This window comes from Ipomoea nil, unplaced genomic scaffold (genome assembly GCF_001879475.1).
Source record: "Ipomoea nil cultivar Tokyo-kokei standard unplaced genomic scaffold, Asagao_1.1 scaffold0900, whole genome shotgun sequence".
NCBI classification, from domain to species: Eukaryota; Viridiplantae; Streptophyta; class Magnoliopsida; order Solanales; family Convolvulaceae; genus Ipomoea; species Ipomoea nil.
The window spans coordinates 1,913,930-1,985,637 of record NW_017617328.1 but is presented as its reverse complement, the minus strand read 5'-3'; the positions used below and the strand labels follow the sequence as shown (position 1 = coordinate 1,985,637).

General features: G+C 38.6%; 4 protein-coding genes and 1 long non-coding RNA gene across 10 annotated transcripts; 4 read left to right on the top strand and 1 right to left on the bottom strand.

Annotated features, from left to right (window-relative positions):
* Positions 1-25,754: 25,754 nt before the first annotated feature.
* Positions 25,755-26,462, top strand: LOC109179444. The gene is made up of 2 exons (XR_002053902.1): positions 25,755-25,888; positions 26,010-26,462. It is a non-coding gene; the product is annotated as an uncharacterized LOC109179444 (long non-coding RNA).
* A 443-nt stretch (positions 26,463-26,905) lies between these two features.
* Positions 26,906-31,856, bottom strand: LOC109179443 (mitochondrial import inner membrane translocase subunit TIM44-2-like). Of its 4 annotated transcripts, none has more exons than XM_019328945.1 (15): positions 31,768-31,856; positions 31,437-31,586; positions 31,200-31,318; positions 30,463-30,546; positions 30,256-30,331; positions 29,939-29,983; positions 29,421-29,852; positions 29,245-29,313; positions 28,935-28,999; positions 28,773-28,841; positions 28,614-28,686; positions 28,392-28,496; positions 28,236-28,307; positions 27,964-28,026; positions 26,906-27,319 (listed from the first exon to the last, which is right to left on the bottom strand). In XM_019328945.1, the coding sequence occupies exons 2-15, from the start codon at positions 31,515-31,517 to the stop codon at positions 27,188-27,190; spliced, it is 1,485 nt and encodes a 494-aa protein (XP_019184490.1). In that variant the 5' UTR covers positions 31,518-31,586; positions 31,768-31,856; the 3' UTR covers positions 26,906-27,187. The 4 variants fall into 4 exon arrangements, with proteins under 4 accessions (XP_019184490.1, XP_019184491.1, XP_019184492.1 ...); XM_019328946.1 differs by having other exon boundaries at positions 31,437-31,643; positions 31,768-31,801; XM_019328947.1 differs by lacking the exon at positions 28,773-28,841 and having other exon boundaries at positions 28,614-28,723; positions 28,951-28,999.
* Positions 31,857-41,091: 9,235 nt separating this feature from the next.
* On the top strand, positions 41,092-48,500 carry LOC109179430 (ran-binding protein 10). Its single transcript, XM_019328931.1, has 10 exons — positions 41,092-41,679; positions 42,535-42,681; positions 42,865-42,951; positions 43,551-43,596; positions 44,003-44,079; positions 44,565-44,724; positions 45,368-45,436; positions 46,424-46,483; positions 47,665-47,751; positions 47,856-48,500. The coding sequence occupies exons 1-10, from the start codon at positions 41,258-41,260 to the stop codon at positions 48,129-48,131; spliced, it is 1,431 nt and encodes a 476-aa protein (XP_019184476.1). The 5' UTR covers positions 41,092-41,257; the 3' UTR covers positions 48,132-48,500.
* Positions 48,501-49,738: 1,238 nt separating this feature from the next.
* Positions 49,739-56,043, top strand: LOC109179431 (basic leucine zipper 6-like). Of its 3 annotated transcripts, none has more exons than XM_019328934.1 (6): positions 49,739-49,912; positions 50,955-51,358; positions 51,401-51,426; positions 51,559-51,713; positions 52,343-52,418; positions 52,522-53,092. In XM_019328934.1, the coding sequence occupies exons 2-6, from the start codon at positions 50,968-50,970 to the stop codon at positions 52,861-52,863; spliced, it is 990 nt and encodes a 329-aa protein (XP_019184479.1). In that variant the 5' UTR covers positions 49,739-49,912; positions 50,955-50,967; the 3' UTR covers positions 52,864-53,092. The 3 variants fall into 3 exon arrangements, with proteins under 3 accessions (XP_019184479.1, XP_019184478.1, XP_019184477.1); XM_019328933.1 differs by adding an exon at positions 56,028-56,043 and having other exon boundaries at positions 49,743-49,912; positions 50,955-51,426; positions 52,522-52,911; XM_019328932.1 differs by having other exon boundaries at positions 49,743-49,912; positions 50,955-51,426.
* Positions 56,044-56,071: 28 nt separating this feature from the next.
* Positions 56,072-57,770, top strand: LOC109179429 (transcription repressor MYB6-like). Its single transcript, XM_019328930.1, has 3 exons — positions 56,072-56,378; positions 56,494-56,623; positions 57,008-57,770. Exons 1-3 carry the CDS (start codon positions 56,246-56,248, stop codon positions 57,558-57,560), a joined length of 816 nt encoding a protein of 271 aa, XP_019184475.1. The 5' UTR covers positions 56,072-56,245; the 3' UTR covers positions 57,561-57,770.
* The last annotated feature ends 13,938 nt before the right edge of the window (positions 57,771-71,708 follow it).

The following is a 71,708-nucleotide window of genomic DNA, read 5'->3' as shown; positions in this document are numbered from 1 at the left end:
GAGGGGCCCAGGATGAACCCCACACGCTATCTCACCCCGCTGACACAACCCGTGGGTACTATCTTGGCGCATGCGGAGGACCAGGGAATCGTGGTATTCCCGAAGGAGGAGTGCATGAAGATATCGACGAGGGGGGACCCCAGCAAGTACTGCAGGTTCCACCGGCAGAAAGGACACGATACAGACGAGTGCATCCTCCTAAAAAGACAAATCGAGCAGCTCATCCAAATGGGCTACCTCGGCCAATTCATTAAGAAGCCCGGCCAGGCGCAGGAACAGGCCTAGGGCCAGAAGCAGAGCAATGTATGGCGGAAGGGGGGTGGCCAGGCGCCATCCACCTCGGCTCCTCCCCGCAAGAGGGACCACCACGACCACAGTTCCGAGGAGGAGGAGAAGACGACGGAGGACTCCCAGCCCCCGAAGAAACGGGCCATCTACGTCATCTTCGGGGGGCCCGAGGGAGGGGACTCGCCAGCCGAGCGGAAGAGGTGGGCGAGGAGCTTGTACGTGGGGGAGGTCACACGTACCCCCCACGACACGTTCACCCAGCTGGGACTCTCAAGAGGGCAGCTGGCGCAGGTACGCACCCCCCTGTCCGGGTTCACGGGGGACTCAATTGAGACAGAGGGGTCGATCAGTCTGGAGGTAGAGATAGGCACCCCACCTCACACCAGGAGGTGGGAGGTCGAGTTCGTAGTCGTGAAAATCAGTTGCGCCCACAACATAATACTCGGCCGACCCGCCCTGGAGGACCTCAGGTGCGTAATTTCCATGGAGCACCTGTGTCTCAAGTTCCCGGCACCGACCGGGGTCGGGGTCGCCCGGGGGGACCAAAAGGTAAGCTGCAGCTGCTACTTGAAGGCGTGCGGCCAGATTGGTCAAAAGGACCTCCGGGTACATACCATCGCCGAGAAGGCATTTCAGGAGGAGGTAGGTCGACCTCGGGCCGAGCCCGTGGTCGAGACAGAGGAGGTCATCCTCGACCTCAGCCGACCCGACCGGGTTGTGAAGGTAGGGGTCGGCCTCCCGGCCAAGCTCCGGGCACGGATAATCAACACCATCAGGAGCTACAAGGAGGTCTTTGCATGGGGTCCCGAGGACATGCCGGGCCTCAGCCGAGACGTTATCACACACAAGTTGGCCGTCGACCCCGCGGTCAGGCCAATCCAGCAGCGCAAAAGGTACCTCTCCGCCGAGAGGAGAGAGTTTGTCAAAAAGGAGGTCGACACACTGCTGGAGATTGGTCATGTTAGGGAGGTCACATACCCCACCTGGCTAGCCAACGTAGTCCTCACCCCAAAGCCGCCCACCTGGAGGATGTGCGTGGACTACACCGACCTCAACAAGGTCTGCCCTATGGACCCCTTTCCCCTCCCCAACATCGATCAGCTGGTGGACGAGACTGCAGGGTGTGCCCTTATGAGCTTCCTAGATGCGTTCAGGGGGTACCACCAAATTTTTATGGAGGAGGCTGACGAGGAGAAGACAGCCTTCACCACGCCAGAGGGGGTCTATTGCTACAAGGTTATGGCTTTCGGACTGAAAAATTCAGGTGCCACCTACACCCGAATGGTGGCCAAGGTGTTCAAGCAGGTCCTCGGTCGCAACCTCCAGGCCTACGTCGACGACATGATCGTCAAGAGCACCGACGCCGACCTCCACACAGATGACCTTACCGAGGTATTTTCAATTATGCAACGCTTCAATTTACAGCTGAACCCCAAAAAGTGCACCTTCGGGGTGCACGGGGGGAAATTTTTGGGGTACATAGTCTCAAAGAGGGGCATTGAGCCCAACCCCGACAAGGTCAAGGCCATCCTGGACATGGAACCTCCGAGGTCCCTCCGGGAGGTCCAGCGCCTCAACGGGCGATTGGCAGCCCTGGGCCGTTTCCTTTCGAGGTCGGCCGAGAAGGCCTTACCGTTCTTTGGAGTCCTAAAAAAGACTAAAGGCTTCGAATGGTCCGAGGAGTGCCAGAAGGCGTTCGAAGACCTCAAGACGTACCTGATGTCGCTCCCCCCCCTGGCCAAACCCGTTAAGGGGAGGTCCTGTATCTATACCTGGGCATCTCGCAGGCCGCGGTCAGCTCCGTGCTGGTCCGGGACGACGAGGGGGTCCAGCGGCCCGTATACTACACGAGCCGAGCTCTACGGGGAGCAGAGATCAGGTACACACCCGTGGAAAAGGCCATTTTTGCAGTAGATGCAACGGCAAAGAAGCTGAACCACTACTTCCAGGCCCACCCCGTGCAGGTCCTCACCAACCAGCCGCTAGACGCAGTACTGAGGGCCTCGGGGTCGGCAAGCAGGCTGGTCAGGTGGGCCATGCGGCTGAGCCAGTTCGACATCCAGTTCAAGCCCCGACCCGCCATCAAGGGGCAGGCGCTGGCTGACTTTATAGTCGAGTGCACTGCCCGGGAGGCAACGGAGCGGGTCAGGGACGAAGACGAGGAGTGGTGGACCCTCTCAACGGACGGGTCCTCCAGCACCAAGAGCTGCGGAGGTGGAGTCGTCCTCATAACACCGGAGGGGTTTCGGGCCTACTACGCCCTCCGCTTCGCGTTCAAATTGTCCAACAACGAGGCCGAGTATGAAGCACTCCTGGGAGGGATCCGCCTCGCACTAAATATGAGGGTGGAGAAGCTCAAAATCCGATGTGACTCTAGACTCGTGGTGGGACAGGTCACAGGTGAATTTGAAGCAAGTGATGAAAGAATGAGGAGGTAACGGGACGTGGTGCTCCAGCTACTGGGGCAGCTGATCAATTATGAGGTCCTACAGGTACCCCGGGACCAGAACACAGATGCTGACATGTTATCCAAGCTCGCCCAAGGGGCCCCGGAACATATCTCCAAGATAGCCCGAATTGAAGATCTCAAGAGGTCGGGCCTGGATGCCTACCCGGTCCTACCCGTGCAAATCCGACCTCCCTGCTGGTTGGACCACCTCAAGGAGTATAAGAAGACAGGCACGCTATCTCCCGACGAGGTCGACGCCAAGCTGGTGAAACGACGAGCCCCCACGTACGTGGTCATGGGGGACATACTTTACAAGAGGTCCTATAACGGCGCCTTGCTACGCTGCTTGTATCCAGACGAAGCCAGGTCAGTCATGGAAGAAATCCACGAAGGGACCTGTTCAGCCCACCAGGGGGCCTTCGCCATGTCCCGGAGGGCCATCTTACAGGGGTACTTTTGGCCCAAAATGGCCAAGGAATGCGCCGACTATGCCCGGGGTTGCGAGACCTGCCAACATTTCCAAGTCACCCCCGGCCGGCCAGCCACGAGCTACACCCCCATCAGCTCGGTCATCCCCTTCTCCAGGTGGGGAGTGGACCTAGTGGGAGCTCTGCCCATGGGGTCGGGAAAAAGGAAGTACCTCATAGTAGCAGTGGACTACTTCACCAAGTGGGTAGAGGCGGAACCGCTGGCAACCATAACAAGTGCCCGTTGCAAGCACTTTGTGTACAAAAATATTTTGTGTCGTTTTGGGGTCCCGATGCAACTCATCACCGACAACGGACGCCAATTCGAGGGGCAAGAGTTCGAGGGGTTCTGTGCAGAATGGCACATTACCCACAGCCGGGTAGCAGTAGACTACCCTCAAGCAAATGGCCAGGTGGAAAATGCCAACCGCACCATTGTGGGTGGCCTGAAAAAGAAACTGGAATCCGCGGGGGGAGCGTGGGTGGAGGAGCTCGACGCCATTCTTTGGGCCTACCGCACCACCCCCCGGAGGGCTACTGGGGAGACGCCTTTTTCCTTAGCCTACGGTTTCGAAGCCCGAGCTCCAGCGGAGGTAGTCATACCTTCCCGACGGGAGGAGGACTACGACCCTGACACGAACGAGGAACACCATAGAATTGACCTCCACATGATTGATGACAGGCGCGAAGCAGCCGCGATTCGAGCCGAAAACTACCAGAGGCAGACCAAGGCATATCACGATAAGCGGGTCCGACCCCGCTACTTCCAAGTAGGTGACTATGTGCTCAGGAGAAGGGAGGCGAGCCAGCCCCAAGCCGGAGGAAATTTTGCCCCTAATTGGGAGGGCCCGTACATTATAGCAGCCGTGGTCCGCCCGGGCAGCTACAAGCTCAAAACTCCCAAAGGAAAGATGATAGCCAGGGTCTGGAACTCAGAGCACCTGCTGAAATTTTACCAGTAGACCTACCACGTGAGAGGTGGGTCTTGGCGTTGCTATTCTAGGAGGGAGGTCATTCCCCTCCCCTAATAATGTCTTAGTGAGCGGCAATAGTCGGAATAAAATCGCATATTACAGAACACATTGTGCGCAGGATCCATTTTGTTACAAAGTTGGTTCTCATGCATTTTATCTCCCTTAAAAAAAAAAAAAAAAAAAAAAAAAAAACGTGAAAAAGGAGGGAACGAGTGCTCACTCATGTCTTCCCCCCCCCCCCCCCCCGCGGACCCTAAGGGGCGCGAGGTCCGGCCTCGCGTACTAACCCCGACGGAGGACGCACCCTAAGGGGGCACGAGGGACGACCTCGCGTACCAACCCCGACGGAAGAGCCCGGTGACACAGTCCCGTCGGGCTGTGCCCGAGCAGCTAACGCGCACCCTAAGGGGGCACGAGGTCTAACCTCGCGTACAAACCCCGACGGAGGAGCCCGGTGGTTTGGTCCTGCAGGACTGGGCCCAAGCGGTTTGGCGCACCCTAAGGGGGCACGAGGTCCGTCCTCGCGTACAAACCCCGACGGAAGAGCCCGGTGGCGTAGTCCGGAAGGACTTAGCCTGGGAGGCTAATGTACCCTAAGGGGCACGAGGTCCGACCTCGCGTACCAACCCCGACGGGAGAGCCCGAGGACATAGTCCCGTAGGACTGTGTTGAAGAGGCTAGCACACGGCAAAAAAAAAAAAAAAAAAAAAAAAAAAAAAAAAAAAATGTTTGCCAGGCCGGCCTCGGCAACTTGCCGAGGTCCATCTCGCCAACTCGCCGAGGTCCGCCTCGGCAAGTTGCCGAGGTCCGCCTCGGCAACTGCCGATAGGGGTGACCGCGGTTCCGGTTCCGCAAATGGGGAAACTGGAACCGGAACCTTATATTAAGGTTCCGGTTCCGGTTCACGAACCGGCGGTTCCGGTTAGAACCGCCGGTTCTAACCGGAATTTTGAAAAAAAGAAAAAAACAAAAAAAAACAAAAACAAAACAACTAAAGTTAGGCCATGCTATTGGCCTACTGGCCAATAGCATGGCTATTGGCAGCCAGCAGGCCACTGGCCTACGCCAGTGGCCTGCTGGTTTAGACTTTTGAAAAGCCAAAGCCTTGCGGCTTTGGCTTTTCAAATTTCAATTTAATTTTTTTTTTTTTTTTTTTTTTTACGGTTTGGAACCGGAACCGTCCGGTTCCGAACCGGAACCGGCGGTTCCGGTTCCAATATTATAGGAACCTTAACCGGAACCTTATAGGCTCCGGTTAAGAACCGGAACCGGAACCGTACGGACGGTTCCGGTTCGGTTCCGGTTAACACAGTGACGGTTCCGGTTACGGTTCCGGTTTGAACCGGAACCGTGGTCACCTCTAACTGCCGAGGTCCGCCTCGACAACTGCCGAGGTCCGCCTCGGCAACTGCCGAGGTCCGCCTCGGCAACTGCCGAGGCCCACCTCGGTGATTTGCCGAGGTCCACCTCGGCAAATCACCGAGGTGGCACAAAAAAAAAAAAAAAAAAAAAAAAAAAAAAAAAAATCCCAAGTATTTCAGGGAGAGGCGATAGCAGGTAAAAGGTGGCACCCGTTACTGAAACAAAGGAGCAGCGGCCATAACATCCAAGAATTCTATCCGCGATATAATTCTTGGAGGGGGTCGGCTAAATTTTGGAGCTCGGAATTTTCCACCCAAGGGGCTCGGGTCGGCGTACGGGTACTCTCATTCGTTGACTTCCACTCGCAACGAAGAGAGTGGGGGACTCATGATGGATATATTATACCCACGACCCGACCCGGGGTAGCAACATGGACCCGGAGCACCTTGGTGGAGCCCAAGAGCAGCACGGACTCGGGGGACCACGGAGGTGCCTAAGAGCAACACGGACCCGGGGGACCACGGAGGTGCCCAAGAGCAGCACGGACCCGGGGGACCACGGAGGTGCCTAAGAGCAACACGGACCCGGGGAACCACGGAGGGGCCCAAGAGCAGCACGGACCCGGGGGACCACGGAGGTGCCCAAGAGCAGCACGGACCCGGGGGACCACGGAGGTGCCCAAGAGCAGCGCGGACCCGGGGGACCACGGAGGTGCCCAAGAGCAACGCGAACCCGGAGCACCATGGAGGTGCCCCGACCCGAGCCGACCTACGTGGAGCTCGGGTCGGGGAGCTCGGTCCTACCCGAGCTCGGCACCACCCGGGCTCGGGACCCGGGCCCGGTCAAACTTGAGATCTAACCACCCCCGATTTAAGGGGAGGCGGTTGGGGGGTTTGCTTGTATAAAAACCCCCCTCCATGTCCTAACAAAGGGCAATTCATTCCACATTATACGATTATTACACACTTTTGTCCTACCGAATCTTTGTAATAGCCAAATACTACGGCAGTTAATATAATATACGGTCCACCGCGACCTTTACGACATCGTTTCATATTTCGTTTATTATTCTTATTATATATTCTTATCCGGGTTTATTGATTCGGGTCCACCCCGGGTTAATTAAATCCATCAGATGGCATTGACGCATTGTCTAAACACTTTTTTTTTTTTTTTGAAAACCAAAATCAGAAATTCATTAAAGGCCTTTAATTAATTATCCCTTTTTGAATTGCAGTGTCTGATCAAAGGCAAATTATATCATGCACCACGGTGCATGATCAATCATGCACAGCGCGTCTTTTTTTAAAATGAAAATAAACTGTGTTTGTTTTCCGCCGTTTCGCACCCTTTTGCAAAAAATAACCCTGTTCTTCAGTGTTATTTTGTATACACTGCGGTGTCAGTTCAACACAACTATAGTTTCATTTCGATATAACTATAGTTTCATTCGATATTTATAGATTCAAATATGTGAAAATGTTATTTAATTTTATTTTATATACACTATAGTTTCATTAAAACACAACTACATGATCATTTTGATATAATTACAGCTTCATTGTACAATATACACTCAAATATGTGAAATGTTATTCAGTTTCATTTTATATACACTGCAGTTTCATTTCACTATAACTACAGTATCATTTTGATATAACTGATTAACTGCAGTGTCGGTTTAAATATACTGTAGTGTCAATTGGTGTTTAATACACCAAACAAGCGGACTCTGTTAACTATAACGGCGGACCGTTTCTTTACTTAAAGAAACGGCGCCGTTTTTTACCGCGGTGCACATGCACCGCGGTCTATGATATAACGACTGCTGATCTGACCATGTGTGTATATAATATGAATCAGGATATGTAATTATGGTTATGGAAGGAAACTTTACAACTTCATAACTTTGATCGCCTTAATCACAATGGCTTACGTGTATAATTGTTATACCATAGAGTCATAGACAATGGTCATAATTGTTATACCATAGACAATAGTCCACCTTGTATTGTGATCGAACCTGATTAAAAAATTATGGAAGTGTTTGATAAATAGATTGATGGATATATTACGATCGGAGCAAGACACGGAGTCCCGACCCACGGGGCCTCGGCCTTATGGGCCTCGACCAACGACGCCTCGGCCCACGAGGCCTCGACCCTTGGGACCTCAGTCATCATTCAGCCGACCCAGCCTGGAGAGGTCGGCCGCGAGAGGTCGGCCGCGGAGAGGTCGTCCGTGAAAGGTCGGCCATGAGCGAGGCTGACCTAGAACTGGTCAAGGAGGCGCGGTCAACGCGGATCCAACCACCCCCCGCCTTAGGGGGTAGCGGTTAGGGGTGGGGGTTGTATAAAAACCCCCCACCTTGTCTCATTAAGGGACATTCTACATTTATTACACACTTTGTCCTAAGAAACTACTGTAATAGCCTATTTACGGCATTTAATACGATATACGGTCTCCAACGACCTTTACGACATCATTTCATTCATTTATTTATTATCTATACTGCGTTCTTATCCGGGTTTAATAATTCGGGCCACCCCGGGTTAATTAAATCCATCATTGGTGCTTTTGTTGAGAGCTGCTGTACCAGCTCAAGCGTGTTCTATATCCAGTGGTCTACCGCGACCAGCTACTATGGCAAGATCGAGATCCAACTCACGCCACACCAACGGTTCCCGCGGCACCCAGCTCGTCGCAACAGGGAACGGCCCCAACGGGGTCCCCAGCCTCCAACCGGCCACCTCTGCCAGGTCGGGGGGAGACATGAGGGATCGCCTCACCAACCACAGCAGCAGCGGCGCGCCACCTCCCGCCGCCCCCGTTCCGCCCCTAGCCCTTGTCCGCGATGGGGTGGAGGTCTTCGAGCAGGCCTCCACGGCGCTAGCCCGGGTCGCGCGGGGCCTCCGAGCAAGTGTGCCTGCCGACCCAGGCGTTAAACAAGGGCTGCCGGCACCTCCTCCGCATTCTCCCACCAGGGGGCGCAGCGGTCCAAGCACCCGGCCACCCCAGGCACCCATCACCCAGGTGGAGGTCAATTCGCCCCGCTAGACGGACACACGGGGAGGAGGAGACTCACGGCGTGACCGACGTCATGAGGACGATGGAAGGAGGTTAAACCAAACCAGGCCTGCCATGGAGAGGCTGGGCAGCCGGGTGCCAGCCTGAGAGAGGTTGGGCCCAAGGCATGCCGCCAACGGGCCTCCGCCATTAGAATCATGCTCCCGCAGGCAACCACAACGACAATCGGTTACCGGGAGTTCTCCAAGCCACGGTCCCCGAGCCCGACCACGACAAGAGGCAGGCTCACGAAGGTCACCAGGTCGGGGAACCCAAGCCCTACCACGCCGCGAGCAGGCCTCCCGGGTCGAAGGGTCAGATGAAACGAATGGTAGAGCTCCGAGCTCCCATCGGGAAGAGGTGGAGCAACTGCGGAGGAGGATGGACGAGCTCCCGAGGAAGATCGATGAGAGGGACGGGTCTCCGGAGCCCCAGGATGTGTTGTCCTCCCCATTCGCAAGATGATCGGTCGCACCCTTACCCCGAGATTTTCGCTTTCCCACCATTAAGGCGTACTTGGGGACAACGGACCCTCGGTCGCACCTCACCAGGTACAGGGCCGCCATGATGATCACCGTGGCGACCGACGCCATCCTATGCAGGGGGTTCTTCTCCACCTTGGATGGGCAGACGCATGACTGGTTCGGATCCCTCCCGTAGGGGTCCATCTCCACCTTTGCGGACCTCACCTGGCAATTTTTGTCTCATTTCGCAACCAGCATGCAGCGAAAGAAGCAAATCGCAGACCTGTGCGATCTGAAGCAGGGGAGCTTGGAGTCATTGGCCTGAGTACCTTAGCAAGTGGAAGAAGGAGGCCATGGAGGTCGCCAACTTCGACGAGAAGTCGGCCATGCCGATTTTCCGAAACAACATCAGGTCGGGCGCATTCCACCAGGACCTCATCAGGTACCCCCCCCCCCCAGGACCTATACCGACCTGATGGACAGGGCAGCCAGGTACGCTGACGCCGAGGCCGCCGAGAAGAGGAAGAAGGAGCAGGAAGAAGGGAGAGGTCGAAAAAACAAGGCACCTCAGGAGGAGCGCAAGGCGCCACGGCCACACCGACGTGAGTACGCTGAGGGGCCCAGGCTGAACCCCACACGCTATCTCACCCCGCTGACACAACATGTGGGTACCATCCTGGCGCACGCAGAGGACCAGGGGATCGTGGTATTCCCGAAGGAGGAGTGCATGAAGATATCATCGAGGGGGGACCCCAACAAGTATTGCAGGTTCCACCGGCAGAAGGGATATGATACAGATGAGTGCATCCTCCTAAAGAGACAAATCGAGGAGCTCATCCAAATGGGTTACCTCGGCCAATTCATTAAGAAGCATGGCCAGGCACAAGGCCAGAAGCAAGGCAATGTATGGAGGAAGGGGGTGGCCAGGCGCCATCCACCTCGGCACCTCGTAAGAGGGACCACGACCACAACTCTGAAGAGGAGGAGAAGACGACGGAGGACTCCCAACCCCCGAAGAAGCGGGCCATTTACGTTATCTTTGGGGGACCCGAGGGAGGGGACTCATCGGCCGAACGGAAGAGGTGGGCAAGAAGCTTGTACGTGGAAGAGGTCACACGAGCGCCGCATGAGAAGAAACCAAAGAGGGAGCCCATCACTTTTACCGACGCCGACCTCCCGGTAAAAGTTATACTCAGCCGACCCGCCCTCGAGGACCTCAGGTGCGTAATTTCCATGGAACACATGTGCCTCAAGTTCCCGACACCAATCGGGGTCGGGGTCGCCCGGGGAGACCAAAAGGTGAGCCGCAGCTGCTACCTGAATGCCTGTCGCCAAATTGGCCAGAAGGACCTCCAGGTCCACACCATAGCCGAGAAAGCTCTACAAGAAGAAACAGGTCGACCTCGGGCCGAGCCCGTGGTCGAGACAGAAGAGGTCGTCCTAAACCTCAGCCGACCCGACCGAGTTATGAAGGTGGGGGTCGGCCTCTCGATCGAGCTCCGGGCACGGATAATCAACACCATCAGGAGCTACAAGGACGTCTTTGCATGGGGTCCCAAGGATATGCCGGGTCTTAGCCGAGACGTGATCACGCACAAATTGGCTGTAGACCCCGCGGTCAAGCCAGTCCAGCAGCGCAAGAGGTACCTCTCGGCCGAGATGAGGGAGTTCGTCAAAAAGGAGGTCGACACACTTCTGGAGATCGGTCATGTCAGGGAGGTCCTATACCCGAACTGGCTAGCAAATGTGGTCCTCGCCCCAAAGCCACCCACCTTGAGGATGTGCGTGGACTACACCGACCTCAATAAGGCCTGCCCTATGGACCTCCCCCCCCCCCCCCCAAAATCGAGCAACTGGCGGACGAGACCGCAGGGTGTGCCCTCATGAGCTTCCTAGACGCGTTTAGGGGGTACCACCAGTTCTTCATGGAGGAGGCCGACGAGGAGAAGACAGCCTTCACCATGCCAGAGGGGGTCTATTGTTACAGGGTGATGGCCTTCTGGCTCAAAAATTCAGGTGCTACCTACACCCGGATGGTGGCCATGGTGTTCAAGCAGGTCCTCAGCCGCAACCTGCAGGCCTACATCGACGACATGATTGTTAAGACCACCGATGCCGACCTCCACACGGACGACCTGACTGAAGTATTTTCGATAATGCAGCGTTTCAATTTAAGGTTGAACCCCAAGAAGTGCACTTTCGCGGTGCACGGGGGGAAATTTTTGGGGTACATGGTATCAAAGAAGGGCATTGAGCCCAACCCTGACAAGGTCAAGGCCATCCTGGACATGGAACCTCCAAGGTCCCTCCGGGAGGTCCAGCGCCTCAATGGACAGTTGGCAGCCCTGGTCATTTCCTTTCGAGGTCGGCCGAGAAGTCTCTACCATTTTTTGGAGTCCTGAAGAAGACCAAAGGATTCAAATGGTCCGAAGAGTGCCAAAAGGCGTTCGACGACCTCAAGGCATACCTGATGTCGCTCCTCCTCCCAATGACAAACCCGTTAAGGGGGAGGTCCTATATTTGTACCTAGGCATCTCGCAGGCCGCGGTCAGCTCCGTACTGGTCCGGGACGATGAGGGGGTCCAAAGGCCCGTCTACTATACAAGCCGAGCTCTCCGGGGGGCAGAAATCAGGTACACACCCGTTGAGAGGGCCATTTTTGCAGTAGACGTCACAACCAAGAAGCTCGACCATTACTCCCAGGCCCACCCCGTGCAGGTCCTCACCAATCAGCCGCTGGACGCGGTACTAAGGGCCTCGGGGTCGGCCAGCAAACTGGTCAGGTGGGCCATGCGATTGAGTCAGTTTGACATCCAATTCAAGCCCAGACTCGCTATCAAGGGGCAAGCACTGGCTGACTTTATAGTCGAGTGCACCGCCCGGGAGGCCACGGAGCGGGTCCAGGATGAAGACGAGGAGTGGTGGATCTTGTCAACGGACGGCTCCTCCAATACCAAGGGCTACGGGGGATGGGTCGTCCTCATAACACCTGAAGGGTTCCGAGCCAACTATGCCCTCCGCTTCGCGTTTAAACTGTCCAATAACGAGGTAGAATACGAGGCGTTCCTGGGAGGGCTCCGGCTTGCGTTGAACATGAGGGTCGAAAAACTCAAGGTCCGTTGTGAATCCAGGCTCGTGGTGGGCCAGGTCACCGGCGAGTTCGATGCGAGCGATGACCGGATGAGGAGATACCGGGACGTGGTGCTCCAACTACTGGGGCAGCTGATTAACTATGAAATTATACAGGTGCCCCGGGACCAAAATACCGATGCCGACATGCTGTCCAAGCTCAGCTAGGGGGTCCCGGAGCATATTTCGAAAATAGCCCGGGTGGAAGATTTCAAGAGGTCGAGCTTGGAGGCTTATCCGGTCCTCCCCGTGCAAGCCCGGCCACCCTGTTGGTTGGACCACCTCAAGGAGTACAATAGGACCGGGGCACTACCACCTGATGAGGTCGACGCCAAGAAGGTCAAGCGGCGAGCACCCACCTACCAGCTCCTGGGGGACGTACTCTACAAGAAGTCATATAACGGCACCATGTTGCGCTGCCTCTACCCGGACGAGGCCAGGTCGGTCATGGAGGAGATCCACGAAGGGACCTGCTCCGCCCACCAAGGAGCCTTCGCCATGTCCCGGAGAGCCATCTTGCAGGATTACTTCTAGCCCAAAATGGCCAAGGAGTGCGCTGACTACGCCAAGGGCTGCGAAACATGCCAGCATTTCCAGGTCGGCCCTGGACGACCTGCCACGAGCTACACCCCTATCAGCTCAGTCATGCCCTTCTCTAGGTGGGGGGTGGACATAGTCGGGGCCCAACCTATGGGGTCGGGCAAGAGGAAGTATATCATAGTGGCAATCGACTATTTCACCAAATGGGTAGAGGCGGAACCTCTAGCAAGCATCACAAGCGCCCGTTGCAAACAATTCGTCTACAAAAACATCTTGTGTCGTTTTGGGGTCCCGATGCAACTCATCACCGACAACGGTCACCGGTTCGAGGGGCAGGAATTCAAGGAATTTTGTGCCGAGTGTCGCATTAACCATACCCGGGTGACCGGGTGCTACCCGCAGGCAAATGGCCAGGTGGAAAATGCCAACCGTACCATAGTGAGCGGCCTGAAAAAGAGACTCGAATCGATGGGAGGAGCATGGGTGGAAGAGCTCGATGCCATCTTATGGGCCTACCGCACCACCCCCCGAAGAGCTACGGGAGAGACACCTTTCTCTTTAACATACGGTTTTGAAGCCCGAGCTCTAGCAGAGGCGGTCATACCCTCTCGCCGAGAAGAGGAGTATGATCCTGGCACCAACGAGGAGCACCATAGGGCCGACCTCCACTAAGTGGACGACAGACGCGAGGCAGCTGCGATCCGAGCTGAAAACTACTAGAGGCAAACCAAAGCATACCATGATAGGCGGGTCCGACCCCGCTATTTTCAAGTGGGAGACTATGTGGTCAAGAGGAGAGAGGCGAGCCAGCCCCAAGCCGGAGGAAAGTTTGCCGCCAATTGGGAGGGCCCATACATTGTAACAGCTGTGGTCCGCCCGGGCAGCTACAAGCTCAAGACCCCCAAAGGAAAGATGATAGCTAGGGTCTGGAACTCGGAACATCTGTTGAAATTCTACCAGTACCCCCGCCACGTGGGAGGTGGACCTTGGCATTGCTACTCTAGGAGGAGGACCATTCCCCTCCCCTAATAATGTCTTAGTGGACGACAATAAGCGAAATAAAATTTCATGTTACGAAATTTGTTATGAGGAGGACCCTTGTTACGAAGTTGGTGTTCATTTTTTCTCCATTAAAAAAAAAAAAAAAAAAAAAAAACCAACGTAGAATGAGGGGGAACGAGTGCTCACCCGATTCCCCCCCGCGGACCCTAAGGGGGCACGAGGTCCAAGATCGCGTACCAACCCCGACGGAGGACACACCCTAAGGGGGCACGAGGCCTGACCTCGCGTACCAACCCCGACGGAAGAGCTCAGTGGCTTGGTCTGGCAGGATTTAGCCCAAGCAGCTAACGCGCACCCTAAGGGGGCACGAGGTCCAACCTCGCGTACCAACCCCGACGGAGGAGCCCGGTGGCTGGGTCCGACAGGACTCGACTCGAGTGGCTAGCGCACCCTAAGGGGGCACGAGGTTCGACCTCGAGTACCAACCCCAACGAAGGAGCTCGGTGGCTTGGTCCGACAGGACTTGGCTCAAGCGGCTAGCACACCCTAAGGGGGCACAAGGTCCGACTTCGCGTACCAACCCCAACGGAAGAGCCCGAATGAATAGTCTCATGGGACTTGAATGAGGAGGCTAACACAAGGCAAAAAAAAATAATAAAAAAAAGGCCGAGGTGCATTGTTGTAGCAACTCAGCACGTTGCTGAGGCCCATTGCATTGGCACCTTGGCACACTGACACTGCCGAGGTGCATCGTGGTGGGCACCTCGGCACGTTGCCGCGGCCCATCGCCTTGGCACCTCAGCACACTGCCGAGGTGCATCGTGGTGGGCACCTCGGCACGTTGCCGAGGCCCATCGCCTTTGCACCTCGGCACACTGCCGAGGTGCATCGTGGTGGCACCTCGGCACACTGCCGAGGTGCATCGTGGTGGCACCTCGGCCTGTGCCGAGGTCCCGCACCTCGGCACGAACCGAGGTCTCGTACCTCGGCGTGGACCGAGGCCAAGCACCTCGGCAGTAGCCGAGGGCTCACCAAAAAAAAAAAAAAAAAAAAAAAAAAAGCAAGGAAGGGTGCGAAACACCAAATATTACGAAGCAAAGAGGTAAAGCAAAATACTTCATCAAATGTCAAGATAATTCTTGGTACATGACGTAAAAAAGGAGGACGTCGAACAAGCTACAATCAAGAAGCTACGATCAAGTCCAATCTTTGAGGTAGGGGTCGGCCATGTTGGGGTCGGCACAAAGTGCCTCGGCCCAAGACGCCTCGGCCACGGTGAGCTCTGCTACATTCGCGCATGGAGGTCGGGTCAGGATATCTACTCTCTTTCGTCGTCGACTTCCACTAGCAACAAAGAGAGTGGGGGACTCATGATGGATATATTACGATCGGAGCAAGACCCGGAGCCCCGACCCACGGGGCCTCGGCCTTATGGGCCTCGACCAACGAGGCCTCGGCCCACGAGGCCTCGGCCCTTGGGACCTCGGCCATCATTCAGCCGACCCAGCCTGGAGAGGTCGGCCGCGGAGAGGTCTTCCATGAGAGGTCGGCAATGAGCAAGGCCGATCTAGAACCGGTCAAGGAGGCGCGGTCAACGCGGATCCAACCACCCCCTGCGTTGTCTCATTAAGGGACATTCTACATTTATTACGCACTTTGTCCTCAAAAATTACTGTAATAGCCTATTTACGGCATTTAATACGATATACGGTCTCCAACGACCTTTACGACATCGTTTCATTTATTTATTTATTATCTATACTGCGTTCTTATTCGGGTTTAATAATTCGGGCCACCTCGGGTTAATTAAATCCATCATAGATGTTAGCTGATTAGCCTATTAGTGAGTTTGACTAGTTGATACTTGATAGCATTAAGTGATTGTAGAAAGATATTTGGTAAATTAGTTGTTAGCTGATAACTTATTACATGCAAAATGACTTTCTCAAAAAGCTTATCAATAAAATTGTTTTGAGCAGTTTTTTTGAATTTTAGCACTTTGGAGTAATAAATTGTTAATAAAAAAATTAATTAATCAAATAGTTATATTGATTGTTAACCAAGTCAAATAACTACTAGTGGTCAAATTAGTTAAAACTGACTTACAAGCTAACTATGTTACCAAACAGGGCTATGTGTTTGTAGTTAATATATTTCATTATTTTGTGCCTTCAGTTAATAAATTGTGTCTGTAAATTAATTGAAAACGCATAATATATTAACTACTACATGCACATGTTAACTGCAAACACATAATGGTGAGATCATAGCATTTGATTTCTTAAGATGAAAGGTGTGAATGTGTCCACATCTTTTACAAAGTGATGTGTTCTCAACCCTCCCCTATATAATAGCAACATATAATATAATTACCATTGTAGTAATGTAAAATATTAATAAAATAAAGTTCACAAAAATAACACTGCATTTAATTTAATTAATTTGTTTGTTATAATTTAGTTTGAGACATGTCACATTCACCCCTCTTAATCTCTTATTCTCTAGGCAACAAATTTATCCAATTCTATAAATAGAGGGTCAGCACATAAAATAAGACTATGTATTTAATTATAATGTAGTTTGTTGGGGGGATGGGGAAAGTGATACCCGGCCTGACCGAGTAATGTTAGTTTGTTGGGGGGATGGGGAAAGTGATACCCGGCCTGACCGAGTAATGTTGGCGATTTATATCGTGCACCAGGGCGCGCATTGCATTGTGCGTCCTTATGCAAAACGACATTGTTTCAAATTTTATTTTTTTTATTGAAATTTCACTACCCTGTGCTAACGGTTAATTTTTTTTATAAAAAAATCTCATTTTCAAAAATGTACATAATTTTATACTAGAATACACATAATTGTATACATGAATGTACATAATTGTATAAACAAATACATATAATCACGTCAACTCCCTACATAACTTACCAAAACGATATCATTTTGGGAGGCGCGGGACACATAGTGCTATGTGCGCCGTGATGCAGGGTATAACGATTGAGTAATGTTTCTTTCTAGTAGAACCGCCGCAATGAGCGATCACTTTTTTGTCTCTCTCTCTCAAGGTCCCTTTAAATATCTCCTCGGAGATCTTTGAACTTCATCCAATCATAACGATCTCTAACTACAAATTTGGCCATATGTCCTCAAAAAATGGCGCCGGACGCATAGTGCTATGTGCGCAGTGATGCAGGGTATAATGATTGAGTAATGTTTCTTTCTAGTAGCACCGCCGCAATGAGCGATCACTTTTTGTCTCTCTCTCAAGGTCCCTTTAGATATCTCCTCGGAGATCTTTGAACTCCATCCAATCATAACGATCTCTAACTACAAATTTAGCCATATGTCCTCAAAAAATGGCATGCAGGGTATAACGATTGAGTAATGTTTCTTTCTAGTAGCACCGCCGCAATGAGCGATCACTTTTTTGTCTCTCTCTCAAGGTCCCTTAGATATCTCCTCAGAGATCTTTGAACTCCATCCAATCATAACAATGTTATAATAATATTATTATTATAATTTAATTAAACCAAGTATGTGAGAAATGTGGCAATGCATGCGGATTGAGGATGCAGTACGTGGGTCATGACTTTACAATACATGGAGCATGCATTTCCTAAATTTATGCTTTACTAGTTTTGTATTCACGATAAATAGGCTTGTCATTAATCATTTTAAATCATCAAATGCAATAAACATTAGCTATTCAATTCCTCCCTCTCTCTTCTCAATTATATATATATATATATATATATATATATATATATATATATATATATTATTTAATATATCTTACATTTGGTATCAGGGCCACTCAACCTTTCAATCCCGAGATATTGTTTGTAGTGTAATATGGCTGCAAATTTCAATATTGTATGGTCGAGTCCCAAATTGGACAGGTAACTCGATTACAATTATTGGCAAATTATGATGTCCACACATTTGAAAGCTCAAAATCTTTGGAGCTTTGTTGATCCCGGTCTACCCGAAGGAGCTGATGCAGCCCAAACACGGCGAGATTAGTTGGCTTTGGGTCAGATTCTCCAAGGTGTTCATTATTCCATTTTTGGGCAATTAGCTCGTGCTCAAACAGCAAAGCAAGCTTGGGACATCTTAAAGGTGTCAAACAAAGGAGTCGATCGGGCAGAGAAGTCTAAGTTGCAGTCGTTGAGATGGTTGTACGATAATTGTGAGATGACCTCTACAGAAACAGTAGACGCATATTTCACTCGTCTTATTGATATGGTGAATAAGATGAGGTTATATGGAGATACGATTGAAGATGGTGCAGTGGTTGAAAAAGTTCTTCGAACTTTGCCGATGAAGTATGACCATGTGGTGGCTTCAATAACAGAGTCACACAAAACTGAGCTCTTATCAATTGCAGAGCTGAAAGGTATGGTAGAAAGTCATATTGACAGAATTGCGTCAAAATCGGAACCACTAGCCGAAGAAGCTTTGAAGAGTCACGTCACCCTTAATGTGACTGGCACTAATCAAACAGGTAGAGGATCTGGTAGAGGTCGTGGAAGAGGAAGAGGGGGTTCTAGTGGAAGAGGTCGTGGTAACTTCAACCAAGGAGGAGGACATGGTAACTCCAACCAAGGAAGAGGTGGAGGTAATACCAAACAAGGTAAATTTCCATTTCATTGCTACAATTGTGGCAAGTATGGACACAAGATTGCAGATTGCTGGTATAATGAGGACAATCGTGGAAATCAAGCAAACATTCCTGAAAACACTGCTGAAAAGTCTGGTGAGAATTCTGAAACCTTACTTTTGGCCAGCGATAGTTTTTCTGCAGATAAAAACATATGGTTCTTGGATAGTGGGTGTAGTAACCATATGTGTGGGAAGAAAGAATTGTTTTCTGAACTGGATGAATCAGTCCGGTCTAAAGTGACATTTGGCAATAAGTCAAAGGTGCCAATTTTGGGAAAAGGTAAAATCTCTATTCAGTTGAATGATGGTACTCACAATTTTATATCCGATGTGTTCTATGTTCCTGAACTACACCAAAATTTGTTGAGTATGGGACAATTGTCAGAAAAAGGATATAAGATAAATATTACTCAGGGGTGTTGTACCATTGTAGATGCTAAGGGAGTCTTGATTGCAAAGGTAAATATGTCCCAAAATCGACTATTTCCTTTGAAAATTAAGCATACTCTCCTTGCTTGCTTTAATTCTGAAGTTTGTGATGATAATTGGTTATGGCATATGCGGTTTGGGCATTTTCATTTCTCTGGATTACATTATCTTGCGAGAAAAGAACTTGTTTTTGATTTACCTGTTGTCAATGTCCCTGATCGTATCTGTGAGATTTGTGTGATTGGGAAGAAGCATAGAGATCCCTTTCCCGTGGGCAAGTCTAAGAGAGCCACGAAACAGTTGGAGATTTTTCACTTAGACCTGTGTTCGTTGGAGGTTCCCTCACATGGAGGTTGTAAGTACTTCATTACTTTCATTGATGATTTCAGTAGGAAAACATGGGTTTACTTTCTGAAGCAAAAGTCTGAAGCATGTGATGTTTTCAAACAATTTAAGGCTTTTGTTGAAAAGCAAAGTGGTTATGAGATTAAAATCTTGAGAACTGATAGAGGTACAGAATATATTGCTTGTGATAATTTTCTAAAAGAAAAGGGTATTCAGCACCAAATGACAGCTAGATACACTCCACAACAAAACGGAGTGGCTGAGAGAAAGAATAGGTCTATCATGGATATTGTGAGGTGCATGTTGAAATCTAAGAATCTGCCTAAGTCTTTTTGGGCAAAAGCTGTTGCTTGTGATGTCTATGTGTTGAATAGGTGTCCAACTAAAAGTGTCCGTGTAAGACACCCGAAGAAGCTTGGAGTGGGAACAAACCCTCTATCAGATATCTCAAGGTTTTTGGATGTTTGGCATATGCACATGTGCCAAATCCATTAAGAAAGAAGTTGGATGATAAAGGTGAGAAGTGCATATTCATTGGTTATAGTGACGCTTCAAAGGCTTATAAACTATACAATCCTGAAACTAAAAAGGTTGTTATAAGTCGTGGTGTCACTTTTGATGAATATGGTGCCTAGGATTGGTCAGCTAAAGATGAAAAGTCAGTTGTTATTCCTGCTGTTGAATATATTGTTGAAGAGCAACCGATTCCATATAATGTCCAGTCTCCTTCACAGACAGAGTCGTCAATTCGACGATCTCAGCGCGAGCGCCACTTACCAGCTCGCTTGCAAGATTATGTTTTGGGTCATGATAATGACCTGTTCGATGAAGAGATTGTTCAATTTGCTCTTTTTGCAGATTGTGATCCTTTATCTTTTGAGGAAGCTGCTACAGAAACTCATTGGCTTAAGGCGATAGAAGAGGAGATACGTGCCATTGAAAAGAATGTTACCTGGGAGTTAACAGATTTACCTCCTGGAAAGAAGCCAATTGGAGTAAAGTGGGTTTACAGAACAAAATACAAGTCAAATGAAGAAATTGACCGTTTTAAGGCACGGTTAGTAGCAAAAGGTTACAAGCAGAAACCATGTATTGATTATTTTGAGGTTTTTGCTCCAGTAAGTAGACTTGATACAGTTCGAATGGTTATTTCTCTTGCTGCTCAAAATGATTGGAAATTGCATCAAATGGATGTCAAGTCTACTTTTTTGAATGGTTTTCTTGAAGAAGAAATATATGTTGAGCAACCTGCAGGATTTCTAAAGAAATGGGAGGAAAATAAAGTGTACAGGTTGAGAAAAGCCTTATATGGCTTAAAGCAAGCGCCTAGGGCGTGGTATGGTTGCATTGACTCATATTTTGTTAAAAGTGGTTTTATGAGATGTCCTCATGAGCACACTTTGTATGTCAAATGCACGGATTCTGGTGATATTGTGATAATTTGTCTGTATGTTGATGATCTGGTTTTTACTGGAAAAACAACTTGAAGCTAATCTCAGAATTCAGGGAGGCACTCATTAAGAGGTTTGAAATGACTGATATGGGCCTTATGTCTTACTTTCTTGGCCTTGAGGTTGTTCAGATGGATGGTGGAATCTTTATTTCACAAAAGAAGTATGCTGCTGATATTTTGAAAATGTTCAAAATGGAAAACTCCAAACCAGTTTCAACTCCGTTAGCTGAAAAGTTAAAGGTGTCCAAAGATGAGTGTGGTAAGAATGTGAATGTTACAGCTTATAAAAGCTTAATTGGAAGTTTAAGGTATCTGGTGGCAACAAGGCCGGATATTTCTTTTGGAGTTGGAATACTTAGTAGATTCATGGAAGAACCAAAAGAATCACATTGGGCTGCAGCAAAGCGAATTCTGAGATATGTGAAAGGTACGAGTAATGATGGACTTTTTTACTCTACTAATGAAGCTGTGGAACTTGTTGAGTACACAGACAGTGATTGGGCTGGAGATATTGAGACCAGAAAAAGCACATCAGGGTATGCCTTCTATCTTGGCTCAGCTATATTTTCTTGATCTTCAAAGAAGCAGTAGATTGTAGCACTTTCAACCGCAGAAGCAGAATATATTGCAGCAGCAAACTGTGCTACTCAAGCAGTTTGGCTGAGGAGAATTTTGGAGTTCTTACAACACGAGCAGGAAGCACCTACGACTATTTTTTGTGACAACAAGTCAGCAATTTCGTTGTCCAAAAATCCAGTATTTCATGGTCGCAGCAAACATATTGATATCAAGTATCACAAAATCAGAGAGTTGGTTGCTGAAAAATAAATCAACATTGAGTATTCTTCAAGTGAATGTCAAGTTGCAGATATCTTTACGAAACCGTTGAAGACAGAGACATTTCTCAAATTGAAGAAGGAGATTAAAGGATGCAATGTTATAATAATATTATTATTATAATTTAATTAAACCAAGTATGTGGGAAATGTGGCAATGCATGCGGATTGAGGATGCAGTATGTGGGTCATGACTTTACAATACATGGAGCATGCATTTCCTAAATTTATGCTTTACTAGTTTTGTATTCACTATAAATAGGCTTGTCATTAACCATTTTAAATCATCAAATGCAATAAACATTAGCTATTCAATTCCTCCCTCTCTCTTCTCAATTTTATATACATACATACATATATATATATATATATATATATATATATATATATATATATATATAGACACGTATAGATATATTATATATAATATATATATCTTATATAGATATATTATTATTTAATATATCTTATAGTAATGTTTCTTTCTAGTACAACGGCCGCAATGAGCGATCACTTTTTTGTCTCTCTCTCTCAAGGTCCCTTTAGATATCTCCTCGGAGATCTTTGAACTCCATCCAATTATAACGATCTCTAACTACAAATTTTGTCATATGTCCTCAAAAAATATGGATGATATTCATCTGGCAAATTATGTTATGAGCACGTGCCCACCATGCACATAGTGTGCACGAATCTATATCTATAATTTCTATACTGTACATTCATAATTTCTATATTGTAGATTCATAATTTCTAGACTCTCAGGATTCCAATTGTTGAACCATGTTGTCACAAATCAGTGCAGTATAGAAATTATGGATCTAGTGTATAGAAATTATAGATCTACTGTATAGAAATTATAGATCTACTGCATTTAAATTATGGATCCTACGATTTTAAAAATTATGAATCTAAAGTATAAATTTTAGCTCACCGAGAGTCTAAAAATTATGGATCTACAGTATAAAAATTATGCATCTATCTACAATATAAAAATTATGAATATAGATTCGTGCGCATCATGCAAGGTGGGCACCTGCTCAGAACATTCATCCACCGCTTACATGCACTCAGAATATTCCCACGCTCTTGGCCCAAGGAGTTCCTATTCTCCCTTGATCCATCCACAGCACCACTAGAGTCACTTTCTCTTCTCTGCATTTTTAGCCAAAGGAACATAACGTTGAAAGAACATTTGTAAAATGTTAGTCTTCTCACTTAAATATTAATTAATACAAAAAAAAAAAAAAAATTAATACATTAACCTAACATATTTAGATTTATAAATCAATAAGTATTAGTGTACATTAATGTTTTAATTATTTTTTATAATGTCAAAATTTTAAGCATAATAAATTTTTTTAACATAATGGCCCTGTTTGGTAAATGGTTGTTAGCTAATAGCTGTTAGCTGTTAGCTGTTAGCTAATTAGGTTAATTGGAGGGTATAACTAGTTGATAACATTAGCTGATTGTAGAAATGTGTTTGGTAAATTAGTTGTTAGCTGATAGCTGTTTGGTATAATTTCTTTTCTCAAAAAGTTAATTGAAACAGTTGTTTTGAGCAGCTTTTTGAATTTTTTCATTTTGAAGTTACAAAAAGCTAATTAACCAAACACTTATATTCATTTTTTAATCAAGTCAAACAATTAATAGTGATCAAATAAATCAAAATTGACTGATAGACTAACTTTTTACCAAACTGGGCCATAATGTTTCAACCTGCTATGAATTTATTAATAGTAAGTTAATTACTTTTTAAAATGGATTTATAAATAATTACTTTATTGGTGGGGTTTACCCCAAGAAGAATGAAAGTTTTGTTAGACTAGCAACTTAGCAAGGATATGATGGAGGCATAGTGGCCCAAAAAGAGAAAAGAAGTCTTGTAATGTTAGGTTAGCATGGAAGAAGAAATGGTGGCCCATACAATCAACAAGGTTTGAAATTTTGAACTCACGACCTCAAGCATAACAATACAAGTCCTGTTATGCAAGTCCCATCCCACCAAGTTAGTGCATACTTCGTTTATAGACACTCGGCAGGTCATATATATTATATTCATGCATGTTGGTTTCTAGCAGGGGCCCCGCTGGGCCACGGCATGGCCAACAGGGGCCAAGCGCACCGGTGACACTATCGTCAACGGGGTTGCTTGGGGTGGTGTGGCGTGGGTGTGAGTACAAGCTGCAACGTGAGCTAAGGAGGGTAAAGATGATGAAGGAAAAAGGTGTCGACATTCGTGGGAGGCAAATGAGAGAGAGCTGAGGGGATACGTGGATGGTGAGCAAGGATAACAAAGCAATATAATGTCACACATTTGGCAGGACATGGGAGGCTCTTCAACACTATAAATAAGTAGCAGGTTTCCCTTCCATGATATCTTGGTTTGTTCACTACAACATCCGTCTAGTGGCTTGTAGTCTTAAGCATAATAAAGTTACTATTTTCCTACCCTTGTTTTGTACATTCATATATTGTTTATGGTGTATCCGATTCCGATAAAACTATCAGAATTAAATATATGCGAGACACGATATATGTAATAGTGGATAAGAACATGGACACTTAAATTAGTACCACCAATTGTTGTGCCATGAATCACGGGTTACATTGCCAAGTAAATCACTGACATATACATGTTTATCTTTAGTATACTGAAAGTTCATTTTTAGCATATATATATATATATATATATATATATATATATATATATATATATATATTAACGACTTAACGTTGTCTTTTCCTTATTATATGGTCCACAATATAAATTGCATGCCAAGTACCACCGTACCATGCATGAAATCGTTTGTTTATCTTTTCAATTTTCTTCATATTATTAAATGAATAATTAATAATTATACCTAACTTTTACCAGTATATAATCAATGACCATGCCTAACTTTTGCCACGTAGCACTTTTGGTTTCTACAATTGGTAGATTAGTACATAACACGTTTCGATAGTCATCATATATTTAATTTGTAATATTTAATTTAATATTAATTAATAAAATTTTCATATTTAAAAATTACTAAATATTTTTTTTGCAAAAAAGAACTGAATTGATAAATGAATAATAAAAAAGAAAAATTAAATAAAATGGGATAGATGGATCGAGTACATGATATTACATGTAATTAATAAAAATATGAAATTTAATATGTATTGCAACACATAATATATTTTATAATTAAAATATATTTATTTGTATTAATACGGTAAAAACTCACGCATTTTTATTTATTTTTTGGCTGAAACCTACGATGGTTGCAAAAATCGCGCCTAGGCGCCGATTAATCGGCGCCTAGGCGCTGGGCGATAGGAGGCCGCCGTGAGGAATAGCCTCGGCGGCCTCCTACGCGGCCGGCCGGTTCGGCGATTTTTTTTTTTTTTTTTTTAATGTCGGAAAAGTTCGGAAGGCATAACTTTTGACTCGGTTGTCCGATTGGTACAATTTTTTTTTCAAATCGCGTATTTTTTCGAGATCTATACACCGCAAACAGCCAAAGGCGGTTTGGTCCACTAATTTCTCAAAAAAAATGCTTCTTTAGCTCTTAATTTTAGTTTTTTATGTATTTAGATGGTTTAAACAATCTTTTGAACAATTTTACAACCACTTTTGTAAATAGTTTCTAAGAAATAACTATGAAAACCTTATATTTTAGTACTAAATTTTGAAAATTTTTAATTTTTAATTTTTTTTAATTAAAAAAATAAAAATAAATAAAAATAAAAAATAAAAAATCGGCGCCTAGGGGCGCCTAACGTTTTTTGCAACATTGTATCCACGTACTACTTGAATGTCTGCACAAGAGTAAATCTTGCTCCTAAGTCCTATGCAATAGCACATTAGCCCACACACACACACACACACACACACACACACACACACACACACATATATATATATATATATATATATATATATATATATATATATATATATATAATCAATCAACATATCTAGTAAGATGAAAAATAATTAGATTAGTAACCCGTAACCCCACAAGATTCTAAGTTTGACACCTCGTGAAAACTTTATTTCTTGGTTTGAGTCGGTACTGATTGAACTGGGGCTTTGGTCCCCGCTTTCCTATATTCAGTCCAAGTATCTGAATCTCAGTTATGAGCAACCTAGTATGGTTTATATTACTTCCTTGTAATCATTTGTTGGCTAGAGTCACAAGGCAAGATTTACTCAGTGTGCATCTATGATTGTTTGTTGGCTAATTGCTATATAAATGGGATACTAGAACACCTTAACACTATCCATTCATGCATCAATTAAGCTAAGCAACATATACATATACATACAAAGCAAATTCCTTTCGACAAGTGAAGATTTAAGGTACCATTATATTATTGCATCCATGGCTACTACTCGCAAAATTGGCCTTGTCACCCTCCTCCTCTGCGGTATGTCTTCTTCCAAAAATTACCTTAAATTTAACCATAGTTATTATTTTTAGTTACATTATTCATAGTTAAATTAAGAGTCAAAAGATCTCGAGCTCGAATCTCATGATTATCCGCGCAGGCATTATTGTTGTGTTTGGAATCCAGGTGAAGCATGCAAATGCCCAACAAAAACCTTGCACTAAAGAGTGTGATCTTCGAGCAAAGTATAAGATTTGCCCGGCAACTTCTGAGGTATCAAAGGTTGATAATTGCACAAATTGTTGCGTAGAACAAAACCATGGCTGCATACTCTATAATCACAATGGAACTGCCTTTTGCCGAAAGCGACCATCATTGTCCCCTAATTAAGATTAATTATACTATTGCCGCATTTATGGTTTGTTGTGTTGGGCAGAGACTTGAAGGGCCAAATTCAGTACCCTACCTTATAAAAATGTGTGGCAGTATAAGAAAATAAAGTTGTGTGTCTTGACTACTAGCTATAATGTTTGGTGTAGTGGTAAGCGTTTGATCTTAACATATTGTACTGTAGTGTGTATCTTTGAATAATAAAGTTGTGTCTTGGCTACTACCTCTTTTCTTGTACTTGTGTTGACCGTGTATAGTTCTAAGCTTTTGGCTATATATATGTTAATGAAAGGAAGGAGTGGATCTTCATCTTCTACAAAACTAGAAATGATGATGACATTGATCAATTAACCGGGGTCTAATGGCATTCTTAGTTCGAGACTGGTTTCTTTTGTCAACTAAAATGTCTAATAACCTTCCCTACTAACAAGGAGGTTCGAGACTGATTTTTTTTAAAAAAAAAAAATAGAATTTTACAACTTTTCTTACCACGATTGGTAGAGGTTAAGATGTGATTAGAAATTCCAATCACCTTGGTTAATACAATGATCTAAAATTTTCAATAATCCTTTTTGGTGATTAGTGTTACAAGCCACTTTTGACAAGTACCTCTACTGAACAATCATAACATTATATTATTACTAAAGATCATCAGTGTTACATGTGTAAAAATTAACCATTTTGAATATAAATTTGCTAAATGTGAACTTTATGTATGTTGGGAGCACAATACTCTCATTTGTTTCCATGCAAAATCATACATTTTGCAGCTGAGAAAATCATTGAATCCCAGAAAAAAAAAAATATTATTGTCCACTAGTCTAGAACATGAATTCTCTCTGGAGTGTGGAGTTCAGATTTGTAATAATAAAAATTTTCTTAACTCCAGGCAAGAAGAAAGAACTGATACAACAGCTAACTCCACTCATAATTGGGCAAAAAATGTCGTTATATAAGGGCAGTGACGCCAAATTGTTGCATCTCCTTAAGCCGCCATAGGGGAAAAACTGCGCCCTCTCCGGCTTCATCTGCATCCACTAGTTCCATCGCCCAAGCATAATATACCGTGTGAATCGAGTCCTGATCTCTCACGGATAGATAAATACAAGCACACATCAGAATGCAGTTGAATCAGAATTAGTGTCAACAAATTTATGTCCTGAAACCATATCTCTATTCACGATCCAAGAATGAAAAAGAAAGACCGTACCACTAAGGCTGTGTTTGGAAATCATTTTTCGAGTTTCCAGTTTGGATGCAATTGGAAAATCCAGTCAATGGAAAACATTTTCCGTTGACTGGAGAAAATCTAGTCATTTTCCACCATACTCAGAACAAAGTTTCCGGCGGAAACCATAAGTCTGGTCCAGAACACCTATGGTTTCCGGCAGAGACCACCCCGGAAACCTTTTTTTTTTTTTTGATGAATAATATTATTTTTAATACTATTATAAATAACTTTATATTGTAAATAAAATATTTAATTATACAATTTTACTCATTTTCTAGAAAATGAACCAAACACGTCTCATTTTCCAGAAAACATTTTTCAGAAGTCAATTTCCTGCTTTCCAAACGTAACCCAAAGTATGAAAGTTTGTCTGCCCGTGACACAACTAAGATGTGTCTCAACAGGCTATGTTTGTTCGCGTGAATCTTGATGCAGAAAACTTGAAATTTCCATTAAAAAAATTAAATAAATAATGATACTTCTCACAACTTACTTTTCCCCCTTCTGTTATGGAGCCCAATTTATCACGTAGACAATATACCTGCTGTGTTTGGAACTGTGGCAACCGCACAAACCAAAAAAGAGTCCATCAGTATTTCAGTCGTCATCATAGATCTACATATTTGATGAAAGAAGGCTTTCTATTCTCTGGGCAGTAGAGATCGCCTTTTCACTAGTTTTTCTCTTACAGGGAGTTTGTGGAGGAGGCTAAGAAGAGTATTATATTATCCAAATGTCAGAAATAGAATGCTTAAACATGCTTACCGCTAAAATGATTATGGGAGTTTCTCCCATCAATTTCGTCTCTCGAACTTCGACTTCAGAAATATGAAGAATCTACACCCAAAATATGTAAGGTGAAATAAGAGTAGTGTGTAGAGATGAATTAAATATGCATCATATCATGATTAGCGTTCTTACTTTATTATCGAAAACATAACCCTGACTGTTGAAAGCCGTATGCTCTGCTTTACACCGCTCAACCATCGTGGAGGCACAATATTTTTTAAGTACTTCAATATCTCCCTAAAAACAGTTCATATTAAAAGAAAATAAAAAATGGAGACAAAAGCAATAATCAATGTAAATGAGATAATACGGATGGAATGAATCGTAAGCTTTTGTGAGATTGTGTTAACTCACTTTATAGAAAGCCTCGAGGACAGGTCTGATTACTTCTTGAACCTCAGAAACAAAATCTGGTAAAGAGAACGTCCTAGAAGAAATCCACTTCAGATTAACACAACATATCACTGAGAAACCAGTAGTAATAAGAAGGAAAAACAAGGCACAAGATCATACGGGTCTCTGCGACGTATTTCCTTAAATGACAATGCAGCACTTGATTCCCCAAACACAGTTTCATTTATACTGTCAAATCAAATCAAAATGGGTAATTACTAATTTGCCTTATAAAACACTAACCATTTAAACAAGCCTAAGAATAGGATAGTTAGAACACACTCTTGGATTTTGTGAACCACGGGATGATCACTAGTCTCCCATCTTTCCCGAATATCTTCTGCAATCTGCCATCTCAGCCCATGAATCAATTAATACACAGATCGCAAGGGAAAGTAAGAAAATACGTAAAATCTAGAAATTATCAAAAAGGTGACCGAAGATAATATAAAATCTAGAACAGTCAGATATCAGTCACCACTTATCTATGTGTGTGCTAGTACTGCTGTAATATAAAAACTATATTCAGGTTCAGCCATATATTAAGACCTTAAGAACAAACATTATACTAGGATTCAGTGTTTCAACAAACCTCTTGACTCTTTGTGACCACAGGTTCACTTGCTCCCCTGACACGCTTAAAAAGGGGGTTGCCTTGCATCTGAGAAGAATAGCTGACATTAATCTTGAATCTTAGAAAGGATAATAAGACTATACTGACAGTCTGACACATCCACATCCAAAAGTAAGAGTGCATGAGTAAATTACTTTTTCCTTGAAAGCCTCCCACTTCTTACTCCATCTGGATTCTTTTGAGGGTAAAACAACAATATCAGTCCTTGTGCTCCGCTGAATGTTCGCCTGTGGGGATTCTGAGGGAGTTTCAAGGTGCTTCCTCTTACTTGCAGTACCTTTTAACTCATCCACTACAATAGCGTACCCCTTTTTTGCTAAGTCGATTGGCTTTGCTTCCTTTAGTTTCTGGATGGACGGCAAGACTTTTGAAGAAATGGAGGAAGCAGCAGACTTAACCTTGCCAAAAACTGTTTCTGCAGTACCATGGAAATCAGGTTTCTGATGCTGTTGCTGCTTTTCTCCACTTGTAGAATGGTTTGTATCTTTGGTATTTGAGCTGCAACTGTCGGAGTTTACATTTGATCCTTCAGAGTCTTGCTTCCCATACCCAAAAGTTTCTTTGACCTACAAAAAATAGAGAGTACTAAATTATTCACTACTCAGTAAACACCACTCTACACAGGAGCAAGGCAAACTTGAAATCTACAAACCTCTTCCTTAGCAGCAGAAACCTTTTCCCCGACATTAGCATAAACCTACAGTAGAACATGTAAGAAAACCAAAGGCAACAACTAGCAGACCATATTGACATTGGTTGCTCACAATTAACATTAGAATCCCTTTCACCCTTTGATGCCGAAACACACTCAAAATAGACATCTTGAAACAGTTTTAGAAGATTCATTACATTGGCAACAACTTTCACTCAAATTTGCTTGCAATCTAAGCAATAGTTGATTTACTTGGTCAGTGAAGTGTAAAAAGTCATCAAAGCAAAAATAGGGAGTTTCCATCAGTCCATCTCTACCTTTTTTGCTGTAGATTCAGCCTCTGTCCAGACACCATCCACATGCTTGTAAAGCTGCTCAGTAGTCTGCTTTGTTCTGCATTTTCCAATTCACCATTTCAGGGTCCCAACAGGAAGTTTCCACCAGCCTTGACATACAACAGCATGTCCCTAATGAAGGCCAGAGCGTTTTACAATGCATAATTACATTTTTAATTCATAACCTACCTTGCTTTTAGATCTTCTTTGACTCCTTGAAGCTCTTCTGCTTTATCTTTCAGTTCTTTGACTGACTGCTGAAATTCCTTGTTTCTGCAACCCAGAAAATTCAGAAAGAGTTTATAAGTTTAAACATGATGGCAAATATGAAAGCTCTGAAAGAGGACATCTACACAATTCTCTAAAAATATGCCAAGCCAAATCCTTGAAGTTATTAGATATAAATAAGGATAAGAATATGCAAAAATATAAATGCAGTCCAAGCACACTCTAGAAGAGTTCATGCACTTCAAAAAAAAAAAAAAAAAAAAAAAGAGTTCATGCAAGGGGCATCTATCTGTTCCAACTTCCAAATAAAGACCCACCAAGTAGAGGAATTGGTCATAAACCCTAGGACAATCTGCATAAATTCACTCGTCCACACAACTAAGAAAAAAGGCTCCTCCTAAAATTTACTCCAAGTATGAACCAGACTTCAGAAACCTTCCTATTTCAATTTTACCAGATAACTAGGCATTCTAAAGCAAAGCAATTAAAATGGAACTTTCTCTGTTTCACTTCATTCTCTCTATTTACAACGAAAGCAACAGGAAGCCCCAACAACTTGAACAAGCAATAGTTTATCTTGCTAGCACAGGCTCTGAGCATGCATTTCCCATAAACAAATAATTAGCACAACTATAACAATGCAAAATACAAACTTTAACATATGAAACCAATAATCATCACTTTCCAGACACTTTTACCTGTTAACTTCACCTTTAAGTTTCTGAGAGAATTCATTGAATACACTGAATTGACGATTACCCACGTAGCCATATGCCTGACCCAATCTCAAACTTGTTGCACCTCTGCTTGAAATCACCTATACAATGTAAAAACATCATTTTTTTATATATATATATTTGAATAAAAAATCAAAACAAAACAGACCAAAAAAAAAAAAAAAAAAAACACACACACACACACAAAGGAAAAGAAACCTGCTGAGGTACTAATAGCTGATGGAAAACGGGTTGTCTTTTGGAAAGCAAAAAATCTCGAACTAATTTTCTGCTGGCCATTGAAGTCCACGGATGAATGTGGCACGCATAATCCTATCCCCTTCAAGCTTTCCACTTTCAACCAAAATTCTGTAGCAGAAAGGAAGACGAAAATGAAATGCAAATTCACTTCCACGGATCACTCACCTACACACTTTCCGGATTGTAAACCAACATTCTTGCAAGCTCTCAATCAATCAATCAATCAAATCGAAAGAAAGCAACAAGAACAGATATATATATCAAAAGAAGAAGATGAAAGAATGCATACCTTCGGAAATATTGTTTTGAGGTGTCCAACTGTGGACGTTGGAGATGGATGTTCTTACGAAAAATTGAAGAAATAACCCTAGATGCTACAAATTAATACGTATAAAAACTTGTATATATAAACATTATTCAAGAACCGGACCGGTTCGTTTTGGTGCCTGAAAACCAAACCAATTATTTTCAATGGAATAATACTCGGTCCATCTTATTTTATGTATTTGATTCAATTACCTAAATTAAACTTCAATTTTTCATAATATTGAGTTTATAAACTATATTAAAAGTATTATTAAAAATATAAAAATTAAATTTAAAAATTATAAGAAACTATTAACGAAAATAAGCAAAGAAAAAAAATTAATTTGACGAATGAGGTCAAAGTACCTATGAAGTTCTTGTACTATAGTATTTTGTTCAATTTAGTCGTTGTGCTTTTATTATATTCAATTTAGTCCTTCTATTTTAAAATGTAATGAAACTAATGACAGTAGTTAACGGTGTTAATATTGCTATTAACTTAACTTGAGTGACGCTAAATCATTGCTGCCACATCATGATATTTATAGTATTTCATAAATATTTAAAATTATAATTATTTTATCACTAATATATTACATTAATATGTCGACTAAATACCAGTCAAGGTCTCTCGAGTTTGGTGGTTTCACCACCTATAGTCCCTAACTTCCGTAATTACCATCCGTGGTCCTCCGAGTTGTGAAATCTTACCTTCTGCCGTCCTTCTGTTAGTTCCTTATGTCTAAACCGTCAAAAGTGGGGGTAAATTTTTCATTTGCCATACTGATCCCTCTCCCAGTTCATCGCCTCATCTTCTATTAACGCCCCATTTCAAGAACTCACTTCGTAGATTCCGACGATCAAAACTTCATTATCCCTTACCCTTCAATTCTAACCTATCAGAAATTTGTTACGTGGGCGGCGGCGGCGCCAGATGTGCTCGCCTCGTGTCAACCGTTCGTCGTTGATCCTTCACCGCTAGCCCATCTTTGCCATTGACTATGAGAGAGAGAGATCAGCCGCCGAAAACAGAAGGTATCGGCGTCGGTCTAGTCTCTGATCAGCAAATCGATTCCGGGGCGGTCGGGGAAGTCGTGCTGGCTGCGGTGGTGCAACCAGCTTTCAACGGATCTGATTTGAGCGATTCAAGCCTCCCTCAGCTTTACCTGCCCATTGCTCGCACCGGCAGGGTTTTCTGATGCCAGTGTCGCAAATCGAAATGGCTTCTTCGTTGGCAATTGATCCTCCAACTTCTCTCACTCTCTCTTTACCCAGATCCAATAACTCTAGAACTCCCAGTCCTAGCTCTGTAACCCCAACTAGTCAACTCGTACACTCACCCCAGACTGTTCAACCCCACGCCCTGCCTCCGCCTCCACCACCAGCCCCCAAAACCCATATTTCTTTCTCCCCGTGATGGCTCCATCACAACCACCACCGCCACCACTCCCTTACAAAGTCTGCAAAAATGAAAGAGACTGCATATAGCTCAAAGATAAGCCATCTGGTTTCTACTCTCAGCTTTTTGGATCAATACAAACATCAACAATCTTCCAAATTTTTCAATGAAAGTGAAAATTAAGATTTTATACATTTTTTTTCGAGATGAGGGTCTTACTGGGCAGCCATGATTGAGGGCTTGGTTTAGGTGGAATTCCTAGGACTCCATTGAATCCACCTTCACAACCCTTGATTTACTCTGTGTTCGTGCGCATCCATTCTTCCTCGATCTATTCTGGGCTCTTCAAATTCTAGGAGGCTAATACTATAATCAGAAAAATGATTAACGCAATCTTTAACCCAATATTTATCTTGAAATCGGATATATATGAAATGGGATGATGATTCTTTACATAATTTACTAAACTAGTTGCGCCCATTATTTGCTCAAATCACTGATATTTTTGTGTGAATTACGATATGAATCATATTACTGATATTTGCCCTTAAAAAGAATAAACAAAGAGAAATTATTATTTTATCCCTATTTCAGACGGCGCAAACGGAAGGACGGCAGAAGGTAAGATTTCGCAACTCGGAGGACCACAGATGGTAATTACGGAAGTTAGGGACTGTAGGTGGTGAAACCACCAAACTCGAGGGACCTTAGTTGGTATTTACTCTTAATATGTCTAAAATAAATAATTACAAGCATGCTGACATTAAGTGTCCAAATCTCATTAGGAACATGGTTGTAATTATTCATTTTGGACATACTAGTTTAATATATTGGTGGTAAGAATAATTAATTTCAAATATGTATAAAGTAATATATGATTAGGAATATAAATATCATGATGTGACAATGATGATGTCAGTACCACGAAACCTAAATTAACGGTAATATTAGCACCATTAACTCCTATTCTTATTTGTACCACTTTTTAAAGTATATGAACTAAATTGAACAAAATAAAAATATAATGACTAAATTGAACAAAATATCATAGTACAGTGACCTCGTAAATACTTTGAACGAGGAAAGACTAATAAATAGAACTGGACAAATTAGACATATGGAGTATAATTCAAGGAAAACTCAAAGTTTGGATCCTCATAAATAATGTTTTTAACTCAATTTTTTTGATAAAGTAATAGATGTTAATAGAATTTGTAAAATTTATTGATGAACATGTTTTTTTTTTTTTAATAATCTATGTGAGATTGACATAAAGCTAGTTCTCAAAATAGGTAGATCGAATGAAAAATTAAGGGAAAATTGTATTTTTTTGTCATTAAATTATAGAGTAATTGTAGAATCTGTTCATAAGTGTTAGTTGTGCTCACTTTTCACCCCTAAATTACCATTGGGCATTGGCATTGGCGTTTACTTTTCGTCCTTTTATTAAATTTTTGTACTCACTTTTTGTCCCTAATCTATACTAAAGTTGCAAATTTTGTCTCTAATGTTTTTTTAGTAAATGGACGAAAAGTGCAGAACCAATGATAACTTAATGTGAAAAATGAGCATGACCAACGATCAAGGACAAATTCTACAAATCCACAATTCGTATAACTATGGAAGAAAAATGTAATTTTTTAAAAAATTAACATTTAAAAATGTCTAATTGACTATATATGAAGAAAAAGAAGTAGTCCCAAATTCTACTCCAATTTTTACTCCCTCCCACAAATTTTAGAGTTAGACAACTTTTCATGTATCCGCAAGATGAAAATGTTATATACATACTTACCAATCTAAGGTTGTAAAAATCGCTACGCGTTCCTCGGGCGCCCATTTAAAAAAAAATTAAAAGAATTTTTTTGGATCTTAGACGGCCGCCTAGTCCACGGCGCCATAGTTGGTGCCTAGGCTGCCTATGCACCCGCCTAGGTAGTCGACGGCCTAAAACGGCGATTCTACTAAATTTCTAGGCGACCGTCCACTGCCTAGCACTTAAGCGCGATTTTTACAACTATGATTTATCACATTAGGAAATATAATTAATAAAGTAGAATTTGGAATCGCCATTGTAGAACTCTTAAGAAAAAGCAAGAATGTGGCTCAAATGGGGCCACAAAGCATCAATGAATCATATATTTGCAGTGGACTAAGTAAAGTATTTATCCTCAAGCCACTGTTCTCCCTTCTCACACAAGGTAAGGATGTTAGGTTGTGCCAAGTTTTGGGAAGATAAGCAATGTCTCAATGAATGTGGAATAATATCATCGACTAATTTTAAGAATGCAACTCTCCGTCGCTAATTTATTTCTTTTGTTTACAATGGATAGCGACGAATATTTCCACAATAATCACTTTGATTCCTAAAAAGCAATAATCACTATACCAAAAGGTCACCCACTGAAAAAGGCAATTGTTTTTAAAATTTTCTTAAAATTCTAGCAGAGTTGGTTACAAGGTTGTCAGAGTTAACCGAAATGTTGCTAGAGTTGGTTATAAGATCAACAGAATTTAATGACATGTAATAGCAAGTCATTAACTGATTGTTGGGTTTCAATGCATCAAAATGATATGTTTATGAATTTAATTGCGATTTTGAAATGTTTAGGAGCTTAATTGACTTTTTAAATAAAGTTTGAAGACTTTTTTGACTATTTTATCAAAGAATAATTTAAATTTATGACTTAAAAATGCATTATGGTTGATATAAGTATAAAGTTATATATGCGTTTTCTTAATGAATAATTTAAACTTCAAGGAACATACCACACATAAAAATAATACAAAATATTAGTTTTGATTTTTTTAAGTTAGTTTATGATGGAATGTGATAGTAGCATAGAGTGTGTGTAATGTCATTTTATATAAATTGGAGTTATGACACGCAATATATGACATCAAATAACTAAATGATAGCATTAGGAAATACACTAGATGCTAGGCAAGCAGAAGCAAGATAAGAGCAATAACAATTAAATAAGATGAAATAAAGCAAATAAGGATCATTTTAGACATAATTGTAATAATTCACAAGCAAATAAGGTTAAGTATATCGTATAAATATAAAAAATTATATATGCACTATAAGATTGAAAGAGATATGTTGTGGCCTAAATATTTATTGAGTATTGATCACATACAAGATTGGTCTCAACTCAAACACGTCTCAATTTGGGCATGGTTGGCTATTGCCCAAGTGTATAACACGGTTTAGCGAAGATTTGGTCCGCTAAGGATGTTATAATGTGTTAAGACATTTGGAAGACTCGGAGTTATTAGCTACCACGTAATTTGCGTGAATATTGATTTTGTTTGTTACATATGTATAAGGGAAAATGTACAAATAGGCCATTGAACTATTTGGTGGATAGCAAATAAACCACCGAACTCGAATAAGCTCCAAATTAAATCCATGAACCTGCAAAAAAAGTGCAATTAGCATTTTTAGTAGGTTACCAACAAGTTTGTGATGATTAGGATGCCATGTGTATTTTTTATTTTTTAGTTTTTTTTATTATTATTATTATTATTATCATCATCATCATCATCATCATCATCATCATCATCATCATCATCATCATCATCATCATCATCATCATCATCATCATCATCATCATCATCATCATCATCATCATCATCATCATCATCATCATCATCATCATCATCATCATCATCATCATCATCATCATCATCATCATCATCATCATCATCATCATCATCATCATCATCATCATCATCATCATCATCATCATCATCATCATCATCATCATCATCATCATCATCATCATCATCATCATCATCATCATCATCATCCATCATCATTTGACAAAAAAAAAAAAAAAACTAAATTAGTGTAGCTTTTTATTTAGAAAATTTAAAACTTAAGTTTTAATTTAAATTATATATATATATATATATATATATATATATATATATATATATTATTTAAATTAAAACGTTTAAATTTTTAAATTAAAAACTACACTAATTTAGTTTTTTTTTTTTTTTGGTCAAATGCTTAGTAGGATAATAATAATAATAAACTAAAAAATAAAAAAATACACATGGCATCCTAATCATCACAAACTTGTTGGTAACTTAGAGTAACCACATCTGTGCATAATGTGAGAATAGTGTCAGAAATTAATGCCATGTGGAAGAGAGAGAAGCAAGAAAGAGAAAAATGGGATGCTTCTGCAAATGTGGGGAGATTTCATAAATGTGGGACCCACCATTAATTTTAACCATGTGTGACAACCATGCATGGATGTCACCTTTGCGCCCAGCTGGCGCGTCTGACAGTAATTAAAATACTATTATTTTTATTTAATTTTTCTGTTTCCTCTTTTGTTTTCCTTTTTTTCTTTCTCCTCTCATTTTCTCTATCATAATCACTCTTACATTATCTCTCATTCTCCCTAACTGATGCGGATGCTCTTACTAAAAATGCTAATTGCACCTTTTTACAGGTTCATGGATCAATTTGGAGCTTATTCGAGTTCGGTGACTTAATTATTATCTCTCAAATAGTTCAATGGTTTATTTGTACCTTTTCCCTATATGTATAAATTAAATAACTCGTAAATTGTCTAATACACATTATTGTACTCAATTAATACACGAATCAATTCAAATAATCATTTTCTTGTCCCGTCTTCTTCTCTTATTTATATTTTAGAACTTGACTCTATTTGATTAATACAACTGTTTCCGTTTTTTTTAAAGAAAAAATAAAATAGAAAATACAAAAATCAAATAATCATTTGCTTCAGTTGCTTTCTTGCATTTCATATATTTATCCCCTTTATTATTTGGTGTTAATACCATTAAAATTTAATATTAATATGTTAAAAACTAATATTCTCTATTTGATTATTCATAGTTTTTCAATAACATTTACAAACATTTGTTCAATATCCTAAAATGAGCACTAAAAATTGTAGTCTGTCTTTTTATTATCACAACTTATTTAAAAGAGTAAATATCCAAAATGGTCCCTCGATTATAGCTAAATTCACAAATTGGTCCTCAACTTTCAATTTTAACCAATTAAGTCCTTAACTTTGCAATTTTCACACGATTTGGTCCTCCATCTATTTGACCATTTGTTGACCGTGATCGACGATCTCTAGAAGAACCTTCAGCTTCCATGTGGAGGCCTCCAGGATGACGTTGCACCGGTTCGGAAACACGTCGTCTTCTTCGCTCTGGTACGAACTCAACTACATTGAATCCAAAGGGAGGATAAAAAAGGCGACCGGATTTGGTAGATTGCTTTCGGCAGTGGATTCGAATGTAACAGTGCGGTCTAGAAATGCAACCGGAACCTTAAAAAACTGATGATAGACCATGAAATTACATATATATCCTCAAAAATCATAGTCAACAAACGGTCAAATAGACAGAGGACCAAATTGTGTTAAAATTACAAAGTTAAGGACCTAATTGGTTGAAATTAAAAGTTAAGAACCAATTTATGAATTTAGCTATAGTTGAAGGACCATTTTGGGTATTTACTCTATTTAAAATGATAAAATGCCTTTTTTCATTATTTTATACAACAAAAGTTTATGGTGTACCCCACATAATCAATTACTTGCTAGAAACAAATAGACCCTGCAATGCATCTTCATCATTCTTGACAGAAAGAATATCTTGAACGCAAGGAATTCTTTGTTCCGCTAATTAATTTACCAATCTTTTTTTTTTAAATTACATTTTTTGAGTGACGAAGAAAATTTATCGTTACTATCCATATAAATTATGACAATCTTTCTTTATGAATGGCCGCAATGTTTGTAAGTTGTATTTGTTGGGTTTTAGACACACACGTGTTAGAATTAAGCACTCATTGTCAGATAAAGTAAGAAAAAAAAACATTCAGAACACACTTTCAAATAGTGGATGTTGAATGCTGAGTTGCTGACTTTCCCGTAAATCAAAGTAAAAACAAAAAAATAAAAAAATCATGTGGAAATCCAAAATGAAAAATCACATTTTTTTCAACCACTACAAGAAAAATGCACATAGACAACGGTTATTAACCGTTGTCGTAGGGGTATAGTTTCTGTTGTTGAAGCCGGTGTTGTTGTAAGTCCCGCGCATAGACAACGGTTTTTTAACCGTTGTCTTTTCTAGAAACAACACTATTTGAGAGAGAGAGGTGCCATGACATCTTGGACTCTATTCTAGAGGGTTTCATCACTATTTTATTGGAATAATAGATGTATAGGGTTAAGCGCTCTTAGCTATTATTAATGTGGATTTTCTTGATAAAGAATATTATGTAGAAGACCGGAAAAAAGAGCGATATGAGCTATATAAGCTAGATAGAGAGAGAGAGGTGCCATGACATCTTGGACTCTTTGAAGTACAGTGACAACTACAAATAGTTATGTTGAAAATTGAGACCCCATGTTTATTTATTATATATTATCTCTTTGTAAGAATAGACTCTCGAGTAATTTACTTGATTTAATTCTTATATAGATCTTCTACGTGTTTGACCAACCTTATTGTCCTAGTAGATTTGCTTGGACGTCTAAACTAATTGGACTTCAATAGAATAATGTATAGTTATAAAAATCGTGCTTAGGTGGCATCTGACCACGTCGAGAAATGCCGAAATCAACCTCCACCGTGGTCGAGCGTCTAGGCGGCTGATTTTTTTTTATTTTTTATTTTGGACAAATAACCCCCTCAAAATTAATTATTATTTTTTATTAATAAAACAAGCGCCTAACGTCTTCTTCAACAAAAACAAGGTAATATAACCTCAAAAGTTGAAGAACAAGGTAATATAACCTCAAAAGTATTAAGTAAGAATTTAAACATTTAAAAAATATAATAATAGAGTTACATATTTGACACTAACAAAAAGTGTAGAATGCAAGTGCATGACTTTGCAAGTATACAAGATGTTGGTACTCTAAAATTTGTCAACGTAATTTTAGATAAATCTGATTTGAGTCTATATTGTTTACCAATATACTAGTGAAATTAAAGTTGTCTACAATTAGATATTTAAGATTTGGGACAAGATATTTAAGATTAAGAATAATTTAAACCTGAGTTGGTCGGATAGTTAATTTATTTTATATAACAATAAGGTTCAAAGTTTGATTTTTTTTTTATAGGATTTATTTATTGGCCTTTTTGGTTAGAGTTGATTAGCTATGAACAATTTATGTCGGTTGACTTCATTGTAATTATTTTATGGTTAGGATCACAAGACGGGTTTCGCCCATAATGCATTTTCAAATAGCGATTTTTGACTTTTTTGTAAATCAAATAATAATTTGAACACTAACCATCTTGAGTTGTGTGAGAATGACTGTGCACTCTCATCTCTTAAGAGAGACCGGGAGTTTAAAACCTCATATAGTATGGAAAAATCAATATGACCAACACTTTGCTTCTTAATTGGATTGGTTTGATATGAGCGGAGATTAGTTTGAATATGGTACGGATTTAAAGGTGCATTATATAGTTAGATTCTACTCATGACACTTAGTGTTCTAACAAGAAAACAAAATAAAAGAATTACCCGCATGTGTTTAATTCACTGGTTCAATATGTCGTATTTATGAGAAGAGACCAATGTTTGAAACGGATCTCTTGTGCCCATCGAGATTTGGTTATGTTTGCTAAGCCACTGACTCACTGAGTTATCGTGATTTACAATCTCTTAATGCTATGTTGAGTCGGGATGTAAGGAGCCTTGAGGTTGGGATTCAATCTTTTGTGGAAAAAAGAAAAAGAAAAGAATAATTTAAACATTGTATCCCTTATTTTAAATTAATTTTACAATATTTATTATTATTAATTATCAAATTAGTTGACACCAATTAATAATAATTGTAATTTGTATTTTGTAAGCATATTTTATTATGTAAAATACAATTTTAATTGGAATTGGCTGCGGCCTGACCTTTAGCCCTTCGTCGAAGAAAGCCTCCATTGCTTTTCCGATAAGCGCTCTTCACTGCGTCTCCCAAGCTTGCTATCATCATCTCTTCCGCCTCGTTTCCTAGGGTTCAAATCTGATTTTATGCTCTCATAGCTCTCTGTAATGGCTCAGGACATTAATTGCTCCCAGAATCAAGAATTGATCGGCTCCTACTTCCTAGAACTCTGGCGGCTCAACTCCAAAGCCGCCGCCGCCAGATTCGAATCCGCCGGGGAAGCCATGGAAGCAGTGCAGTCCTCGGATGTAGTGGAGGGTGATGAGGAGGAAAGGGAGGAGCCGCCGACGGAGCTCGACACGCTCAACAGCTCCGGCGGGTTCTCCGTCGTCGGGCCCGACAAGCTCTCGGTTCAGTACCCGAACGTGAACCTCCACGGCCACGATGTCGGCGTCGTCCAGGCCAATCGGCCCGCCCCTTCCAAGCGCCTCGTTTACTATTTCGAGATCTATGTCAAGAATGCTGGAGCCAAGGGTCAGATTGCCATCGGTTTCACCACTTCCGGCTTCAAAATGTGCCGCCAACCGGGGTATTTTGCTAATTCACTACTCTAGTCTTTCCAGTTCTTGCATTATCTAGACTGCTGATGAATATAATAGAAATTGATGTGAAATCTTCAATGAATCTGTCAGAATTGTAATCAGGTTACACATAGGTTGAAATTTAACCTCCATTTAGTTGCCAGAGTAAATTGGAGCTAAAATTTGGCTGAAAAGTGGGTTACAAATACAATAATCTAAACTTATTATTATTTATCTAGAAAGAGTTAAGATGTGTAGTAGGACTTCAAGACCATAACTTCAGCAGTTTTTCTCAAACAAAGTTCACATTTTTAACAGTGAAAAATATAAAGAGCATATATGCAGTGGATCAGTCCTTGTTCTAAAGCTGTATATGGGTTAACCAAACTTTTTGCCTCTTGTTTGGCTATAAAAGCCTTATTTTCTATTTAGTGTTTGGCATAACTTATACTTTTTTGAATAGATATGCTCCAATAAGTTATGGGTCAAGCAAGCACAATATTAGATGTATGGCTAATTTGCAATTTTCTCCGTCCATTGATAAGTCGGGTTAGAAACTTGTTTGTTAAGTCCTTATGGAATGAAACACAGGTTTGATAAGTTGGCTAATACGTTGTGATAGTTTGTTATAGAGATGATATAACATTGATATCTTACATGAAGTATGCAAATGGAAAGGGTTTTGGTAGCATCCAAAAAGAAGCAAACATAAAATGAAAGCATTAATTTTTAAATATACATAAAGATTCTTGACTGAACTCTTTTTATTTCATGCATCAGCAGTTGAGAATTGCATCCAAGTAGTTGGTATTTGGTTTGTTGTCTCCATTTTTGGGTTTATTACAATTGGTCTTCACTTTCAGCTGGGAAGCAAACAGTTATGGGTATCATGGTGATGATGGCTTGCTTTATCGTGGACATGGAAAGGGGGAGGTATTTGGTCCAACTTATACAACAGGTGATACTGTTGGTGGAGGCATCAATTATGCAGCACAGGAACTCTTTTTCACGTAAGACCATATTTTGCATTTTTAATGGGAGATTGGTCTAGAATGACTTAGTTTTTAAGGAAACCGTGATTTCATTGCTTCTGTAGTTTAATTTTCTGAATATTATCTAGCTATTCGTAACATTCCATGCCATGTACTTTCTGTGCTTCTCTCAGATTTGTGTTCTATTTCTTCCAATGCCAGGAAAAACGGGGCAGTAGTAGGAACAGTTTGCAAGGATATTAAAGGGCCATTATTTCCAACCATTGCTGTTCACAGTCAAAATGAGGAGTATGTAGCACGCCCCTGTGAATAATTTGTTAGTCCTAATTGTCTTTCTTATCATTCAATGATGTGTTAAACAATTACATCTTTTTCAATGTTTTGCCTCTTGATTTTGCTTTCTGATACCTGTTCTCTCTTAAATTTGATTAATTTTATGGTCTATATCTTGAATGACAGTTACAAGATTTTTTGTGCACATAGTCATGTTTTAGGTTCAAAATCTTGGCTCAATAACTTTTGATATTCATTGAAAATTTTATGGACCCAACCTCATTTTCTAAGTTCATCACTTTATAAAATTGTTTATATTGATCTAGGTGGCAAGGTAGCTTTAGTTTCCCCCAAATTTTCTTGAATAGGAATTGAAATTAAGAGTTAAGACTGTCCAACCATCCATCTTGTTCTTGCCCATTGACCACTGAGATACACCCTGACATGCTATTTCACTTCACTGTCGTAGATTAACTCTGAAAGGACTTTAACCTCACCTAGCATTGGTTGCATCACTACTCGCTTATTAGGTGTAATCTGTGAAAGCCTAAAAATTGTTCATTGATGTTTACAGATATGACTTCTTAAGTTCCTTATTGATATCACTGTTTCAGGGTTACTGTGAACTTTGGGAAGGATCCATTTGTATTCGATCTTAAGGTATAATCTTCATCTTCTATATGACACACTGAAATTAATTATACACTTTGTTCTTCAACTATTCTTTTGCTTAAGCTTAAAAAGCTAGTTATGTTCTCATGTTTTATAGATATACATTTTATGAGTAAAATCCGAAAGGTAAGAATTTCTCAATGAATTGTGATGACCTGATTCATGCATTCTATTTCAATGTGTAGAGACTTTGAATATCAACTATTAATTTATGTTTCCTATGTGAAAATTGTTCTCAATGTAAACTGAACACGACTATATAAAAACCATCATCAGTTTTATCTTTAAACTAGAACTATTCATACAAAAGTGTGCATATTCATCCATAGAACACGAAGGAAAATTATTTTGCTATGCATAGCAATCTTATTTAGTTTTACTTCCTTTCGCCTAGGCATATGAAGCACAGGAGAGAGCCAAGCAACAAACTACAATTGAAAAAATATCTATACCCCAGAATGCCAGTTATGGGTAAGTCTGTGCTCCCTGTACACAAATCTTGAAATCTGATCTTCACTTAAGGTTTTGGAAAATAAAAAATGGAGTGTGATAGCAAGTCATGAGTATTTAAAATGAGTAAATGACTAAAATCAAGTTTTGGGATGCAGTAAAGAAACACAGTATTAGATATGAATGGGGAAGCATATCCTAGTGAATTTGCGTTCACTGCGTTTTTGAGCAATTAAATATCAAGTTTTTGTCTTGATCTAGTTTCTTAGCTAGCCATTTAATTTGTCAGCTATGTAGCTAGTTTTAAAAGAATAAGAATATTTTAAAAAGATACTTAGTGCAGATAAATTTATTCTCTAATATTCTCACCTTTATCTAATTTTTTCTTTGTTTGATTGAAACTTTATACTAGCCATAAGAAGCAATGTGGCTAGTATCCAATTTGTGCATTTTTGCTAAAAGACCAGCATTTCTTGTTTCACCTAGAAATTTGTTTTACTTACCAGAATTGTTCGTTCCTACTTGCAACATTATGGATACGAAGACACTCTAAAAATGTTTGATATTGCAAGTAAAAGCACTGTTCCACCTATCTCATTTGTGCAAGAAAATGGTTCTGAGGAGGACAACATGTATTCACTAAACCATAGGAAGATTCTTCGCCAGGTGAAGATATTCTTGTCTTGATTAAATTTTGAATAGAAGTGGAAAGATGATTTCACATATCTTGTTTTTCTCTATAATTTATTGTTGGGCTTTACTTGTGCACCTTTTATTTTTTGCATTAATATGATCAGATTAGACAGTTTTACACAATTGGATAAGCAGAACAAAATCTAGAAATCATCTTGAATGGAATTTAACCTAATTTGCTAAAATCACCCAGTTTTGCCTCATGTAGCATATATACAAGTGAAGGCAATGATGTTTCCTTTGTTCTACCCATTGTGTTTGGCATTGTTTTGTCGGTGTCTTAATGACGCCATAGCTTCTTTTTAATTATTTTGTCTTCCACTTTTACTGTCTTGCAACTGAAGTTTATGTATTTATGTATTTAAAATTTAATCTTATATAGTATTTGGATAAATTTAATTTTGGGCTTATAGGCAATATTGGGCTTTAGTTGTTAAGGTTTCTTATAGTTTAAAAATACCTAATTTATTGTCTTAATGTTAGAATAAAAAGAGGGGAAGATGTAAAAAAAAGAAAAGTAAACGAGAGGTTTCATAATTGTTATCTGAAACTTCTATGGATCCATTTGTTTATTTAGTAGATATGACAGTCTTACCTGCTTCTATTTCTGAAACAGCTAATTAGGAGTGGACAGGTAGATGATGCTTTAGCTAAACTTCGAGATTGGTACCCTCATATTGTTCAGGTAATTACTCTAGCTATGCAGTTCATAGTTTAACATCAAATATCTTCACTGTTATTTAAACATTTTTTGTTCTTTCCTCCATTAGATTACCAAAAACCTTTCCTATTTTGTTTTTTTTTTTTTAAATAATTATTTTTTAAAATTTCATAATATTTTTGTTAAAGAACATATTCTTTGGGTAGCAGGCACATAATGTAGTGCCACCAAATTCTGCCACTTCATTATGGATCGAGTTAATTCCACCAGAGGTTCCTTTTCTTTGGTGGCAATTTCAAATTTAGTCCCAGACTATCGTTACTTCCGTTTAACATCCCAGACTATTATTTTTTGGACATTTTTAGTCCTTTTCATGACTTTTCCTATTTTTAGTAAGGACATTTTTATCTCTTCATATTTTTCTTTTGTTATTCTTTCCGGTTTCAATTGGTTTAATTGGTATAGAATTTTACTAAAAATCGGTTGAAAAATATGGTTACTTAAAATCAGAGGTTACCTAAAGTTCCAAACCAATTAAACCGGTTGAAATCGGAAAAATAACAAAAGAAAAATATGAAAAGACAAAAATGCCCTTACTAAAAATAGGAAAAGTCACGAGAAGGACTAAAAGTGTCCAAAAAATAATAGTATGGGATGTTAAATGGCAAAAACGATAGTCTGGGACTAAATTTGAAATTGTCACCAAAGACAGGGGACCTCTGGTGGAATTAACTCTTATGGATCTATTTGTCTGCTAGTAAGAATGGATATCACCTATCAGCATGCCTAAATTGTTCCAGCAATTGTACATCTCAGCAATTGTACATCTTAATTATCCACTGTTTTATCTGACATTAATTGAGTGCAACAAAGATGAATTACTAGTTTTTACTTTTATTAAAACTTATATTTTCATATTTCTTCCTATATTGCAGTGAAAACAGTTCTATTTTTCACTTGTTCTTCTTTGCTAAGTATTTTGTCTTAACAAGATATTTTTTGCATCTGCAGGATGGTTCTTCAGCTATTTGTTTTCTGCTTCAGTGCCAAAAGTTTATTGAGTTAGCACGGGTAAATTAATTATATAAGCGTATATTATGCTTTCACTATGTTACTTTGGGCAGGGAATGGAATATATATTTCAAACTGTGATGCTAATTGCTATCAGACTGAACACCAATAGGAATTATGTTTCAGTGATGAGGATTCTTTATTTGTTTATTTTAAGAACAAAGAAAAATTTATTAAAGTTGATCAACCATTACAAAAACAAAGCGATACTTCTTCAAAAAATTACAATTACTTAATTAGTAATGCAAAATGACTATACAATGTTTTAATGTAAAATCTAATGCAATTAATATCCAATAATCAATATTGTAGATTTGTAGCACAAATCACAATGAAATATTTAAATGATAATTAAAGTTAATTCTAGAATCAATATTTTAATACTTTAGTTGTTGAAGTGTTTATATAAATATATTATATATACACTTAGTCACTATAGCTTTATGAAAGTAAAAAAATTATAATCTTTATAAAAATAAAAAGTAGAGGAACCCAGAGCTCGCATGAGCTAAGGTTAAAGATCGAAGAGTGGCACTGCAATGGTGAGTGACACGGTCGAAGAGTTGTCGGAGATTGAAGTTCGACTGGAGGCTAGGGTGCGAGGCAGTTGGCATTTGGTTTTGGCAGTGACGAGTTGTCGAGTCACCCCTTTCGGAAGGTTGGAGAAGGTCATGACTCGCAAGTCGCAACTCAAAGCCTAATTTTATATTGTGACACGAGAAATAGAGATCATTCTTGTCCAATACCTGAGCTCTAGCTTCATTTTACTTCTGTATGTTGACCTTAATGGAATGAGCTAGATGGTGCATAATTAATATGGCAACCATATGTCTCTTTCTTCTCCCACTCACCTCCGAAAACAAAATAAATAATTAATTAAATAAAAAATAAAAAAGTTGAAGACTTGGGACTGTTGCTATGGCAGAATATCTGATTGTGTTTTGGATTGCATATGTTATGATTTTATACATGTTTTTCCATACACTGTAATGTCCTTTTGTGCTATTGTCATTTTCTGAGTGTCTTATGCCCATTTTCAGATTGCAAGTAAACTTTATGGTGTTTATACGGAAATGTTTAGAGTCTATTTAGTTTTCTTTGTTTCCTATTTTTTTTAGGAATGCAACTCAGTTACGGTTGAGCTGCTACAATAATCTAAAGTGTTTGATTTCCATGCACAGGTTGGGAAGCTTGAAGAGGCAGTGAATCATGGTAGAAGTGAATTTCACAAATTTAATAGGTTTACAGAATTCGAAGACTTAGTTAAGGTAGATAGAGAATGCGTTACTTTGGAGCCGTGTGCTCTAAAATTTTCTTATTACGGGATAAATGCTCTCTTGAGGTTAATTCACGGTATTTCTTTTCTATGTAGGATTGCGCTACTCTGCTGGCATATGAGCAACCACTAAAGTGCTCGGTTGGATATCTCCTAGGAGACTCTCAGCGAGAGATTGTGGCAGATGCAGTAAACGCAGTGATCTTATCGCAAAACCCTAATGTAAAAGACGCGAGTGATTGCTTGCATTCTTGTCTCGAGAGGCTGCTCAGGCAACTCACGGCTTGCTTCCTGGAGAGGAGGGCGTTAAATGGGGATCAAGGCGAGGCCTTCCGTCTACGCAGCATACTTTACAGTGGTAAGAAGGGTTAGCGTTTGGTGAGATCATCATCCGTATCCACCCAACCAACCATGTAAGTCACTAGTACAGCAAAGATTGTTCGCGGGGTGACTTTCTGTGTAAAATAATCGATTCATTTTCTTCTCCAAAAACTAGGCTTTGTTTGTTCTGTTGGCAACTTGGCATTAGTCTCTCCACCACCCCCCACCCCAAACTTCCCAACAACCCCACAAAAGCGTCGAATCTTGGTTGGTACTTAGTTCTAGATGTAATCCAGGATTTCATGATCAGGGTTGAAGTTGTACAGGTTCCTTTTTTCGTATTTATTGCTAAAAATTGTAACTTTGATACTCTGGCTTCTGTTGAATGATTATTTTCTTCGTTTTATGCAACTCGAAAAATATGCAATTGTCTAGAATCTTGAAGTGGAGTGACATAACCATACGATTCTATGAAGGGGTTCCGAAATTGATTTTTATCTAATAAAATGCAGCCAAGGGCCTCCTTGCTCCGGCCTGACAGAACATTTGGGAAGATGTAACGGTGACTCAATGATTCAGTAGACAGGGTATCAGTGTGCACAAGAGATCTGTTCACTTTGGACAGAATCTCCACATTGGTGTCGCTGATTTCTTTTCTCAAATACTGCTTATTGAACCATTGAGTTAAGTTCGTGAGAGTAAGAACATTTCTTTTTGGACCAGCCAAGACGTGTCATTCTAATAAACTACAGGAACCACTCTTAACTTGAGTCCTTGGCACCCCATCCTATCCTCCATTAAAATCTTATCAAAATAGGAAGGAAAGCTCAAGAAGACTCAAACCATGCGTGTGAAGAAGAGATGCATTGCCAAGAAAATCAACAATTTCATTTTGCTTTTTATTGACATGACCAAACTAATTTTCTTTGAACTTTGCATAGTACTTTGCACGCTTTGAGTAAATTTAGTATATTCTCATTAGACAAATCACTTTCGTCCCACACTTTACCACATAATTATTGTTATACCAATTACCTTAATGTAAATATTAAATTGTCATAATGAATAATCTAGATTTATTTACTTATGTTCTAATCCTTTATCGATTAGATTTAAAATTTAAATAAATTGCACGTTCAGATAATGATGTGACAGGTTACATGATGATGCAATTTTAGGTGAAATAAAGCATCCTCAATTGTAGTTTTTTTTTTTTTTTTTTTTTTTTTTTTGGAGGTGTCAATTATGAGAAAGAGGGGAAGATAAAGAATGAAAACGTGAAAAATAATTAAAAAGCAGGTCTAAAGCGAAAAAAGAAAAAACAGAGCAACGGAAGCGATAACGGGTACGTGCACTGCACGTGCCCGATTGGGCGCGGTCTGTGCAGGCCACGCACGCGACTGCGCCTCTCCTTTGTCTCTTTTCTAGTGGGTCCCACAAAAAAAATCATTCTTGCAGGTCTCTCCCCTCCACATAAGTCATAATCTCCTAAAAAATTACAGATGGGGATGCACTAAAGTTGGTTAAAAAGTGGTCAATTTTCAGGTGTTGTCCATGTAACATTCTAAAGGTACAAAAAAAAAGATAAAATTTGACATAGGAAAGAAGGAAACGTGTGGGATCCTTCTTAATTTGCCTACGTAAACTGCGCTATCTCCATCTATCTCTTCTCACTTCTTCTTCAAAGTTCAAACACAGAGACATGGAGAAAGGGAGAGAGATAGAGATCGACAGCAAATGCAAAATTGAAGATAAAAAAAAAAAAAGCGGGGCTTTCTCCATCTCCGCCGGAAGCCCCGCAACCCCTCGCCTCGCCGCCGCGTTTCTATCTGGTAAATCCTCCCGGCCAGTCTTCTACGTGAAGAGTGTTAATCGATAGATATTTAATTTGCATGTTTTATAATACAATCTCTGTTTGGGTATTGCTAGATTTCAATCTTTCGTATGAATGTGGATTCATATTCTTGTCCATTTCGTGAAATTTCACTCTCCCTTTTGAGTGTTTATCCGATTGTGCAAGAAAGATGGATGAAAGAGGAAAAATGTGAGAATAGGCTTGAATAGAATCACCATCGGCTTCTCATTTTGATTGAACCCTGGTCCTAAACGACGTACAAATTGTGAATTTTTAAAAGATAAATTGTGAACATTTGGACCTGACCCGGGTCCAGAATAATTTGTGATGCCAATGCCATCCCCCCAAGAAACTATAGGGCTTGTGAAAATTGATCCATTTGTTTTATCTAAGAATCTATAAGAATGTGGTGATTATAACCCAGTTCAATAACCACAAGATTCTAAGTTTGATTCCCCATGAAAGCTAACTATTGGCTTTCTTGGTTATTTCTAAGTTTTCTTTCCCGTGGGAGCTGTTTATTGGCTTTCTTGGTTTGAGTCCGGCTTCACCTAGAGCCAACATTCGAGTAGTGGTTGTGTGCTTTCTCATAAATCAATGAATGTGGTGATTATAGTGCTTGCATTTGATTAGGATTCGGATTTTGGCATGATGGCCAATACTATACATACAATGTTCATCATGATAGAAAAGGAATGAGGTGTTCTCCTATTCATATTCATAGGACTTGTAGCATTGAATTCTAACATTACTTGTGTATGTTATTTGTGTTCCTAGAGTCTAGACAATGCTCTTCAATAGATTATGTACTTCTCTACCCGTTGTGATGTATGTTTCATTCGTTACAGTGAAAAACACATGCATGTTAGATTGTACCAATATGGTTACGTTTTAGCACCGATTTTGTGTGATGGATATGATGTTTTATGTTTATATGCATTATTCGAAGATGGTTTTCTTTAGTAGACGTTATGTGATTAGATTTGAATATTTGCTTTTATTAACTCAAATTTGTGCAGTTTGTAGGGTGAAATGGAAAGTTCTAACAAGTCTTCCGGCTTTAGTACTTTTGCATATACAAATGGAAAGATACCCGCCTCTTTTTCTCCCTTTGTTACTGATTCGTCATCCTACATTGACCCACTCCCCGTGGCATCGAGAGGGAAGCAGAAGACCGACGAGGTAGCAGCAGGAAGCCACCACCAGCGTTGTTTGTCTGACAGCCTTCTCATGGACGAGGAGCCGTTTTGGCTCGAGGATCTTTTGAGCGAATCAGTGACAGTGGCGCATAAATGTCATCGCCGTTCAGCGAGTGATAGCTATGCGTACTTAGGCGCAGCTGTGGAGCAATTAAACGTAAACGAGGAACCGGATCTTAATGATTTAGCTGCTCGGGCTCCCTTTGATGTCTCCAAGTTAGTTTACTCTAATGATTTGAACCACGTTTCCTGTGATCCGGCTCCAAACTCTTCAGATGAAACGATTCATAAGGTTCGTTGATTAAGCTAAACTTGCATATAGCAACGATATTTTATTAATCGATGTCAAGACACTGAAGGGGAGCTTTAAATTGTCCCCCGAGAGGAACAAACGCTCCAAAAAATTTAACGTTTATCATTTCAGGCTTCACATGAACCTAATGGAGGGGGACCGTTGTCCGGTGAGAAGCATAACAAAGAGGAACCCAGTATGCAAAACCCAGAGAGCCCTTTTGGAAAAGCAAACGGCCCACAACAGAAGTCTTCTACGTCGAAAGCAGAGGCAAAACGTTCTAAACAGTAGGCATTTCGTTCAATTTCATTGTTGCCTTTTCAAGTGTCTTTGCGTGATATGTTCTTGCACTTTCCATTACTGCTCTCTGCCCAAGAGTGTGCACTGGGTAAATCCTGCCTTGTGACCCTAGCCGGCAAAAGACCACAAGGAGGCGGCAAAAGACCACAAGGAGGTAAACCAGACTAGGTTGCCCATAGCTTATCGGCTCAAATCAAGAAGGATCAGACTAGGTTGCCCATAGCTTATCGGCTCAAATCAAGAAGGACCAGACTAGGTTGCCCATAGCTTATCGGCTCAAATCAAGAAGGACCAGACTAGGTTGCCCATAGCTTATTGGCTCAAATCAAGAAGGCTAATAGGTTGCTCCCACCGGGAGCCGAACTCGTAACCTTGTGATTACTAAGTCAACAGCCCGACCAACTTGGCTGGGTTGTGCGGGAGACTTCTAATCTAGTTGTTGAATCACATGAACATAATCTAGTAACCTTAACTATACAAGTCAACATTGGATTATTAGATTAATTTTTTCTTTTGTATAAGCTTCTTTTCTTGGACTCGTATCAAAGTATCTTACGATGTTTCTAGTTGAGAATATATCGGGCGTATCTAAAACCATTAAATATGTCCATTCCAGGCAATCTTCACATAGATCACGAGTTCGAAAACTTCAACACATAGCTGAACTTGAGAGGACGGTCCAAGTTATGCAGGTAAACGTCACTTCATTGTTTGATTTTCATGCTTGAATTTGCTGAACTAAGCATGACAAATTCAATCCAAAGTCATTGTTTTCGCAATTCTTGGCAAGCACAGGTAGGAGAATCTGCTATGTCATCCGAGCTCGAGTTTCTTGACCAGCAAAACCTCATATTGAGCATGGAAAATCGAGCCCTGAGGCAGCGGTTGGAGAGCCTATCCCACGAGTATCTCATAAAACGCATGGAACAAGAAATGTTGGAGCGGGAACTCGGAAGGCTACAAGCGATGTATCAGCTACAGAGGCAACAACCGGTGCCACAACAACATTCCAAGCACCGACGAACGAGCAAAAATAGGGACCTTGTCGAAGAGCAAAATTTCAACCTCTCGCTAAAGAACAACGAGGCGAGTTCGGGCAGGGTTGGTTCAGTTAGCCGTTCAGTCCGGATCCCATAACAACAATATGCCACAATCCACGCTATAGGTAACGAGTTATATATATATGTCCCGGGATCTTCCATATATCGATCTCCACCAACATTCTGTGGTGGGCGGTTTTTATTAGTTAATTTTTTTGTCACACAATAAGCATTTGATGTTGAATAACGTTTGACGTATGTTGTCGTGTTAGAGAATTTTGATGTCGACTTGCATGTATGTATAGTAAATTTTGTTGCCCTAATTTGTACATTCTGTCACCCTTCGTCTCCGGTTTGGCTTGATTGTGTAACAGTTGTAATGGTCAAATTTATGTCTATCATTATTATCTTCTGTTACAAATGTATATTATATATACTGGTGTAATATGTAGAAATGTTGAACGAATGAAATCTTTCTCTTCTTCTCTATATTGCTTTTGAGCATTAGTTTACAACAACTTTAATTTGACTTATTTACAACATTTAATAGAAAAACAACACACTTAACATATTTTCTTCTTAAGTTGAACCCCAAAATTATAACGTTTTCCAAAACGCAATACTGCCATCAAACCTAATAATAATACCCATTGGTCATCAAATTCAAACAATCAAACTCAAGTATTATTAATTCAACAAATATTCAATTCAAATCATGTGAGACCCAAAACTTAAATTCCAACTTAAAAAGAAAAAAAGAACTCAAATGTGTCAATTTGGTCCCGTAACACTTAAAACTTGAAAGGTAACATAGTTAGCTTATCAGTTAATTTTGATTTATTTGACCAGTATTAGATGTTTGACTTGGTTAAATAATCAATATTAGTGTTTGATTAATTAGCTTTTTGTAATAGTTTATTGCTTCAAAAAGCTAAAAATTCAAAAAAACTGCTCAAAACATCTTTTTCGATAAGTTTTTTGAGAAAGTCTGGTTGCAGTATATTTCTCAAACAAATAATTTCCCCGAGTATCGGGTTATCGATTCACATGGAAGTGGGGCGGTGTATCAAGCACTAGGTACTAAATTATTCTTGTGAAACTAATCCTAACGAAAATCATGGATGGTTGATTAATCATAAAACTAATAAAGTAAAGTAGCAGGTTTGTGAAAACAATAGAGAGAGAATGAGATTATTGGGATTCAAGTATTTAATCGCGTAGTGCCAATCTAATATGCAATATCAAATCTGGGTTTAAACAAGTGTGAGAATGCAAACAGGGGAAAAAGTTATTCACGTAATCTCTAACCTAAGTGAATATTCACTCCCGTGATATAAACACTTAACGATATAAGAATAAGCATTCATAATAAACTCTTAACTACTACTATCTCCCGATGTGCAATAACTAAGAATTAATTCCCTAACATATGTGCCTTCTCCCAAGGTGCAACAGTTAAGTGCAATTGTGGGTGCTCTCAATTATACCCTAACTCCCGTTAAGACATAAAGATAGCTGTGAAACAAGTAATTATGACCACTAATTACAAGCATCAACAAAGTAAATCACAATTGCAACACAAGCATAAAACCGAAATATCAATATATTAAAGAATCTGAAAATACAGGCACATAGGTTCATAAACACTTTTACCCAAGAATCTCTAAGGTAGATTAGCCACACATGGCTAATATGGAATTCATAGCAATAAAATAAAGAGTTTACAAGCCATCAAAGAGAGTAAAAAGAATAGATCAGACCAAGTGATTCTCCCAAATCTCTCTAACTTTCTTCTTTTTTTCCCAAGGCAATTTGTAGCTCTTAATTCTCCTCTTTCTTGTCTCCAAAACACAGCATGAATCTTCTAGGGTTGAGGAAGACGAGATTTTATAGCGGGATCTCAAATAATAGCAAATTAGGAAATTTCAGCACAAGCTTCCAAAAATCAGCTCAGGATTCTCGACGTGTCGAGTCTTCACTGCCCAACGTCTCGAACCTTACTGGAATATCTCAACGCGTCGAGTCTCTGCTCTTAACCTTCCGGACCCTACTAGAATTAATTGACGAATCGAGTCCTCGACTCGACTCGTCGACTTTGACGTCGACTTTCAGCACCTCTCGACCAGCCTTCTCGACGCGTCGAGTTCTCCTGAACTCGAACAACAACTATTTTTTGAACCCGAACTTGTCTTAGCACTTCCCATTGCCTTTGCAATTGATCTAGAATGGTTCCAAAACACTAACAAACACCATAAAATATTTAAAACAAGTGTAAATCATATCTAAATGATAAAACAAGGGATATGCAATTAAAGTATCAATTTAATGAACTTAGGCCCACAAATATATTCAAACTAACACTAGAAACATGTACAATATAATTAAGCTCACATCAAAATCATTTTGCATGTAATTAGCTATTAGCTAACAACTAATTTACCAAACATTTTTTTACAAGCTAATGCTATCAATTAATCAAATCTACTAACCCAATCAATTAACATCTATTTACCAAATACCCCTAACTCAAACAAAAGAATCTAGAATGCCAATTTGACCAAGTAGTATTGGCATCAAAGAATTATAATGTGGAGATAAAAAGATAAGGACAGTATTTTTTGTGTGAATCAGCGATGACTCGCCGCTTGATATCTCTCAAATTGGTGTGAAATGTGAATGCAATTCATGATTTTTTGTGAGAGGGAATTGACAGTGAGTGGACCCCAAAGAGATGGAAATCCACAAGGCCAACTCATTGTACAATAATAATATTAAAATATTAAATAATAATAACAATAAAAGTAAACCTACCTACCAAATCCACCCCCCTATCTGTTAACTACTCTCCCCTTTCCCTACCAACTTTGGTCAAATATTTTACACCCCACCACCCCTCCCCCACCACCCCCACCCCTCATGTTTCCAACACTTCCAAACTATTGGCCTCTCCATCATCCCCACAACATTCAATCACCCCCTACCCCACCCCCAACTGGCCCCACCTCCATAACATACACAATTAACATATACACATATTTCTCTCTCTATATATATATATATAACCTGAGCTGTGATTGAGTAGAATGACTATTGATATAGAATAGTCTTAAATCTCCAAGCCAGCTGTCTCACCCAAAAGAGGTAACTACAATTCAGAAATCTCCAGACCAGCTGTCCCACTCAAAAGAGGGGACTACAATCCAGCTAGAGGATTAGTCCTACTGTAAAAACCTGGATACACAAAAAAAAAGAATAAAAAAGAAATATATATATATATATATATATATATATATATATATATATTCCCACTCTTCTTTACATCCACCCCCTCCCTCTCCCTCATTCATCACATATATACATCAGTGTCAGTCTTATCAAGAAGAAGAGAAGAAAGGATTTCCAGAACTGCTTATCCAACTCCTCCGATCCGAGGAAATTAAACACAAGAAAAGATCAAAAAAACAATAAAAAAAAACATCATGGGACGTTCTCCTTGCTGTGAGAAAGCTCACACCAACAAAGGCGCCTGGACCAAAGAAGAAGACCAACGCCTCATCAACTACATCCGCTCCCATGGCGAAGGTTGCTGGCGATCCCTCCCTAAAGCCGCAGGTTTTTCCTCTCATCTTTTCTGGGTTTCATTTCTTTTCCCATGTTTTTGTCTCTATATATATGTACGATGATTGATCTTTTTGTTTTTATTTTTTTTTCTGGGATGTTTATTTAGGATTGCTTAGATGTGGGAAGAGTTGCAGATTGAGGTGGATAAACTACCTGAGGCCAGACCTGAAAAGAGGGAACTTTACAGAAGAAGAAGATGATCTTATCATCAAGCTGCATAGTCTTCTGGGAAACAAGTATATATATTCACTGATCTTTTTCTCTTTTCTTATAAAAAAAAGGGTTTAATTTCTGGGAATTTTGGGAGGAGGAGAAGAAATATGGTTTTGTGTATAAAATAAAAGTCAAAAAATTTTGAAATTTGGGACCACTTAAAAGGATCTAGAAACCCAGATGTTCCAGAAACAAAGTGGTTAAAATTAAAATCAAGAAAATAGCCATTAGTTTATTGGTGGCAGTTTCAAAAGTTTTGAATTTTGTGATCTGCTCTGTCTTCTCTACTGTTCTGTTTTAATGTGTTTCATTCTTTCATCGGATTCCATTAATTGTTAATTTCTCAGAAGACAAGATTCTTAATTTCTGCTAAAATTATGCTTGAATCTTGTGTTTTTTTTTTCCAGATGGTCCTTGATAGCTGCAAGGTTGCCCGGAAGAACCGATAATGAAATCAAGAATTACTGGAACACTCACATTAAGCGCAAGCTTCTCAGCCGCGGCCTCGACCCACAAACCCACCGGCCGATTAACTCCGCCGCCGCCGCCTGCAGCGGCGGAGGCGGCGGTTCCACGGCGAAGGATATCTGCCTGGACTTCAGAAACGCAGCGGCGCCGGCGAAATCATCGAACGAGAAAGCTACATTGAGTTTATCTCAGGAAGACACTAAATGCAACAGCGGCACGACAACGGAGGAATCTGAACAACAACAACAAAAGGACGATCAAACAGCGCTGAATCTTGGTTTAAATTTATCCATTGGGCTATCGACGACGGCGGCGCGTCCGAGGGCGGAGACGCCCTCCTCTTCCAACTCCGCGGAGTCGGTTGCGGCGCCACCGCATGCGGCGGCGGCCGCCGTAATGAATCAATCGGTGTGTTTGTGTTGGCAATTGGGGTGGTCCCCTAGTGGCAAGTTGTGTACCAAATGCCATAACTCTTACAAATGGTTTCCTTAGAGATTTTTTTTTTTTTTTCTTAGAGATATTTTAGGTATATTAATTAATGTATTCCATTTCCCAAATGTAATCATCACCTCTATCCTAATGTATTATCTTTGTAACAAATATCTCAAACTTAGGTTGAAACTTAAACCCACCTTAAAAACAATGTAAAGACATATTTATTCATGTTTTGTTTAACGTATAGATTTTTTTTTTTTTTTTTTTTCCATCCGTTACGGTGTAATACAATATTGTGTTTAGATCTATCAACTTCTTCGTTTTGTATTTTGGTTTTAGTATTTTAATTCTTCTTTCTTTCCAAAAGGTTGAACCCCAACCCTAATGACTCCCACATTCCAACCCGACAAAGTATTTGGGAGGATATAAATCATGGTAATTTAACTGAACATGAACCACAGAGGCTAGACCTTTGCTCACTGCGCACAAGGAGCATCGATCCTGGTCATTCTTTTCAACTTTCACCTCTATGACCAGTTAAGATGTCCATGCGGGCTTAGTATTTTAATTCTAAATTATGATATCGATTATTGAATAAGAAGTTTTTTAATGGAGGTGTTTGGTAAATAACGGTTAGCTGATTGAGTTAGTGAGTTTGACTAGTTGATATCATTAGCTGATTATAGAAAAATGTTTGGTAAATTAGTTGATAGCTAATTACATGCAAAAATGACTTTTTTTAAAAAGCTGATTGTAAAAGCTACCTCGAGAAGCTTTTTGAATTTTAGCATTTTGGAGCAATAAGTTGTTACAAAAAACTAATTAATCAAACACTCATATTATCTGATTAACCAAGTCAAACAGATAATGGTGGTCAAATAAGTCAAAATTGCTAACAATTTTATCAAACAGGGCCAATATATGTTTTATTTATTTTTTTCTTTCTGAATTACGGTAATGGCCAATTCATATATACACTAAATTAGGTCTTTTTTTTTTTAATGGGAAAGCTCTTAGTCATTACTCAAAAGTGTGTTCTAGATGAAACTCATTTTGTGACTCTAATGAGAAACGACCACAGATAAATAACCAACCTAGGTTGTGCTGACATACATCAAATCAAAAGGCTAATAGGCTGGTAACAAGTAATTGTGTATTTATTTTATTTTTTAATTTCAGTATTTTTATTTCTAATTTATGGTATCGATCACTTCATATATATGCTGAATTTGAAGTTTTTAAATATATGTTGACATGTAATTGTGTGTTTATTGTTTTTTTGGCTTTAGCTTTTTTATTTTTGAATTATGGTATCTGTAATTTTATATGTTGAATTCGAATTTTAAAAAAATATATGTTAACTAGTAATTGTGTATTTACTGCGATAATTAATAATAGTTAATGGAGGAAGTTACCTTGTAAGTCGATGCCTAGCAATATCTTGTTTTGTTTTCAACAGTGTAATACATTGATGTTGGTACGAGGTTAATTAAATATAGGAGTTCTAATATATTGATTCCCTATTCTTATTTTCTTACTTTTATTTTTCGATGTGACAAAAAATAATAAATTATCTTTATTTTATAAGTCTCATAGAAAATGTCAACATCAATATGTTGAGAGATTGAGTAAAAGTTGAGAGTAAAATTTGTAAGTAGTAATATTTTCCTAAATATAACTGTAGATCAGGCTTGTCCAATGCTAATCGGAAGATTTGAGGTTCTGGACATCCCAACGAAGTTGGTTGGGCAATTAAGTGGATAGAGAATATTTCTTGGATATACCTCCCCTTTACATACTGCACACCTACTCTATATCCGGACGGCTCAACGAGAGGGATCATTCCCGAGCAGGATCGACCTCAGAGCCCGCCACCCTGACCTTCTATGTACGACTAGGCAAGACTGGATTAGCAGCAAGACTTGTCTTTTGGTTCACCCCGACCATCTTATGTTGTGACGAATTACCCGACCCTCTCTACTTGGAGCCTTTAGCCCGACCTGGTGGCTATAAGAACGAGGAAGCCAGGAATCTTGGCACACATGGAGGGATCAGTGAAGCCTTTGACCTTTTTGTGTGCATGGACTCCACGTGTCACAAATGCCAGGGGATCGTCATGTGTTCCCTTCGGCCTCTTATAAATACCGCATTAAATGCTTGAGGAGAGACTTTTTAGTGATATCTCTACCCAATAGTATTTAGCTCGGGGACCTCTGGCCTTATGTCATACCCCGAGCCTAAGACTTGAACTAACTAGCCAGTTATTAAAGAACCCACTACGGTCTGACCTAGCAAATTGTACGTATCTGTAGACCAAATCGTATTTATCACATCAAAGTGGATTATCATAAGATTACAAGTTCAACTCTTCTTGGTTTGAAGCTGTCAATTATGCCACCCCAACCCGACAGCATCTGGGAGGATGTAAACCATAGTAACTCAACTGAGCTGTCCATGCGAGCTTTTATTTTATTTTTATGTTTTTGATATTGAACTTGTTTGATAAATGACATTTTGATAAGACTTTGACGAATTTGATCACTTTACCGGTTTCACAAAACCAAAACGCTAAGAGCAACATTATCATAACTTATTTTGGGGAGAATGTCAGATCAAATAGCTTTTGTTCAAGATAATAGTTGATGTGGGGGATGAATTAATTGAAAAAAAAAAATGACCTACAAAGACCCAAAATAATGTTAGTTTTTTTTTTTTTTTAAAAAAAAAAAAAAAAGGAAGGGAGGGGTTTTTGGCGCGCACCTTGCGCCCATAACAGGCCCGTCCGAGTGGCCGCCAGCTGGCGGTCACTATTTTTTTTTTTTTTTTACTTTTTTTTTAATGTCCACTTTTTTTTCTTTTCTTTTTCATTTTCACTCACATTTTTTTCTCTTTTCTAATCACACTTACAAAAACCCCTCAATAACTGTACTGGAGATCAACAATAGATGCTCTAAAAACTTCACAAACACTGAGGGTGTATTTGGTTGGCAGGTTTAGCACTCAGGTATGGGTATGAAAGTGATTGTTATTGTTTAGTTGACTGGTTTTTAAAGCACTACTATAGGTTTGGAATACCATATTAATGGAAAAACCCATTTCCTTATTTTATAAGGGTTCCATCCCATATTTCATCCTTAGCCTAATCATTCTCATTCCACCATACTACCAAACATGTAAAATACTTTCACCAAAATCCATTACTATTACCAAGTATTTGATACCCATTCCGATTCCAATTTTCATGCGCGAACCAAACACACCCTGAAATTTGCAGCTTTTGGCATTGGCGATTTGCCAAAAAAATGATTTTGTTTCCGTAATGCACCTCCCAAAGTGAGCATGAACCATGAGGCTCCCTTTTAAGGAGTCTTGTGCTCCAATTTTTTTAATAACTTTTTTTATTATATTATATAAAAATTATAAATATTAATAATAAATTATTATTTAAAATATAATTTGATAAAATATTATATAATTAATTATTAACAATTATTTTTATTTTTTGATTACATATTTATGTTATTTAATTTTTTATAATAAAAAATTATTATATAATTAATGAATTATTTTTATAACCATATACGTCTTTTGACATGTTAACCGCTAATCATAAACAACTAATTTTACCAAACATCTATCTATAAACTGCTAAAACAATTCGTTAGTCAAAATCGCTAACAGAATTTGCTAACCGTCAATCGCCAAATAGGGTCATTGTAACACAACATTAGTGATAGTAGATGGTTCACTTCTTATTTCTCTATATATGTTATCCCATCAGTAAAGAACACATGACATGACGATGATAGTTGGATAGGTATTTAGAATGTGTTTATTAATTAGAGAAATTTTTTATTTTTTACAAATAAAAAAAAAAAATTATAGAAAGGAAGACTTTATTCTCTATTTTCTTTCTCTTATTTTCCATTTCTTTTATCTAACTGAAGTTTCTGTTATATTAGTAAATGCACTCTAATTTTTAGAAAGACCGTCTATCTATTAATTCTTCAAACGTAACTCAATGTTACCATTCAAGAAATATCAGTCCACTATCAATCGAATCTAACAACACCACCAATCGTACCTAATAAAACCAACAACATAAATAGAATTGCATAAAAATGATACATACACTTAAACATTTATTTAAATATAAGAGACTCAGATACCCAATCCGGCTATCCAATTGAGTACTTGACACAACCTCTATGGAGATGAGGAGTTAAAAAGTCATGGCATCCTATTTAATATAAGTGTAGAAGGTAGGCATGTTTTGTGGGTACTAAAACCTACCTGTCAATTCAGTTCATGTGGCCTTATTGATTGTGGCTATGAAAATTCAATCATGTGAGGCCCCTGTACTTATATTGTCTGTTTAAAGTAATTTTGACTCTAAGATTTTAGTTAGGGCCACTTACTAATGAATTTTAATTTTTTATTTTCCAGATTAATTCCGTGTGCAAAGAGTACACGGATCCCTTTTAATCACAAGAGTCAACAATCCTGATTAATTTCACTTTTTCTCCCTTCTTTTTTTATGAATTATTATTAAGAAAATATTAACGATGTTTCAGAAAATATATGCGTTGGTCACGTAATTTACATTAGTAGGGTAAAAGACAAATTCATGTCAATTACAAGCAGAGAACAATGTGATACGCCAACGGTCATGATTAATTTCACTTAGCTTCTTTCACTTTTCTTTATTTGTTTTCTCGACATTTATGTTGTTGTGAGAAAAAAAGGATAAAATGATACTTTTCATCCTTAAATTATAAGAGAAAACACTTTTTGATCCTCAATTATATTTATTATCACTTTTTGTTATATTTTTTCGTCTTTGAGTTCTATCAAAGTTTGTTAAAAAATCACTTTACAGACAATTAGGGGATGAAAAATAATATTTTCCTATAATTCACAAATGAAAAGTGTTATTTCTCATTTAAAATAAAATATTATTGTACTCTCGAAAATATATATTTTTGTCATGTAATGCATACGCTACGTGAAAGAAAAAGAGAAAGAAAGAAAAAAAAAAAGGAGTTAATACCCAAAATCGTCCTTGATTATAGTGGTTTTTCTCAATTTTGTCCTAAACGACTTTGGTGACCTAATATCGTCCCAGACTTTTGTGTTTCGCTCAATTTAGTTCAGAATTTTATGTTTTTGCTCAATTTAGTCCCTCATTTGTTATTCTGTAAATTTGGTGTTAAATAAATAGACAATTCAGTAATTTTAATATTGACATTTCTTTACTCATAGACATGTGAACTGCGAAATCTTTTTTTTGTTTTTTTTTTGTTTTTTTTTTGTTTTTTTTTTTTTTTTACGAATTACTCCTAAAACTGCGAATATAAAATTTGATTTGCAGGTCCGGGAGTAATTCTGGGTGTAATTCGTACAAGAAAGAGGAATTTCACACTTCACAAGTTGAAAGTAAAGAGAGATCAATATTGACATTACTGAATTGTCCCTTTATCTAACACCAATTTGATGGAATAACAAATGGAGGACTAAATTGAGCGAAACACAAAAGTCTGGGACGATATTAGGTCACCAAAGTCGTTTAGGACGAAATTGAGAAAAACCACTATAGTCGAGGACGATTTTGGGTATTAACTCAAAAAAAAAAGTGTCACATTTTAGAAACACAAATTAACCCTTCAGAGAGTAAGAAGTAAAATGCAATGCAATGCAATTATTATTATTACTAGTTTTTTACGCGCATTGCGCGATTGGGATAATGCCCAATGCTTTTTTTTTTTTTTTTTTTAAAATAAGTACTTTAAAGAATATTAAGGCAGGATTATATTGAAATTGTTCATGCATAGATAATTGAAAGTTGAATTTGCGTATTTAAATAGGTAATTCTTCTCCCAAAGGTTGAGTCCCCAACCCCAAGGGCCCCGACAGAGCATTGTGGGAAGTTGTAAATCACGGTGACTCAATGGTTCAGCAGACAGGGCCAAATGCTGATACGCACAAGGAATCTGCCCACTTTGGACATAATTTCCGCACTGCCGCCGGCGAGGTTCAAACCTTGGTCTCTTCTCCCAAATACTACCTACTAAACCATTGAGCTAAGCCCGTGCGGGTTAAATAGGTAATTCCAAGTTTACAAATGCAAGATAATATAGTCAAGATTGATTATAATTGTCAATAAAATAATTGTATAGGTATGGTTGAAACCAAATACGGGACATAAGGGAGAACAAATAAAAATTAGGGCATAAAATATTATATTGTTTGAGGAGATTCCGACATTAGGATTTGTGGTTAAGTTCTATTAAGACTTTAATATTAGAATTAGATTAATGGTGTAGTTATAATTTTATATTAGACTTTAATATTAGAATTAGACTAACGGTGAATTAACAGAAAAGTTAAATGGATAATCATATAATTAAGGATAAATTAGAAAATCTTAAAAGAAAAAAATTAAAACCTGAACAATATGAACCATTCATTTGATTTAATAATTTGGCGGTCATTTTTTCTACCTAATGTTACTAATTAAATAAATTCGCTGGTCAAATCTGCTAGTATAATCCGCTAACGCTAACCGCTAACTGCTGATTGTCAAACAAGGACATTGCGAGGTAGTTCTCACTTCAATTTGTTGTGTGATTTGAATACTCTCTTTGTCACAAAATCTCTCAAGTAGTTAATATGGTTGGCTTTATTAATTATATATATATTTTTTAATTTTTTCATGGTATTAATAAAATACTTGATAAATAAATATATAGCATTATTTTGTATTATAACTTTGATATTTAATTAGAAAAATAGTGCACAAAAAAGATAATAGATAATGTAGTGAATATAATCAATTGATGAATTTGAATGTAAAAAATTTTAATTTGAGAAAAAGAAAGACAATATAACTAATGAAAATATTTCTTTTAATTAATTTATTGATAATTAATAATTGTTTTTTTTCACTGAATAAAGACATTGTAAGGACAATGTAGCGAATATAATTAATTAATAAATTTGAATATAATGAATTTTTATATTGAAGAAAAATAAAGATAATATAACTAATAAAATTATTTCTCTTATTTAATTTATTGATAATAAATATTTTTTTTAATAAAGGCATTGTGGACACATAATTCTAAATTAAAGAAATGCATATGTATTATTTTTTGTTGTAACTACTAAATTATTATTTATATAATTTAATAAGAGTAAAATAGAGTACTAATTATGCCAACTTTGATTGGGATGAGGTTCGAACCTAAGACTTTTTTTTTTTATTGAAATCAATGAGTAAGTTAACGGTGAACTAACGGCAATTCTTAAAATTTTAACGGAATTAGTAATGGTGTGTGGGTATTTTAGGAAATTTTAGTGTAAATTTAAATCTGATCAATCTTTTAATCAATCTAAACCATTCATTTGATTAAAATCTGTGACCCGCCATTTTTTCTACCCATTATAGGCCTAACTCTCTTGGGCTCTTATTAGTATAGTAGATAGATATAGTAGATATAGTAGATTATTAGGAATAAGGGTCAAATAGGCCACTGAACTGCACACTAAAGTGCAATTAAGCCATCGAACTAAAAAACAATGCAATTGGGTCCCTGAACTACACAAAATCATGCAATTAGGTCCAAAATGACTTGTTTACCTGAAATGCAGGTTACCAATTTAAAAAATAATTTATAAATATATTTTAAAATAAAATAATTAATTAAAATTAAAAAAAAAAAAACTAAAACTAAAACTGCCGGAGACGAAAGCTTCGTCTCCGGCCATGGAGACAAAGCCTGCCGGAGACGATTCGTCTCCGGCAGTTCTAGTTTTTTTTTTTTTTTTTAAATTTAATTAATTTTTTATTTAAAATTATATTTAAAATTTATTTTTAAAATTGGTAACCGCCACGTCAGCACAATTTCAGGTCAACAGGTCATTTTAGACCTAATTGCATGATTTTGTGTAGTTTAGGGACCCAATTGCATTATTTTTGAGTTCGATGGCCTAATTGCACTTTGGTGTGTAGTTCAGTGGCCTATTTGACCCTTATTCCTTATTATTAATTATTATTATTATTATTATTATTTGGATGAAGAGAGTAACTCATAGTTATTATTTAAGATTGTGTACTGGATAAATTCACTACTGTGAAATAGAATCACAAATTACACAAAATAAGTAAATTATACTAAAAAGATTTTATGTAAGAACTCAACTGAAAAAATATTAGCAATTATATTATTATTATTATTATTATTATTATTATTATTATTATTGATTACTGTATTTTTGGATCACATGGAGATGTGGAATATATTGGCACTGTTACAGCTATATACCGCAAAATCATATCCTGACATCTTTTGACCCCAAACATATCTAATCTGGAGGAATTTTTGGCCACTAGCATATGGAATTTCTATTTTTGACTAACTAAACCATTTCTTGTATGTAAGAACAATCTACTTCTTTCTTCACTTTAGAAGAAACATAATATGACTTTGAGATTAGTTCGTTAGATCTCTATCGAGATCAGTAATTTTAATTATTTTATATATAAAATATTTAATTTTTAAGTGTAAAGGAGATAAATTGCTACAATTGTCAACAAAATAGAATTATATATTAACTCTTCTTTAATTTGGTCAATCTCATTAATATATACAATTGTTATACGGTAGACCATGGTCCACACATCTGTGTAGACCATGATTTATAAACGCCGCACGTTTCTTTAATTAAGAGATGATAGTCGTTAAATTTTAAGAAATTTTGTATTTTTGGTGTGTTCAGAACAAAATAAAACTATAGTGTATTTAAAATAAAACTGAATAACTTGTATCGCATATTGTGTTTATATTATCAAATGAAATTGTAATTGAATTGAAATGATATTTTAATTGTGTTGAAATGGAACTGGAGTATGTATAAAATGAAAGTCAATAACATGTCTCACATATTGAGTGTATATTGTCAAATAAAACTGTAGTTGCATTGAAATGATACTTTAGTTTTGCTGAAATGAAAACTACAGTATGTATACAATGAAACTGAATAACAGTTTCACATATTTGAATGTATATTGTCCAATGAAATCGTAGTTGAATTAGAATTATATAATATAATGATGTTGTAATAAGACTACAGTGTGTATATAAAATAAAATTCAATAACCAGGTCTCAGTGTAATAAGACTATTGTATGTATAATGTCAAATCAAATTGTAGTTGAAACAAAATGAAACTTTAATTGTACTGAAATGAAACTGAATATATTATACAAACAGATCTAATTACACAAAACGAGTGCCGTATTTTTTAGTAAAAGAAACAACACAGTTTTAGACCATAATCTATAATAAAATTTACAACTGTGAGAGTGTGAAACTATTCTTACTTAAAGGTACGCTAACCTCGCATTAACATTACAATCCGCTTAGCAAATATTCCAAACTACTGCGGTAAAAACAAAATGGAATATTAACATGACTATTAAATTTTAACAATTTATATTCTTATCTTTCAAAAAAAAATAAAATTTTACATTAAAACTTTGATTATTTATAAAAGTTTATTATATTTGAATGTTTTAAAACAAATTACGCACACACATATGGGTTCAAAGCTATCAGGGCATAGCTCAGTGGTAAAAAATATGAGTGTACGGGTAGTGTCCAACAATTACCCAGGTTCAACTTCTCAATGGGGAGGATCTTATATCCAAATCTTGCGTTACTGAAACATATCCAACAATTTCTCTACATGAGTAAACCACATCCTATTGTGGATTCTTATTACTTTTGTACAAAAGGTTTCTAATTAATGGTGCCATTTTGTCCGGACTTTTGCTTATTTCACTCTGTAAATTCTGTTGAGCATATAATCATTAATGTGCAATCCAACTATCAACTTAGGTTTTTAGTTAAGATGGAGCACATGTTTTAATTTGGTATCAGAGCCATGCCAAAGGTCATGCGTTTGAATCTCAACTGGAGCCCATCAAAAGTAATCGGCCTGCACACTTTGAGATCAATCGTTATGCTATGGACCCGTGTCCCGCATACATTGTGGATACGTTATCTTCCACCATTTTTTTTTTTTAATTTTTTTTAATTTTAGACCGGTTCGTTATAGGAGCATATGTTCATAATTTTATTACTATATGTTCATAATTGTAAGTTCATAATGTCAGAGCTCTGTGTTCATAATTCCATAACTGTACATTCATACTTCCGTAACTGTACATTCATAATTCAATAACTGTAAATTCATAATTCAATAACTGTAAATTCATAATTTTCGAAGCTCTATGTTAACAATTTTAGAGCTCTATGTTCATAATTTTTTCACTATATGTTCATAATTGTAAGTTCATAATGTCAGAGCTCTGTGTTCATAATTCCATAACTGTACATTCATAATTCCATAACTGTACATTCATAATTTTCGAAGCTCTATGTTCACAATTTTAGAGCTCTATGTTCATAATTTTATCACTATATGTTCATAATTGTAAGTTCATAATGTCAGAGCTCTGTGTTAATAATTCCATAACTGTACATTCATAATTTTCGAAGCTCTATGTTCATAATTTTATCACTATATGTTCATAATTGTAAGTTCATAATGTCAGAGCTCTGTGTTCATAATTCCATAACTGTACATTCATAATTTCATACCTCTACATTCATAATTCCATAACTGTACATTCATAATTCCACAAACGAATAATGCCGTTAACGGCGAGACAAAATCAATTTTTTTTTTTTTTTAAAAACTGGAATGCCGTCGTTTTCCCTGAAAACGACGTCGTTTTGGACTCGTGTCCACAATGCATTGTGGACACGAGTCCACAGCACAATTTGCCCTTTGAGATCAAAGTCAAAATATGATAGTTGAATAATGGTGTAATATGTTTAGGAATGGAATGCTAACAATGGTACCAACGAGGCCACGAACCCCTTCACCAATTTGCATGCTTGGGGCACAAAACAGATATTTTTCATAATTATAAAGTGTATACAATCCAAATATCTTGTAGTCGATCAAAATATGTGACTTTAAACTACAAATTGGTTCAAAGAATAAAAATAGAGCGAAAAAGAATAAGATTACAGAATATGTAGAATTGAGAATTAATAGAATAAGAATGTTATTATACTATTTAATTGGGTTATGTGATTACATAAAAAATTATATTCAATTATCTGATTGGTTGAGGACTGTAGTACAGAGTAAGAGAATATATATAATATAGTCAAATAACAAAAGTGTTCATACTCAAAATAATAAATACTTAGATGTATAAATAAATATATAATATTTATTTATATATAATAAAAAATAAATTAATATATAACAAAACTAGAAAAGTGCTCATACTCAAAATAATAAATACATAAATTTTTGAACTTTAAATTTTTTGGTTGTTACATCAATTTTTAATTTTTCATTTCTCAATTTTACATTCTTTGTTTTCTATTTTCTAAGTTAAAAAATAGCTAGATTTACCAACTTTTGTTTTTTAAAATCTCTATCTTTTTTTCCATTATATATTTCTCTACCAATTTTTTTTTTTAAATTTCTTTAGTTAAAATTTTCTGTTAGGCTGATAAATAGAATCTTAATCTTCATTTCTTTAAAATATGACAAAAACAATATAAAATATTCATTACACCTATATGCATTAAACTCATCATGACTTTTGATGATTATGCATGATGATTACCATGCAAGAAATGTTTATCATATTTGAATTATAGTAAATAAATATTATTAATAGCACTCATGAATTAAAATCCCAACTAAGTTAATAAAAATTAAAAAAATCATTGAAAATTTGTCTTTGATCTAGGAGACATCAAAGATGGAGCTCGCCTCTCAAATATGAGAGACAGAACTCCATCTCCTAGTCGAAGACGAAGCTTCATTCTTTTTCATTTGAATTTTTGGCGAAGACGCGAAGTTCCATTGTTAATTTGTTATATATAAATGTTTCATAACAATTTGTTAAGAATATAGATTTTCTTTAATCAATTTTATTATAAATTAAAATATTATTTTAAACACCAATTTTGTTAATAATAAAGATAAATGTGCTAACATGGACCATTAATTAATTTGTTAAAAATAATATAAGAAGTTTAAAGAAAAAGTCACATAAACGGGTAACTTAAAAATTGAATCATGAGAACATGTTATTTGGGTATAAATGTATGATTTTAATTTGTTTAAGAGATTAGTTGCACCATTTTCAGTTTTAGTGACCAAATTACATTTTTATGTATAGTTTTTTTTTTTTTAAAAAAATAAAATAAAATTATTTAACTGTTATTTCTATAAAAATGTTCAAACTTGTCTTGCTCGTCAGTCCAAAGTTTTTAGAAAGAACGACGAATTTCCCTCAACCTATAAACAACATCTAATTTCAGAAGAAATATAAACTATGTTTGGCAAGTCTAGTTAAAAAGGGTAGAGTGAGATATACGCAGTTTGGATTAGAGTAATAAATATATAGAAATGAGAAATCCGATGGAACAAATTAAAGGAATTGGGAACGCAAAACCAAACTCTATGATTGGTGTTTCATAGTGTGATGAGTTAAAAGAATAGAAAGACATCATGTGACATGTTTGGAGGGTAGGTAACCAAATCACTAATAAAATAATTAGTGGAAGAGATGAGAAGAAAATGAAATGAAAAGAAAAGAAAACAGTTGGTTAGTTAAAGGTAGGTGGGTGGGTGGAGTCATGTGCTAATGTAGTGTGGAATTGGATTCCAACATTAATGGGAATAAATATAGGAGAATTTAGGCCAGCCAAACATCACCTCTTTTTTCCCAAGAAATGCCTAGTTGGATTACATGATCATCCTACCTAGCCTACCCTATCCTACCTAGCTACCTTCAAGCCCTTTGCTTCAATGTTTTTGTCAACATATACTTTTTTCCATTTTCTAATAATATATCTCCAAATCTAAAAAATGTTATTAGGTGACCGCTTAAAGTGTTGAGCTCAGTATCTTATCATCGAAGCGTATAGTAGCGTTGACAGTTATAGAAGTATAAAGAAATAATAAAGTTACATTCGTTACTAGTTATAATTTTTGACGTAATAGTTAGCTAGCGACTTGATGATGACAAATGTGTTTAGTAATTATAAAAACCCATATATTTTATGACATGAAAAATAAAAGGAGAAATGTTCTCCATTTTAGAGATTGGAGAACAAGTTAGACAATTTGAAGAAGTGGATCGGATTAGAGAAATGACTTACCTCTTTTCTCTTATATTTACTGGGACTATACAATTCAACTACTCCTCTAAAAGGTTCTTGTATATATAGTGGTGCAAACCCGACTACTTCCCAAACTAATACGGGACAAGTACTTTTACAAAGTTTTTCTACCATCATTTTCAACACAAATGAGTCGAATCAATTTCTGATTCACCAATTATCCGGCCATTTTAAACGTACAATATATCAATCCACTATCATTTTAAGAATTATATATGTGGGTTCACTTTTAATATCTGATTGTTCTAATCCGAATTTGCATATATAATTCTTAAAATGAATTTGAACAATCAGATAATTGAAGGAAACCGACCCTAAGATTATATACACACAATAAAGTTAAATTTAAATGCATTTTTAAATAGAAATTCTATAAATCTGAGTCTCATGCATGCATGTTACTCACATTGTTTGTTGAACAGGCAAAGTCTATGGAATTAATACAAATTCTATGGAAAATGCCCTCTAAAGTCTCAAAATACTGTTTTTTTCCCCCCCTTTATTTTTGTGACAAAAAAATCAGTGTTCAGAGTTCAAACACTTCACACACATGTCTAATTCATCTAGCTTTCTGTATGTCCGAATAATGGTTAAAAAAAGTCAGCAAAAAGTAGGAGGAAAGTGAGAACGATTAAGACGTACCGACTACAGATCTCTTATAAATCTTATGATGATAACGAATTACCTATATATAACCAACCTAATGTACAATAAGACAAAAAGAGGAGATAATAAACCTAGACAAGTTAGTCAGACTATTGACTCAAGGCTATAAGTTTGACTCTCAATGAGGGTAGTTTATTGATTTTTTTTTTTTGGTTTGAGCCGCTCAACTATGAACAAATTACACTAGGTTGTTTAACCTCTTTATGGTTATTTGTCGGCTACATGGTAATTAAGGTTTAACTAGTGCAGACACTTAGATA

Excerpts from the sequence above, each read along its gene's own strand:
- LOC109179430 (XM_019328931.1), top strand. The coding sequence starts at position 41,258 with ATGGCTCAGGACATTAATTGCTCCCAGAATCAAGAATTGATCGGCTCC. Across the intron at positions 42,952-43,550 it reads GTTCACAGTCAAAATGAGGA|GGTTACTGTGAACTTTGGGA; the intron begins GTATGTAGCACG and ends TCACTGTTTCAG. Across the intron at positions 44,080-44,564 it reads CCCCAGAATGCCAGTTATGG|AATTGTTCGTTCCTACTTGC; the intron begins GTAAGTCTGTGC and ends TTTACTTACCAG.
- LOC109179443 (XM_019328945.1), bottom strand. The coding sequence starts at position 31,517 with ATGGCCAGCAGAAAATTAGTTCGAGATTTTTTGCTTTCCAAAAGACAA. Across the intron at positions 30,547-31,199 it reads CTTAAAGGTGAAGTTAACAG|AAACAAGGAATTTCAGCAGT; the intron begins GTAAAAGTGTCT and ends TCTGGGTTGCAG. Across the intron at positions 29,000-29,244 it reads TGGTCACAAAGAGTCAAGAG|ATTGCAGAAGATATTCGGGA; the intron begins GTTTGTTGAAAC and ends CTGAGATGGCAG.
- LOC109179431 (XM_019328933.1), top strand. The coding sequence starts at position 50,968 with ATGGAAAGTTCTAACAAGTCTTCCGGCTTTAGTACTTTTGCATATACA. Across the intron at positions 51,427-51,558 it reads CAGATGAAACGATTCATAAG|GCTTCACATGAACCTAATGG; the intron begins GTTCGTTGATTA and ends TTATCATTTCAG. Across the intron at positions 51,714-52,342 it reads GAGGCAAAACGTTCTAAACA|GCAATCTTCACATAGATCAC; the intron begins GTAGGCATTTCG and ends TGTCCATTCCAG.
- LOC109179429 (XM_019328930.1), top strand. The coding sequence starts at position 56,246 with ATGGGACGTTCTCCTTGCTGTGAGAAAGCTCACACCAACAAAGGCGCC. Across the intron at positions 56,379-56,493 it reads ATCCCTCCCTAAAGCCGCAG|GATTGCTTAGATGTGGGAAG; the intron begins GTTTTTCCTCTC and ends ATGTTTATTTAG. Across the intron at positions 56,624-57,007 it reads CATAGTCTTCTGGGAAACAA|ATGGTCCTTGATAGCTGCAA; the intron begins GTATATATATTC and ends TTTTTTTTCCAG.